The 72,089-nt window shown below is 41.2% G+C and overlaps 2 protein-coding genes, 1 long non-coding RNA gene and 1 pseudogene across 3 annotated transcripts in view; 2 read left to right on the top strand and 2 right to left on the bottom strand.

Annotated features, from left to right (window-relative positions):
- Positions 1 to 17, top strand: part of LOC131680229 (uncharacterized) — a 2,256-nt gene extending 2,239 nt beyond the window's left edge. Inside the window, exon 6 of the long non-coding RNA XR_009303859.1 lies at positions 1 to 17. This exon is cut by the window's left edge and continues 292 nt beyond it. This is a non-coding gene — a long non-coding RNA (uncharacterized LOC131680229).
- A 36,757-nt stretch (positions 18 to 36,774) lies between these two features.
- LOC131675837 (putative nuclease HARBI1) lies at positions 36,775 to 37,634 on the top strand. Its single transcript, XM_058954977.1, has 3 exons — positions 36,775 to 36,888; positions 36,956 to 37,391; positions 37,446 to 37,634. Exons 1-3 carry the CDS (start codon positions 36,776 to 36,778, stop codon positions 37,632 to 37,634), a joined length of 738 nt encoding a protein of 245 aa, XP_058810960.1. The 5' UTR covers position 36,775.
- Positions 37,635 to 45,216: 7,582 nt separating this feature from the next.
- LOC131675836 (uncharacterized) lies at positions 45,217 to 47,980 on the bottom strand. Its single transcript, XM_058954976.1, has 2 exons — positions 47,799 to 47,980; positions 45,217 to 45,742 (listed from the first exon to the last, which is right to left on the bottom strand). Exons 1-2 carry the CDS (start codon positions 47,978 to 47,980, stop codon positions 45,217 to 45,219), a joined length of 708 nt encoding a protein of 235 aa, XP_058810959.1.
- An 871-nt stretch (positions 47,981 to 48,851) lies between these two features.
- LOC131675835 (ral guanine nucleotide dissociation stimulator-like 1) lies at positions 48,852 to 50,546 on the bottom strand (annotated as a pseudogene).
- Between the last annotated feature and the right edge of the window lie 21,543 nt (positions 50,547 to 72,089).

Raw genomic sequence — 72,089 nt, 5'->3', positions numbered from 1 at the left:
TACAAGCTAACATGATTTTAGCAGAAAAACAATTTTTTTTTATTTTGTTGTAATAAATATGTTTTTACAGAGTGTAGGATTAATACTAGAATCGGCACTTTTCAATGCAAACGTGGATATCATAGTCATCTTGAGTTTTGTAGGCAGCGCAACGCGTAAACATTCGTTTAAGCCAACCAATATGGATGGGCGGTTCTAAAATTGAAGATGGATATTACCAAACCTGTATCAGCACTTATGTAAATAGTTACAATAAGCCTTTAACCATACACCACGCGGACAATTTAGTGGGAGGGAAGGGGTTCCGAAAAAGTCATGCGCTTGTCCATTGGAAGGGAGACGGTATAATGAATGTTCACGTGGATACTTAAATAATAAAAAGGCAATGTAAATTTAAATCATTTACAAAAACCCTGTTAATTAACTTTCAAATTTGTGTGTTTATGCAATGGAAATGTTACTGTTTTTGATATTTTGATGTTTTTTGTGTTTTGTTTTCATACTAGTTGTGTTTCAAATTACTATAAATTATATAAAGCATATACTGCCGTTCTACACATAATTGTCCCATGTATATAGGGAATACTACAAAACATGGGACAAGTATGCTTATAATGGCAGGATACATATTATATAGTTCAGCATATAACAGAAAGAAAACGAAAGAAATACTAATGAAATTCGCATGATACTGAAAAACGACACGAATGATATACTCAATCTGCTGCATTTTATAGTTTTTCGTCATGTTTTCGTACAATTTATTTGATTGGATATTTTAATGATTATTTACATGTATTTGATTTAGACGATAAACCGCGGAGGCCTGTTATACTAAATCAGTAATACAAGGAAACAGGCAAAAAAGAAACAAATGAAATGGCGGGAGTGAAAATGCATGAAAACTGTTTTTGTGGTAGGATTTGAATCTAACGACTTCAATGATTCAGAACATAACCCACTACCCAAATTAATTGAATTGATTTGAATCTAACGACTTCAATGATTCCGACTATACGCACTACCAATTGTACTACATTGGATCAGCTAAATTGTTCTCCAGGCAATGCTGGAACCGAAACTTCTCAGTTGATAAGTGTTGATTCTGCCTGTGAGTGACTATATTCCATAAACCTTCCTGTCGAAGTTTCGATTGACTTTTACTCGTCTTGGCACTGTGTAATTGATAAATTGCGCCTTCTGCCTCAGTTCGTCTCAAAAATCTTTTGTCCTCTTTAATATTCTCAGCGATTTACTTTTTACAAGAAATTGTGCTTTTTGTTTAAGTTTAATTAATGTTCGGCCATATATCGGAAAAATCAACGTGTCCGTCGTGGGAGGGAGGTAAGAGTATTAGAATTGTCCATGTATATCCGCAGAGTCTGACGAGGGGGTTCAAAATAACCGTTTTTCTGTCCAAGTGGTATATGAATTGTCTCTCATACCACAGTTATTGTCGCGCTTATAATAAAATCTCACATTGCGGGCGTCTGAAAGGCGCATCAAATATAGCCGCAGTTGCTCCGCAAATAGATTTCAGTGGAGCTTTATTTTTCTGCCAGCTGTGTGCTTTTCGAAAGCTTCAAGGAAAAAGCTGCCTATAAATTTATATAGGCGGCTGTCACGCGCCTATCTCAATTGAGCTTTCATATAATCGCATATCGAGCGATTATCCTGCAAGGCACAATAATTACTTACAATATAACCACAGATAACGAGGGCTGTTCGTAATACAGTATAGCCACCGGATGTATAGATCGACCTAAGTGGTACGATTACCAACGAATGAATCAAATCATTAGAAGGAGTTTTCTTTTGGGTGTTTTGTCCCATGCGAATGCTTGAGGTGTCAAATTAACTTTCGTTCATCAATCCTAGATCAATGCATCATATCTTTACCAGAAGTGAATCTGCAGATACAATAGCATTATTTGGAATGCGGAACTTTTTCATTTTGATAAATAATTGTAAATAGAAAGAATTTGTAAAAACTTACCGATCAGCAAAATAAACCATTGCGTCATGCTGTACTGTACATGTGGATATTTCTAGACACCATGAATTCTCAAAGAGATGAGTGACTTTTATTTTTAATCCGTGTACAACAAATCGAATCATGTTATGAAAAAAGTTTAGTCGTGTCGTTATTGAAACTATGTTTCGTCTTTTGGATATTTTTAATTTAACCGAATATCGAACCAAATATATGACGCAAAAATATTATTTACAACCAAATAAATCTATACTATTTAACATTGTTAGGCATTTAATGTGTCTAGATATTTCATTGTCTTTTCTGAAAATTTAAACGTTTGCTTGAACAAACGTGGTCTTTGTATGTGAGACACATATCTTTCGATGTTTATTTTTGAAGAATCCGATACAACATTCAAACTTGCATCCGACAGCATATTAAACTTATTACAAACAATGCCTATACCTTTGGGGTTAATTAAGTGATCTGGTGGTTTAATGGGGACTGTCTTTAGACTGCATTCCCTTTCTCTTTTTAACCTCCCCTGCAAATAAACGAACCCTAGTACTTGAGCAGCCAATAACTTCAGGCTTTCCAAATAAACAAACCAATCCCCAACTGTTATGAAATCAAGAATATTGTTTTCATCAGATTTCACTGGATTTTTATCCTCATCAGATGTTGCTCGAAATCGTAGTAACCTATCATTGCTTATCTTTGTATGATCCGTTGAAAGTAACCAAACAACTGTTCCCTTACGTGCCAACAAAACTTCTCCTGTAGCAGTCATTACCTTAAAAAAGCCACGCGGCGTTCGCTTGTCATCTAGAAAAAAAATCTGAATTAAGAAATTTGGGAATATTTTCCGCTTTTTGATAATACTTGAAGTATATTTGCAGATTGTATTAAAGTCCGATCCCATCTGGTTTAGCAGGGTATCTGCTTCGAAAATTAGGTCAGTTGCGTCGTCGCAATCCACAAGGTTTTCAGCTACATTTCCATCGTGTTCATAATAGCTTTGTAAGTTGACTTCATTTATAGGATAAATGTTGCTACGATTTAAATCAGAAACCGCACATTTAAAGTCGTGTTCTCCCCATTCCAAACCTACATAATCTAGAAGTTGAGTGGCTCTCAATTGACCTTTATTCACAGCACAACCAATTTCTGCGTTGGATGGGAGAATTAAATAACTGGAATTAACAAGCTTATAATTTCCCCTGGCAAATGTAAATTTATCTTTGAGTTGTATTCTAAGCTCATCTAAGAATTCAAATCGTGTTGCCTTGTTTAAATACTCCATAATATCAAAATTGATGACAGTATTTTGTACTCCAGTCATTGACCTTGCATTTGCAAACGACCGTTCGTTATGCTGTGAATTAAGAAGTGTAGGCAGAAATAGTTCTGGCATGCTCAAACCGCGACATAAAATCAAGTAATTAACTAATGAATGAGCATTAAGCTCTATTCCCAGCTCTGCGTTATCTGTTATAAAGTTGTCGTCCAGTTTGAGTTCCTTGTGTCCTTTTATCCAATGGTGCCAAACTCGGATAAAAAAGGCAGCAAACCAAATATTTTCAATTCGCTCCAATGGACTTATAAATTCGTTTTCATAGGAATCATATATTGCTTTCATTAGACTAATGTAGGCGACTGTGCCATTAGTTCCAGGATATTTCTTCAACCACAACGTCACACGTGGATCGATGAGCTTGTGAAACGTTTTCACACTCATTTTGTCAAGTTTTTTTTTTATTCATTTCGTTTATTTGATAGGCACAAATGCGTTAGCTTGGCGGTGCCAAATGCTTTTGTTTTTACATGTTGGATATCTTAAAACTAGGAGGTTACAATGTTGAAATATTTTTTTTACAAAGGAAAAGAAAGTTTACAGCTATCTTAAGACTAGAAATAAGATTCAATATACAAAAGAGGGCCAAAAGATTTTTTTATGAGAAAATTTAAAACAAGGGATTCACTTTGATATACAAGAGGGGGAGTAATAGTATTTTATGAAATATTTTACGGTTATCTTAAAACTAACAATATAGTGTAGTACACAAAAGGGGGAACAAATATTTATGAGAAATTTCACAGAAATCTTAAAACTAGGGATTCAATTCTATTTACAAGATGGAGGACAAGAGTTTCAATATAGAGTAAAAATTATAGCTATCTTAAAACTAGGAATACAGAATACTAATTTGAATTTTTTAACTAAAACTTATGCTTGGTCAAGATATTCAAAAGGTGGCTTATTTCCGCATCAGTGTAGCAGCAGTTGTATCAAGGACAGGGGAGAGACAGGGAAAGAAGAGCAAAACTTGCAACTTTCGCTCGAACGGCGGGGGGGGGGAGGGGGATCAGCGAATCAAATTTGCGCCTCAGTATAGTAAGTCGTCGAGTACCGGATTGGCGGATGGTATTCTTCGGACCCGCGGGGAATCCTTCAAAAGTCATCGGACTTCGAGTCGCTCTCGCTTCAGTTTCCTTCTATGCAGGCGTAGTGGTAAGGGCGATGGCGGTTACATAGTGGCACTCTGGAGCTGATCGGTTCCAAAGGGCGGAGGAAACTCTAAAAACGAGAAATAAAAGAGAGGGGCTAAATTGGGATATTTATCGTTTTTATGAAGGTATAAATAAGGGACATATAGGGGAAATCACGAGTTGCCAGCATATCTCGGACTGGTACATTGGGTGGTCTACCTCGGGCCCGAAGGGATTCCTTTAACTGAGACCTGGCGTCACAATATCCGGCGCACACCCAGACAACGTGTTCGATGTCGTGATAGCCCTCGTCACAAGCGCACAGACTACTCTCCGCAAGCCCAATACGCCGCAAATGCGCATCCATGGTGTAGTGATTGGACATAAGTCGGGACATTACACGAATAAAATCCCGACCCACATCCATCCCCCCGAACCAAGGCTTCGTTGATACCTTTGGGATAATCGAATGTAGCCATCGTCCAAGTTCCCCATTGCTCCACGAGGTTTGCCAACTGTTGAGCGTCCTCTGACGACAAATACTAAAAAATTCGTTGAAGCAGATTGGTCTTTCGTATATGTCACCATTTAATGCGCCCACCTTTGCTAATGAGTCGGCCTTTTCATTGCCCGGGATAGAACAATGAGAGGGGACCCAAACAAAGGTAATCTGATAAGATTTTTCAGATAACGTACACAAGGACTCCTGTATCTTCCCCAGAAAATACGGTAATTGCTTTTTAGGCTTCACCGCACGAAGAGCCTCGATAGAGCTGAGGCTGTCCGAAACGATGAAGTAGTGGTCTGTGGGCAGAGTGTCGATGATCCCAAGGGTGTACTGAATTGCAGCTAACTCTGCGACGTAAACTGAAGCGGGATCATTGAGCTTGAATGAAGCGGTGATAGTATTGTTGAAGATACCGAAGCCAGTGGACCCATCGAGATTTGATCCGTCAGTGTAAAACATTTTGTCGCAGTCGACTTCTCGGAATTTATTATAAAATATATTGGGGATCACCTGCGGGCGTATATGGTCCGGAATTCCACGAATCTCTTCCTTCATGGATGTGTCGAAGAATACAGTAGAATCAGAAGTATCTAGGAAACGAACACGGTTGGGAGTATATGAAGAAGGGTTAATGCTCTGTGCCATGTAGTCGAAGTACAAGGCCATAAATCGGGTTTGAGAATTAAGCTCGACGAGCCTCTCGAAGTTTTCAATCACCAACGGGTTCAGAATGTCGCATCGGATGAGCAATCGATATGAGAGTTCCCAAAATCGATTTTTTAGCGGAAGAACGCCCGCCAGCACTTCGAGACTCATCGTATGGGTCGAGTGCATGCAACCCAAGGCAATGCGCAAGCAACGATACTGGATTCTCTCCAGTTTGATGAAGTGTATGTTCGCAGCGGAGCGGAAACAGAAACACCCGTACTCCATCACCGACAATATCGTTGTTTGGTACAACCTGATCAGGTCTCCTGGGTGAGCACCCCACCATGTTCCAGTTATTGTTCGGAGAAAATTGATCCTTTGTTGGCATTTCTGTTTCAGATACCTAATGTGACATCCCCAGGTACCTTTAGAGTCGAACCAGACCCCGAGATATTTAAATGTGAAAACCTGGTTGATCGTTGCACCCATTAATAAAAGCTGGAGTTGCGCCGGCTCACGCTTCCTAGAAAAAACAACCAACTCAGTTTTCTCCGTGGAGAACTCAATACCCAGCTGAAGAGCCCAAGCAGACAAATTGTCCAAGGTATTTTGTAATGGTCCTTGCAAGTCGGCAGCTTTGGGCCCTGTAACAGAGACCACCCCGTCGTCTGCAAGTTGCCTTAGCGTGCATGAATTGGTAAGACAATCGTCAATGTCATTCACGTAAAAATTGTAGAGCAGGGGACTTAGACATGAGCCCTGGGGAAGACCCATGTAGCTAAATCGCGATGTTGTTAAATCGCCATGCGAAAAGTGCATGTGCTTTTCAGACAACAGGTTTAGCAAAAAGTTATTTAAAATTGGTGAAAGACCATACTGGTGCAGCTTCTCTGACAGAATGTTGATAGAAACTGAGTCAAAAGCCCCCTTAATATCCAAGAAGACTGATGCCATCTGCTCTTTGTTATCATAGGCCATTTGGATTTCTGTAGAAAGCAACGCAAGGCAATCGTTCGTCCCTTTGCCTTTGCGGAAGCCAAATTGTGTATCTGACAGTAAGCCATTTGCTTCAACCCAATTGTCGAGGCGAAACATGATCATTTTCTCGAACAACTTCCGAATACAGGACAGCATCGGTCGATACGAGTTGTGGTCGGAGGCTGGTTTTCCTGGTTTTTGGATGGCGATGACCTTCACTTGCCTCCATTCATAAGGGACAATGTTACCCTCAAGAAACTTGTTAAATAAATTCAACAGGCGCCTTTTTGCAGTGTCAGGCAGATTCTTCAGCAAGTTGAATTTGATTCTGTCTAACCCTGGGGCGTTATTGTTGCACGATAAGAGAGCAAGTGAGAACTCCACCATCGAAAACGGTGTTTCGTTCGCGGTATCGTGAGAAGACGCGGCGCGGTACGTTTTCTGTACCGGGACAGAGTCCGGACAGATCTTCTTGGCGAAAGCGAATATCCAACGGTTTGAATATTCCACGTTCTCGTTGGTACTATTATGATTACGCATACGTCGAGCCGTACCCCAAAGAGTGCTCATCGCTGTTTCTCTCGTTAACCCGTCGACGAACCGGCGCCAATAACTGCGTTTTTTGGCTTTCATTAGACTCTTCATTCGCCTTTCTAACGACGCGTAGTGTTGATAGCTAGCGGGTAACCCGTCTTCCCGGAAGGCCTTATATGCAGTGGACTTTTCCGCGTACAGCTCTGAGCACTCTTTATCCCACCACAGGGTGGGAGACCGTCCATGGGTATTCGCGCTGGGTACTGGTTTAGTCTGAGCTTGATTCGCACTGTCGAGAATCAAGCCAGCCAAAAACCTGTACTCTTCCTCCGGAGGAAGTTCTTGAGTGGATTCGATTTTAACGGATATCGCGGTCGCGTAACTCTTCCAATCAATGTTCCGTGTGAGGTCATACGAGACATTGATTGTTTTCGATGGTCTTGAACCGTTAGCAATTGAAATCACGATAGGCAAATGATCGCTACCGTGGGGATCAGGGATCACCTTCCACATGCAATCTAACTGTAGCGATGTCGAGCAAAGCGATAAATCCAACGCGCTTGCGCGTGCTGGTGGTGTAGGAATCCGCGTCATTTCTCCCGTGTTTAAGATGGTCATGTTGAAATTATCGCAAAGATCTATTATCATCATGAAGACAGCCCCATACCGTACCGTGCGAGTTAAAGTCTCCCAGAACTAGCCGCGGTGCCGGTAAGGATTCCGTGATATTACAAAGCGTTCGGTGCCCTACCGAGGCTCTAGGAGGAATGTAGATGGAAGCAATGCAAAGGTCTTTACCTTTGATTAAAACTTGACAAGCGACAATTTCAATGCCTGGTGTCGAAGGGAGGTTAATTCGGTTGAAATAATAGCACTTTTTGATCCCCAAAAGTACTCCTCCATAAGGGTTTTCTCGATCCAGACGAATTATATTAAAGTCGTGGAAGTTGAGATTTATATCGGAAGTTAACCAAGTTTCACATAATGCGAAAGCATCACATTTTAAACTATTTAGTAAAAATTTAAAGGAATCGATTTTCGGGAGGATACTTCTGCTGTTCCACTGTAGAACAGTGATCGAATCGGTGACCTCGTTCGATGACTTAGCCATCGAAGGATACGATCGCTGCAAGGAGGGGCCATTTAGTAGTCAATTGCTTCAAAAATGTTTGCACTATAGGGAGAAAACGTATCAGAAGGCTTTTAAGAGGATCAGTAACATTGAAAGCTGTGAAAATTAAGTCTACTATGTCAGAAAATTTCATTAGTCTGTTACTGGACTGAGTATCTGTTTGAAAAAAGGGGACACTTGGGGTTTTTGGTGTCCCTGGAAGTGGTGGGTACTCCTTGTTAGAATTAATATTTCCAAGTCCTGGAGCAAATTGCTTCGGCTTTTGTGCATCACTTCCGTTGGATTTATTGGTTGTAGATGGCGCACTCTGAGTGGACGACACCTTGGCACCCTTACGGGGCAATGTAGGGGAGGCTGGATTTCTCCTCTTCCTGGATTCCCCTGGGTTAACCAAAGATGTTCCCTCTCGTGGGTCGTCAGATTCTTGCTCAACGTTAGCCAAACCAGCATAGGGATTTTCGGACAGGAGAGATGGCGAAGCATTCTTTAGCATTTCTGCATAAGAACGCCTTGAGCGTTCCTTAAGGGAGCGCTTAATTTTATCCCCGCGCTGCTTGTACGCAGGGCATGATTTAAGAGCATGTGAAGGGCCCCCGCAGCAAATACACTTTTCAGTTTCTTTGTCGCAAGAGTCATCCTCATGCTCTCCTTCGCATTTGCCGCATCGTTTCTTATTTCCACAATATGTGGCTGTGTGGCCCAACTGCTTGCAATTGCTGCAGCTCATGACCCGCGGTACAAACAGGCGAACTGGTAGGCGAACCCTGTCAAGGAGGATGTAGTTGGGAAGAGAGGACCCGGCGAATGTCACCCGAAGCGAGCCTGATAGAGAGTAGGTAGTCTTACCTCCCTCGGTGTTTGCGGTATACAATTGTTTGCATTCTAAGATCTTAATCTGTTCAAGAGAGGGGTCCTTAAAGCAGCCAACCCCGTGCTCCAACAGTTCTTCGCATTTCAGGCCCGGTTCGGACACTACCCCATCGATTTCGCAGGCCACACAAGGCACATACGCTTTAAATTCCCGTGTAAAGCGCTCACAGCAAGCAATCGCGTTTGCCTGGCCGAGATCATTCACTAGAACACGTATCTTGTTTGCCCGAACACGTGTTATCTGAGCTACAGCCGGGTAATTAGCAGTCAGATCTCGAGAAAGTTTTAATATATTAACCGGTTTCTCTCCGGTCCGAAAATATACCACCCATGGCCCAGAGGAACCTTCTGGGTACTGCTTTATACGGGGTGCAATGCGAGTATTAGGGGGATCAGGGACTTCCATGATTACATCAGATGGTATTTCGCCCTCGGCCATTTAAGCACGAGGGCAGAGCGTTATATAAACGGGAATGTGTCTTATTATTTGATTACAAGGTAGAGTAAAATTGGGAAAAGGAAAGAAAGCAAACGAGGGAAAAAATAAAGCAAAACTTATCTGCAAACAACGTCGATTGTTCCGCACCAGCGAAAACAATGTACTGGATTTACTGTCGGCACCAGCAGAACGGCAGCTAACGAACGAACAAAGGATGACCTTGAACTCACTAAAATTTACACACCGAACACCACTGTGAAATATAACGATCCGTTCCGTTCAAAGGTTGGGAGACGTATGATTTTGTCAAGTTGTTCTAAATCAGATTGTAATAATCCCGTATGTTCTTTTCCATCCATAGCAATAATTTCTAGATGGCCTCTTGAAGCAGGAAACTTTCCTGTGAAAAATTAGCATAAAACATTGAATAGTTAAATGAAGTACAAAATTAGATTGCCATACAACTTACCAATTTGAAGATTTCTGGTATATGACAACAAGGAATTTTTCAGCTTATTGATTATATGAGTGGTATCTTGAACATAAATTACATTATGTTGCCCCTTAGCTGCATATCAATTACTCCAATCCGCAGGAATACCGCACGGTAAATCCCTAATAGAACGAGGGATACCCATTCGTACTTTCATGCTGCCAATTAACCGACTGTCGCCATCTGAACCATAGCCGATCAACGTTATTCCATACTTGTCCATTTCTTTTTCCATAACCGCCCATCGTAGTAATACTTCGTAGATGGTAAACTTATTATCCGTACCGAAACTGAGAAGGTTAAAAGATATCGTTGCTTTGGCTATTGGAGTGGCTAAAATCACATATACAATAGAGCTTTTCGCGTTGTTGTTCATATATTGTTTGATAAGCTCTGGGGTTTTGGCAGGATATGACGCAATTTCAGGAATTCCATTCATATCAAGCTTCGGACAAAGACCGGATATTTGATCATTTTCTATATCGTATCCTACTCTTGCTGTAATTTTAGTTCCATCTTCGGATATAAACACTATTTTTGGTAGGTTTCTTGTTTCTAGAAATTGCAAGAGCTGTTTAACGCGAAGTTTACCTTCCACAATTTTTTCGCATGATTTATGAATATGTCGCAAAACTGTGCTCAGCGAAGGAAGGCCAAGATTTACTACTAGATCTTCATAATCTTTTTTTCCACCCATCATGTAAAGATACGCACCAATGTCTTTTGCTTCCGCACTGTATCGAGCACCTCTGGCATTCGATGTGCCTGTGAGAATATTCTTATAGTCGTTGTTAATGGTTTCTCTTAGAATCGTTTTCACCATACTAGTCAAATGTAATTTTTCAACTAGGGCTAGAACACGCTGATTATCATTTTGTGGCGGTTCCTTTGCCATTGTTACAACTGTTTCAGATTGTTTTGATAAGGTGCTTGTAGCAAAAAACTGTGTGATCTTACGTTGCTTAACATCATTCGCACTTTCTGTCGCCATCTTTACGTTTCGTTTCATAGATCTACTAATTTTAGGTTTTAATGTTGTCCGATCGAATCTCTGCTCATGGACAAGTTAAAGTACGTGACGGTCTAGTTCATCCGTGAAATTGTTCTCATCTTCTGAAGCACTTTCATCAGGTGTATATCTGGATGCTGGAATCAAAAACACTTATGAAACTGTATAATATCGTATTGCATAAGCATCAAATCAATAGCTTTAAATCTTTTGTATGACTAGATGGATTAATCTAATATTCGTAATTTATATATTGTCTACAGACTCAAACTAATGCAACGAGAAATCACTGGTCAAGTTAAACAATTCTTTTAAAATAATTGAAAAGAATAAGTGTTGCGGGTATACCTTCCGGGCCTGAATTCTCGGTTGAATGCAACTCAAAATGCTTGACGTATTTTCCAACCATCCACTGACGGTTCGATGACGAGTGTTCTGGTTTTTATTTCAATTTCCCGATCACATTTAAAACAGCACACTATAGCAGTGTCGCTGGACATCATCTTAATATTCAAATGCACATTTGCAGGAATGCTGACGTTTAGTTTAATCCATTGATTAATGATTCTAATGTGGCTGTCTTGTTCCAACCCGCTATGCTGTAATAATGATGATGAGATATTGAATGATGTTTTTAAGGATAACATCTGAAACCATTATAAGAATGTTAGTCATGCACATATCGAAGTCATAGAATAATTTTACCTGAAAGAACTCACTTCTTTGAGCTAACAATTTATTTGCCAAATCAAGCAAGAGCTCACGATGGCCCGGAACAATCTTGAACATATCTGGTGAATCCCGGTACAAATAAAGTGTGTCAATTGTCCCTTTGCTACCATTTGGGAAGAACGAACGTATTGTGGCTTCAAGTTCTGCAAAACTGGTGTTTCGAATGTTTATGAATGCAGAAATATTTCCATATCCGTTCACTGATAAAACATTTTTTAAATAAACAGGTATTTTCTGGTTGGAAAATGATTCCAAAGCCAACCAGAACTGTTCATCTGCTATGAAAAAGTTTTCACCGTACTCACACATCACGATCACTGTTGTTTTAATGCTGTTCACACCTTTTGTAAATCAAAAAATTTAAACCGGAGTAGAAAAATTAAATGTTTCAAGACCACGAAAAATTCACAACGAAAACATCAACATAAACGTCAAAATACACTTCAATTTTTTCGATACATGAAATACACAAATACATTACTTCCATCGCAATACACGCTAAAATACGCTCAATCACAAAAAATTCAATTAATGCATCAATACTCGTCAATACCCACATTACATTTCAATACGTGCAAAATACACTAATACGCCATTCAATACGTTAGCCTGAATCGAAAATACTTAAGTGAATCGCCCCTCGTTTGTACCATCAGATTCCTTGGTTTCTAACGAATCCATACATATGCAACACTTGGGTAGTTATGTAGGAAATATCAAAGAAACAGCAGGTTGAAAATATTGCTCCATTTTAGCGCACCTATACATACAAATTTTACTTTAGTTGTGTCTGTGCGGGTGGAAAAACTGCTTCTAGTAAAATGGAAATTTTTCAATGAAAAGCGGAAAATATGGAAAATCGGAGAAAATCACGTCCTAGAAAAATTGTTTAGCTATGTTGTATTGGAAAAATCAAAATTTTAAACACATGATTGCAAAAACTGTGTGCTTTTTCAACCGGAAAAAGCACACAGTTTTCCGAGTTGGAAAATTTTGAGTTTTCCATTTCGGCCAATTCATAGTAAAAACAATTATCTAGGTCGTGATTTTTTTCTTTTTTTCATATTTTGTCATTTTCTTTGAAAATAAAATAAAAAACCGCAAAAAAACACGAAAAATGGCGGATTGCCCGACGGGGGCCTTAAATGATAGCCATATTGATGGTGGTTTTCAGTGTTTTGTGGTGACCGAAAGCCGCCATTTTGGATTTCAAAATGGCACCAATCATCAATTTTCGCCTTCAACTAATCAATACCTTTCAAATGACACCCATCATCAATTTTCAGCTTCTAAGAATGGCTACTTTTCAAATACCCATATTGATGGTTGTTCTTAGTGCGAATGCCAAGCATCCATATATTATATATTGGAAGCCTAAATTTTGGGTTATCCGAATGTTACAGAAATTTTGGGTTACCCTCTCGTTATAAATTTCGGGTTATGCGCTCAGTACTCAAACTTTGGGTTATCCGCTCTTTACTCAAATTTTGGGTTATCCGCTCAGTACTCAAATTTTGGGTTATCCGCTCAGTGCTCAAATGTTGGGCTGTCCGCTCGTTACTCAAATTTTGGGTTATTTCATCGTTACTTAAACTTTGGGTTACCCGCTCTGTACCCAACGCTTAGGTTATCTGTAACCCATATTTTGGGTAGTCCTATTAAGATTTCTGACAGCTCATTTACAGCCACAGATACAAACTCAAGTCAAAGGAAATTGGTTTGTTTTCATCGATTTTTGCACGGCAAAATATTTTGTTTTCATCACGAAATAATTCAGCGCCTTTTCTTTCTCAACGGGAATAGAAAGGTCAATAGGGATCTTTAGGGGTGTGCGGGTTAAGGCATATTCTGATGCAGATTAGTACCGTGAGTTAATATCTCAGTCCTTTTTCAATTTTTTGGCCCGAAACTATTGAAAAAAACATTTTTTAGTTTGTTTCCTTTTAGGATAATAACACATCCAAACCCATGCGACTTGCACGACCTTATAGGTTGCCTTATCAGATCTACCATAGTTTGCAGATGAAACTTGGGATGGCAGGTTGCTAGCGGATTGAAAAAGTACCAGATCATGCTGTGTGGGGTGCTATCCCGGTTAACAATGAGGCGAACGAGATATTTGCAGATACGTCATTTAGTAGGACAACTGTCAGTTTGCTGGTTGAGTTTAATTTGGTTTTTTTAAATTTAAAAATCATAAATGAATAAATTAAGGTTTAAGAATGATATGGGTGTACTCGTAAGGATACCCGCTACCAATACATATGAAAAACTGGCACAATTTTTCCAAATTAAAGATCCCTATTGAAACTTTGTCTACGCCAGAGATAACAAACATTGAGATGCGCGAAGACTGAAACTAAAAGTTCCAATCGAACCCAAACCTACGATTCTAATCAAGCAATGTGAACAAACATGCCGGATTTAGGAAGTAATACGTTGTTTGAAACACATAATGTAGGTCTTGTGGAGAAAATTAGCAGTAGGTACTGAAAAATATGTGCATGAAAACGAACATTGATTCTTTTATTATATTAAATCTTACATAGTTAAAGGCGATAAAAAATCGATTGTTTTTCAAAATTAACTACTCGTTTGTTCATTCATTTCCGTTAGGGTATAATCTACTGATACTGTAAGGAGGAGGGTAGTTTGGGGCAGTCGACATTCAGTGTGTCCTTATTTTCATTCATTTCCGTTAGGGTATAATCTACTGATACTGTAAGGGGGAGGGTAGTTTGGGGCAGTCGACATTCAGTGTGTCCTTATTTTGCTCTCAGCCCATTTGGTAACTCTACTAAAATAAATCATTTTAGGTTTGTTCCTGTATGGGGCCATACACTAATTACGTAAAGGCATATGGGGGGAGGGGGAGTTTCAAAATATCTTACAAATTCTTATCTGAGGGGGAGGGAGGGTTTGTCCATTCTTACGTAATATCATAATACAAGTTTATAAAATTAAATACATAAGAAAAATATTCTTTTTAAAAACTAATAAGAAAAGGGAACTATTTTTATTTGTACCATATAATCTTTGTATATCAAACAATATGAGTGATTTTTTGGCTCTTGGTTGTACATTGTTCTGTCGGGAACTGGAGTCACAATATGCCTTACAAGTTAAGAAGTGTTGATACCCTTCGTGTTGTTAGACCGACTTTGTTCTTTTCAAACGTTCGATTCAAACCAGCAAAGTATCTGGAAAATGTTGTAACATTCGATTGTCAAAGATCTTGAATGTCGAATATTTCCAGAGTGTGAACTGTATTTTAATTCAAGAAAATTCGAAGATGGTTAACTCGGAGCTATGCGTACGATAAGCGTCACAGCTGGAACTCAGAATAAATTCATGCCAGAAGAGGTTATAAACTCTTTTAAATTCTACATCACCAGAAAATAGATTCAAAGGAAGTGGAATATAGCAAAGCAGATCATGTGGACCAAATTGGAGTTACTGAATATCTGACAACAGTTATTCTATAGGATCGATATGATACGATCCGCCAGCTCTGTCCCGTTTTTTGAACCAATCCTGAACCAACTCGTGATTGGACGAAAGTGACATCAGCAGACGCTCGGCTTGGAAGCTACACGGATAAAATTTTAATAAAACAACCTACAAAATAAGTTCTTTTAACTTACTTTTGAGTTGTGCGTCGCTTTCGCACACACCAAAAAATAATGAAAATTAAACGACATGTAAATCAATACGAATGTAAACATACAACGATTGAATCAAAAATTTGATTGAAAATTACGTTAAAAGCAATTGGAGCATCAAACAGCATACAATTTTACACTTTCATTCGTGTAATATTACATGTCATTTATTTTACAGCAGTATTCGAGTAAAAATACATAAGAAGCGCATTGGTTTTCCGTTTAAAGGAACTGTAATTTTCAATCCACGTGTAAAATTATAATAAAATTCGTTGAAGAAAGCACGACAAGTCGTGTGTGTTAGTGGTGGAACTTAATTTTACATTTATATTCATGCTCCAAATATGTGCATGAAAATAAACTTAAAATTACAAAATATTTTTTTCTGTGCACTTATTAGTGTTGTCATAAACAAAACGAGCGATTCGACTCAGTCGAGGTCTTCTTTTTGATTTTTTCAATAATTAGAGGTACTTAAACATCGCGGCAATATGAAATTTCGACTCAGGGATAAAAAAGAAGCATTTTGGCAAATAAATTTTTTTGACAAGAAAGCTCTATTGTGAAATAATTTTTTTATCATACAAACATTCAATCCTCTGCATGAGATTGAACAACAAATTAATACTGAGCGCCAAAGCCGCAAGTGATGGCATCCTCATGAAAACTGGTAATCGCCGCTTTTTGGTTTACTCAGTTTATTCTTTAGGGCGAGCTTTAGGGTTTTAATAAGTTCGCATTGTGGTCGAATGAAACATCCAAGTCCATGTAAACAAGCTCTCTAAACAGTCAAAAAGTGAGGTTAAGCATTTTTCATGCAATGTTCTATAAAATTTGACAGTTTGAGATTCACTAAGTTTTTTTGGATTCATTAATGAATGTTATTGAGTTTTAAAAGATGACGACACGAATGAACTCATGATGAATGAAGTTCATGTTTGATAATTCTCGGTGGTTTGTTTACTTTGTCAGTTGTGTGAGTGCGAGTGCAACGGGTGCTCATTATAGACACTCATAGTAATAGACCAGCGAAGGTACTTTTATCCAGAGTTTTTAATAGTAGAGTTGCGTAAAGAGGATTGGCAACATTGGACCAATCATTGGGGTTTTTTAAATTTTGGCAACCTTTTATTTTTAGTTAAATTTCAAATGACTTAAGGTTGCACAGAGAATGCGCAAAATTCGCAAACGAAAAAAGCAGGTTTTTTCCGCACCGTATGTCAGATCTTCATAAAAATCAATCAGCAGTACTGTAACAACATTCTACATACGCTGATTGATTTTTATGAAGATCTGACATACGGTGTGGAAAAAAACTGCTTTTTTCGTTTGCGAATTTTGCGCATTCTCTGTGCAACCTTAACCCGAACGCTTCAGTTAGAAGTTAACTTTGTGCATTTAAAAATTCAAAATTAAGTGTTTAGTTTTATTTTGTAAAAATCAGTACGATAAATAACATCGTATAAAGAATTTAAGCTTTTTCCGGTTCTCAACTGATCCGCAACTAAGAACGAAATGCATTGATTTTTGCCGCTTGCCGTCTGATTGGGGTGTGACAAAAAACAGTCGAATTTGCAGCGTAAGATAAATTTGAAACAGGTACATATGTATAAGTGGAATGCATACACAAATTTGTCAAAATTTTAGCTGCACTTTAACTATGAGAATACCTTCATATTTCCACTGTCGGTGGAAGATTATTAACACTACCCAGAGCTGTTCCGGTGTTTGAAATAGTGCCAAATTTGAATATCAGTGAACATATATTTTTTAATAATTATCATTAAGCGAAATATTAACATTATTTAAATGTTAATATTACACTAGGGGCAGATCACTCTAAGAATGTATAAAAAATTTGCATCAAATTGAAAAAAAAATGCATTTATTTTCCATTTTTGCATCAGCTTTGTACTATAAACACTCATAGTAATAGACTCGCGGATGTAAAACCCGCAAAACTGGCAACTAGAAAAACAAGCGCGTTAAACTGGCATCACCCAAAAATGTGCAAGCTCGAACGTATTCGATCACCTTTTTACATTTCTTATAAAAGAAATGTATAGAATTCGCTCAAACTTTCAAGATTTTTTCCGAGGCCCGGAGGGCCGAGTCTTATATACCAATCGACTCAGCTCGACGATTTGGGACAATGTCTGTGTGTGTGTGTGTCTGTGTGTGTGTGTGTGTATGTAACGGACAAATTCTCATTCGTGTTTCTCAGCAATGGCTGAACCGATCTTTTCCAAACCAATTTTAAATGAAAGAACTAAAAAACAGTATGAACGCTATTAATTTGTTTTTGATTCTGATGTTTAGTTTCCAAGATATGAATGTTTGAATGTGTAAAAATGGCGTTTTTTGCAGTTTTTTTAAATTATCTGCCGAAATTGACAACATAGATTAACACTTTATATGTTTTTAGACAGCTTTAACGAATACCTTTCAAACAAGATATAGATTGTTGAAATCGGACTGTTATCAAAAGAGATATTTAACATTGAATGCGGACGAAAGATTTTTATCATTTCCCATTGCCAGAAATATGACCAAAAACATGTAATCTATTATTAACGCCAAAACGGCTTATTTTAGGTCAATAGTATCTTCGGAGAATATAATGGAGGCAATACGCCCTTTCTTTTGGTATTGTGCTTTTACTGATTAATCTCCCTATGAGTGAGATATTTTCACAAATTTTCTTGGAAGTGATTATATCGAAATGATGCCTTCAGCAAATTTGTAGCTCTTATTTTTGCGAATAACTTTACTGAAGACATAAAATATCTATTTTGAATACTTTAAAAGTTATGGCTTGTTGTTTGTGGATTACCTTTTGTCGCCCATTTATTGTTCAATATAGTAATAATCCATTGAAATAAGCCAAACATTATTACGATAAAAAGAATTTTGTATTTCATTTTTCTATCTACAACCGCTAGAAATAATCACCGAACACTTCCAAGTTGTCTGGAAGGAACTTGATACCTTATCAGTGCAAAAATGTTCATTTGTACGAACCTTCTGACTGCAATTTTTCTAACTTATAACCAACGGATCGATCGAAACATATCGGAAAATGAAAGTGAAGTAAATAACTCCAAGCAACGGCGTAGCCAAGAGAAGGTTTTGGGGTTTAACAACTTCCCTCCCTACCACACCCAAAAAATATATTGGATTGCAATTGAAAATTTATTGATGCAGACTGATTTAATTCAATATTACAATAACAATTATCTGATCCGTATATTGATAACCTGTTGTTGTAAACATCATGAGGACTTTTGATAAATTGTCGGAATGGGGTCCTGATATGTAATTGATCTATTGGTCTTGATTTCACAGTTGCCTAATAGCATCAATATCAAATTCCTGCCTGAAAACATTCCAATAGAAAATTCCAGAGTTCTGTAATCAATCATAATCCTCAAATTTCTTTTCAAATTGAGCTCGCTTTTGTAGAGATGTACTGTAATGAGGGTCTTTATTTAATAGAAAGCGAAGTTAAAATTGATTTAATGTCTATGAAACATTTGCTAAAAATGTTTTTGCCTTTCTCATTCACTCTAAAATTCGTCAATCTAATCCCGACCGGGAGGGCCGAGTGTCATATGCTAATCGACTCAGTTCGTCGAGATCGGAAAATGTATGTGTGTGTATGTATGTATGTGTGTATGTGTGTATGTGTAAAAAAATATGACCTCTGTTAATCAGAGATGGCTGGATCGATTTGCACAAAGTTAGTCTCAAATGAAAGGTACAACCTTCCCATCGGCTGCAATTGATTTTTTTATTGATTGGACTTCCGGTTCCGGAGTTAGGAGTTGAAGAGTGCAATCACACAGCAAATTCCCATATAAACTGAAATGAAAAATTTTCAAGATCAAATTTGTATTTTTGATGCCAGATGTTTCAGTATCACATAGTATCTCAAGATCGTGGCTGTCGATCGATTGTACGTATGTGCAAATCGTACTGAACATGTAATATTCATTTCCACCATCGTATTGAACATAACCAGCCATGGAATCGTAGTCTGGACAAATGAGAAAAGCCCAATTGCACCACTAGGTGGATCAAAATAGGTTTTTATTTTGGGAATGCGTCGAGTTGAGACGAAAACGTAATATGATTAATAACGAGGATAACACTTTCCGAATGTAGAGAGAAATTTATGAAAAATGACGATTTCCATTCGACTCTAGCAGGTCCTGGTCGATTTTGATGAGAATTTGATTTTTGTTGTATGACCCATTATATGTATAGGTCAAATGTTCCAAAACAATAATTTAAGGTCAAGATAGCATCATTTTGAAACCGCCAATTTCGGAGGTTTAGTATCTTCGATGAGTTTTACAAACGAACAGCGCATCATTTGATAAAGTAATTTTGACGGTATATCGTCCAAGAAGTATTTATGGTGAATTTTCTCAGGTTAATATTCATGACTACAATAAAGTCTCAACAAATTTGCTAAAGACACGAACTCTGTTACTATTGTCTGAAAAATTAATTCTGCATAATTTTAAAACTTCAAAAATTACTGTTTCGGAATTATGCCGTTTGGACAGTAAGATCGATTTTCACCAAACTCCCACAAATTGTAAAATTGGTATTGTAAAAAAACGTAAGGGCGATAGGTGGGACCGAAAAATTAACCAACGCCAAAGGGACTATATTCTATATATACTATCATTTTGTCAATTTCAATAGCAAACACAAATTTTAATTTAATAATTTCAAATACTTTATGAAGTTTTGGGTTTCGATCACTGAATCATGCAATCTAGGATGTAAAAAACACAATAGTTCTTAAATAGGAAATAAAACCAAGTCTGGAAATATTCACTGTTGATTTTCTTTGAATGGTATCACTGCTACTATCGCTTTTTTCAAGAAAAAGCGTTGATTTCTTAGTTCTCAGTCGCGTTGTAAATTTGAGTAAAGTATAAACTTCAAATCGATTAAAAAAATCGATTTTTTTGGCTCAGTACAATATACATAACCCCTTTAGGAAAATTCAGTTTTCCCACCACAATGCATTTATTGAGGAATTTAGATATTTTATTAACAGAGCATTAGCAATAATTCGTTTGTATGTCTATTTTATTGGCCATTTTTTCGCTTTCTCATTGATTTGGTTTGAGATTTCTAGCACTGATGTTGTCCTATGCTGATTTGAGCGATTCTCTGAGTCCTGCCACTATCCCATGTAGTATGTGTTATCAAAAACATCGCGAAGCATCAAGTTCTAAATGTTCTCAAACGATATAATATCCGAAGAGAGTGATAAGAGTTATAAGAAATGTCTCATCACACTGTTAGGTGGATTAAAAGCGTTTTTTTTATTAAAATAATTTTTCAAGTGGTTCAATATGTGAATCAAAAGAGAAGTTATACGTTTGATACTGAGCAACAAAAAATTAAGAAAAGCAAAAAAAATCCAGTTTCTTTAAACAAACACAAATTTGATGAAAAAGAGCATAAGTAAAATGTTTTTTATTCTTTTATATAGAAAACAATAAATATCTTTCTAAATAACATTGTAAAATACTAACACGAACATGAAAAGTGAAGCCTACTGTGAATAACAAATTTTTTTTTATATAAAATCGCAATACTTGTTCTGCTTATTTCCATTGTATGACGTCATGCTCGTTTGGCTCCGAATTTTGACAGTTTGTTTGGCTCGATAAAAGTACCTTCGCTGCAGTGGCGTAGTAGCGGGGGGGGGGTTTTGGGGACGAAACCCCCCCCGAAATATTTTGGAGAAATTTGAAAAAATTGAATATGTTAAACAAAAATATGCCTAATATTTTAAATGAAATTCTCAAAGTTTCATTTGCAAAAGTTATCTTGTAAAAAAATTTCCTTGTGGTGCAAATTGGCTGCAGACTCGACACCTACCTGTCGGCACGTTGTGGAGGCTAGCTCAACCGCCGAGGACTATAACGAGTAGATCACGGCGAAGCGAGGAGCTAGGAGCTTAATGGTTCACGAAACGGATATCGGTACCGAGAGAAATTTCGCCACATTCTGTAGTCCTTGACTGACGGCGAACATGGACTGAAGAGTGTGAGGGAAGTATCCCCATAGAGGCCACCAGGCGATTCGCTACCGCATCGGTCAATGGAACCCTGCTGCAGCACGAAGAAGGACGGGCGGCAAGCTAAAGTCGAAGACGAAAGCCTTTAACGAAAACCTCTTTGTTGAGTTACTTCGGCGAACAACGGAATCAAATACGTTGATACGGCTGACGGCTAACAAGAAGGATTGTGACGGCTTGTGACGTTTCAATGTCACGAAAACTAGGGCCATGTAGTAGACGGCGTGCAGCTTACTGGTTAAATGAGTAACTCAGTATGCTATACGCTGCTTGTCGTAGATCCAGAAGGCGGGCTCAGAGCGCAAGATCGGAGAGTGAGAGAGGAGCGCAAGCGACGTATCTAGAAGGTAGGGACTCTTTAAAACAGGAGATCAAGCTTAGCAAGCCAATTGCCATAAGTAGCTGTGCTGAGAAATAAACGCCAGTCCCTGGGGGATGCGTACTGAGTCGTCATGACGAAGATGAGGGTCCGTCGACACCAGCTGAAATATGCCCGGGTAAGCTAAAGATAATCGTTGAGGGTCTCTTCCCGAATCACGATTCAACTACCTGGTCACCGACACCGTATGGCGAAGAAGAAGGAGGTAACACAGTCGAGTGGCAAGTGACTAACGACGAGCTCAAAGACGCGTCGATGTGACTAAAATCAAAAAAAAAACCCTGGTCCGGATGGAATACCAACAGCGGCGCTGAAAGCTGTGATCCTGGCATATCCGGACATGTTCAGACATGCTGAAGTCTTTAGACGATAGTAATCCCCGAAATGAGGAAGGTGCAGAAACTGATGTTGCTGCCAAAGTCAGGGAAGTCACCGGGCCATCCAGCCTCGAATAGACCAATGCCGCCGCGTGGCATAAAAGAATGAGCCAGATCCTGAAGAGCTACTTCCAGAGTAGAGCACTGCTGTACCAGACGAACAAAAGGGCAGAAGGCAATGCGAGTCGCAGCGGGCGTTACTCAGGGCTCCATTCTCTGTCAAACACTTTGGAATGGGATGTAAGATGCACTGATAACATAAATTCGTGAATATAATAAATCATGCAATGCACGAATTCATTCGTCGTTTTCTGCAACGAAGTATTTTCGTGCATTGTAAATAGTAAGTTTCGTTCATTTCATGAACAAGAATGGCCGTATGGTGAGCGAAAGCTTTCGTAAATTTTACACATTTAATGTACACTGCACGAATGATATCGTTGATAACGATATTATTTTTCGTGAATGAAATGAAATGTTTTTTTTTTATTTTAATGAACGTTTGTGTATATTACGAACGATTTCGTTGGTCGCACGAAATTTTTTCGTTTATCTTAGAAGTTTTCGTATTTATTAGCCTCTTATTGTTCATTTGGGATCGATGTTTGACAAAATCGTTTTTATATTTAAAAAAATCGATGTTGCCAAATCGATTTTATTGTGGTACGAAGAAATGGCCGCTTGATGAACGAAATTTTCGTTTATTTTAATAAACGTTTATGTATATTACAAACGAATTTGTTGGTCGCATTTTATCTTTTAGGATCGATGTTTGACAACACCGATATCGCTCTGGCAGAGAAAAACTCAAAATTATTCATACAAAATCAATGAGCAGTTCGCGACGGCTCAACTGATTCTGTACTGCTCCAGATTCTGAATAGACTGGAAGCGAAAGAGGTTCTGGAAATCTTCCTGCAACCGGCGGACACGACTACGACTACTAAATAGTCAGACAACAACAATTATCTGACGAATAGCAACAATGGCTCCATATTGCTCTTTTGACGTGGACGGTTTGACGAATGGTGCTCGTAAATATTATAAAGATATTCGTATATAACAGCGAACGACTCGTTTGCTGAATGAAGCTGTTTCGTAATAAACTAACGAAAGTCATTTCGTGGTTTTCACGAAAAACTCGTAATAAAAAACAAAAGTGTTTCGATAGAACTACGAACGATTCATCATATGTACGAAAAATTCGTATATTTTATGAAAGTTGTTTATACGAAATTAATTCCGAGAGATTTACGAATATGTTCTATCAGTGTGGGGTCTTAACACTGCGGCTGCCCAGGAAAGTGAAAATCGTTGGTTTTGTGGACGATGTGTCAATAATGGTGAGACACTTGAAGAAATGGAGGTATCGGTGACGGAGACAATAGATGCGATCGAGAGCTGGATGAACGGGTCAAGCTGCAAATAGCTCACCACAAGACGTTGTTGTTGGACAGCAACTGCAAAGGGGTTCAGCGGATACAGATCACCATCAAAGGGCATGTGATTGCATCGAAGCGTGCACTGAAGCAATTGGGAGTGATAATCGACAACTGATTGAGCTTAAACAACCACGTTGATTACACATGCGAAATGTCGGGTCTTTATCTAGTATTTAGTCATCGATACTGCTTGGGGTGCGGCGCTGAAAACCAAGTGAAACCGTGAAAAGCTGAACAGGACGCCTCGACTATTGGTCGTACGAGTTGCGATTGCGTACCGGAGGCAGTATGCCGTGATGCCGAGATGATCCCCATCTGCATTACCCTGACGGAGGATATCAAGTGCTACAATCAATGAAATGTCAGAAACGTGAGGAAGATGATGAGAATCGATTCGATGATGACGTAGCAGCAGGAATGGGATAATACGGAGAAAGGAAAATGGACCTACTGGCTCATCCAAACCTGTCGACGTGGGTCAATAGAATGCACGGAGAGATGACCTTCAACCTGAAACAGCTTCTACCGAGCCACGGCTGCTTAAGGAGTATATTCATCGGTGTGGGTACGCAACGTCAACACTGTGCCTGGAGCGTCTTTGAATGTCCGAGGTTTGAAGTCTTTGAATGTCCGAGCAGAGTCTTTGAATGTCCGAGGTTTGAAGGGACGTGCAGGGAGCTACTTAAAACGGGAGGACCGGACATCAACCCGGATAATGTAGCCTACAGAATTACAAGCGACGTAGGGACGTGGAACGCAGTAAACAGAGATATGATGTAGATCAGTGATTCTCAACCGCGGTCGCGAAGTCATTGCTGGGAGTCCGCGAAGAAAAATATATTTTCCGAGTGCATATTGAAATTTCAAATCTTGTTTCCTAACAAATTGAAAATAACATATTGATAGCATACAAAATTGATGTTTATCTGTGGGGGTCCGCAGCAACCCAGTGTGATATCTAAGGGGTCCGTGGTACGAAAAAGGTTGAGAACCGATGATGGCATGACCGTCTTACAGCGGAATAGACATCGAACAACGATTTCGGGAGAGCAATCACCGCCAGGGAACTCTCCGCAGGTATAAGCTAGATCCACCGCCGAGGACTAGTCGAGTAGACCGCAACAGAGCAGCGAGTATGAGTCGTCGAAACGCCAGCGAACCGGACGTCACGCTCCATGCGAATTCGCCAGACCGACCACGGCTCCCCAGAATCGATATTTGGAAAACTTTTTTCGCCAGGGAACTTTCCGTTAGCGTAAGCTAGATTCACCGCTGGGGACTAGACGGATTAGACATCAATGAGACACCACTAGTCGCGGATCATCGGCGCACCAGTGCACCGGATACCCAGCTTCACCAGAATCGCCGAACTGAACTCGGCACCTAGCTGATTGGCTCGATCTCGGGAGAACTTCTCTCGCCGGGGAATTCTCTCTCGGAGTAGGCCAGGTCCATCGTCGGGGACTAGACCGAGTTGTTTGCGAACAAGTCGAGGACTGAATGGACCATCAAGGAAGTAGTGCTAAATGGCCCAAGAAGAGAACTAAATGGCTTAAAGGAGTTGCGGTGCTAAATAGCACCGGTTACGGAGCCAAAGGGCTCAAGAAGTTGTAGTACTGAAACCAAATAAGAATCGGTATCGGGAGAACTTCTTTCGTCTGGGACCTCTCCTTTAGCTTACAGTCAGATTCACCGCCGGGAACGAGAGCGCGTAGACCGCGACGATACACCACCAGCAAACCGGATGCCCCACTCTACCGGAATCGCCGAACTGACCGTAGCACCTGGTTGGTTGGCTCGAACTTCTCTCGCCGGGGAACTTTTCGTCGGTGTAGGCTAGATCTATCGTCGGGGACTAGACCGAGTAGTTCGCTAACCAGTCGGAAGATCAACGAGGAAGTGGTACTGAATGGCACAAGGGAACTGAAGGGCTCAGTAAATTAGACAGTCTGAAGTTTGCCGCCCAGATTGTCCTCGTAGGGGAAGAGCATTTATTCTCTACCAACAGCTAGTTTTCCTACCTTGACTACCCAAACCTGTTCCCTGAGTTGTTGGTTTTTGAACATTTTTTCCTGCTCAGAATGTTTTTGAACATTTTTTCATATATATACAAAAAAAATTTCATATCCCCCCCCGAAAAATTTTCTTACTACGCCACTGCTTCGCTGGTATATTACTCGCAAAAAAGTTTGTTTAACAAACGTCCTACGCTGATCCCCTTTGTTCGACGTTTTGTTAAATGTAGGGCTAGTTTTTCTGTAGGGTTTTGACGTCTTACACGCAACGCAAACAACATTGCACGCAACGCAAAATACATTTTGAATTTCTATTTTGATAGAAATAAATGCATTTAATTTCGCTGATTTTTAAAAATGCATCACAAGTGATCTGTCCCTAGATATTACATCATTGAATTTTTTCTCATAATTATAATCACATAATAACGATACTCCCCACGCATTCGAGCATTGTTATTCTTCGTGTCCGATAGGTAGACGTTTTGAGTGTTCAATAGGTAGATTTGCTTCAGTCTTTGCGCAACTGTTCTTCACAGTTTATAAAGAACAGTTGCGCAAAGACTGAAGCAAATCTACCTATTGAACACTCAAAACGTCTACCTATCGGACACGAAGAATAACAATGCTCGTATGCGTGGGGAGTATCGTTATTATGTGATTATAATTATGAGAAAAAAATCAATGATGTAATATTAACATTATTTAAAACCAGGAATATTTTGCTTATTGACATAATTATTTAAAAAAATATATGTTCACTGATATTCAAATTTGGCACTATTTCAAACACCGAAACAGCTCTGGGTGGTGTTAATAATCTTTCACCGATAGTGGAAATATGAAGGTATTTCTCATAGTTAAAGTGCAGCTAAAATTTTGATAAATATGCGTTCCACTTATACATATGTACTTATTCAAATTTATCTTACGCTGCAAATTCGACTGTTTTCTTTCACACCTTAATCAGACGGCAAGCGGCAAAAATCAATGCATTTCGTACTTAGTTGCGGATCAGTTGAGAACCGGAAAAAGCTTAAATTCTTTATACGATGTTATTTATCGTACTGATTTTTACAAAATAAAACTAAACACTTTATTTTAAATTTTTAAATGCGCAAAGTTAACTTCTAACTGAAGCGTTCGGGTGAAGTCATTTGAAATTTAACTAAAAATAAAACGTTGCCAAAATTTAAAAAAGATCAATGATTGTTCCAATGTTGCCAATCCTCTTTACGCAACTCTACTATTAAAAACTCTGCTGTTCTTTATAAACTGTGCTTTTATCGAGCCAAACAAATTGTCAAAATCCGGAGCCAAACGAGCATGACGTCATACAATGCAAACAAGCAGAACAAGTATTGCGATTTTATTTAACAAATGTATTTTGTTATTCACTGTAGACTTCACTTATCATGTCCATATTAGTATTTTACAATGTTATTAAGAAAGTTATTTATTGTGTTCTACCAAACTGCATAAAAAGAATATTACTTAGGGCGCGTTTACGTAAAGCATGCATAAAATGCACGTATTGAGTTTTCATGTAAAATGACCATTTTCGAACCGGGTTTTTAATGGAATCGTTAGCAGGATATATTTAAATAAGATTTATATAACATTTCTAGATATTTATGGCGCAAACTATTGAAAAAGTTCATTTTTAATTTTAAGCAATAATTGGTTAAATGCAAGCATGTAACGCATAACGTATCCTTAAATCTTGGCAGCCCTGTTGATGTTTCGTGCAGTTTACTGGAAAGTTGGCAACAAAAAGGTTGTCTGTCAGTCTCAGCTCAGTATAGTGTTTTTGTTTTCATGTAAGAGGTTAGGTTCTGAATTTTTATTATATATTAAATATTTCTAATTTTGGTGGTGCAGTTGGGAAGTTTCCGGACCTCGGATAGGGTTTGCAAAGTTGGTTAGGTTAAGGTCGGTGGTGAGGTGTTATTTCCGGCCTATTCTTATTTATAGTTGTGGAGTTGAGTTCATTCCGGGGTTTTTCCAACCTAAACCGGTCCGGTGACCTTTGCTGTTGGACCTCATACTATATCCCGTACCCCTATAGCAGGTGACATGGATGGCCCGTGAGATAAGTGTATTTTTGTATTGTAATGGTTCATCCACAAATCCAACAAATAGTGTTGCATCTACGAACAAGAATATTAAACCTCTAAACTCCTCCAATTCATTGCGAAAGTGTCAACTATTCCAGATTGGAGGCGGATTATGTCAGTTACCTGAACCGGATTGCAGCTCAAAGTCCTGGAACATCTGCCTAACGATGCTCTAATTTCCCAGAACCCCGCATATTATGGGGCTGTTGATTGTTTCTTCAATGGTTTGCACGAAGTAATTCTTTACCTTTTCTAACTTCAGAGCGATGGTAACAGATTCAGAATCAGTCGATTATTACCGGGATGTCCTTACTCTCAATGGCGGTGACGATAGCTGCTGTTTCCGCCGAGAAAACAGCAGACCAAAGAATTGCTGAGAGTAAGTCTGGTTCCCAGCCCACTCCCAGGTTTTATTTCTGTTTGTAACAATCGCAGTATATTTTTTGATTGAAATACGAAACACTGGAAATCGTTTCGAGTTTGAAGACGTGCGAATTTAAGTTTATTCATGTCTTGGTCGATGTCTAATTCTATGCGCGCGTGTATTTCCGGTATTGGGGTTCTGTTAAATCCCTCTTGCAGCTTTTTTGCTCGGTGGAAGCGCACAATTTAATCGGTGGTTCTTAAGAATTCTTTTCATTTGAATGGAAGCACGCTAGCCTCTATACACGCGGCTCAACAGGATGTGATGGATAGCAAGTTTGCTGTTTCATTGCCTCATTGACCATGGTATGATGGTGCAAAAATACCATCTATTTATTGACATGGCAGTTCGATCCAATAATGGATACTGCTAAAGAATCTGGTAAATGTTCGCGAGTGTTGATTGTCTTTTGGATTTCGAGTTTCAGTTGGAGAGTAACCACTTTCGTCCGACCCAGTTTACTTGCCTTGAGACGAGCTTAGTGCTATCGCTAACCCTGTTGTACGTCTGAATGGGATCTAGAGTAAAACATATTTGCGATCATTTCAGCTCTTTATGATTGACGAAGGAAGGAGTAAGCAACTGATCTGCGGATATTTAAGGAAAATGTAATTTGTTGGTATGTCGATTGTTAGAGAAGTTAGATTTGGGACTGATGTCATCTAGAATTTATCTGATTTCTTTCGAATGCCTTTCTGCATTTCAGTGTTCGAAGATCGCTTTGGTGGGCCTTCAATACTGCTGCCAGTTCATGGTACCACAAGTGAACCGCTCTTGCGTGAGATTTCCCGCTGGTTCTAGGAATATGTTTAGTAGCAGTTTGTAGTTGTTCTGTAGTTTCCTCGGTGGAGTATGAAATATCCGGATTTGTTTTTTCTTAAATTTTTTGTTCATTGGGGGTTAATTCTACTTTATAGAAAATCCATCTCCTGGGAGTGACATGTGATTATGGGCAGTGTACCACTAGTATGGTTTTCATTCTGTCTGCATTTGCATTACTGCGACAATATGAGCGGCATAGTAAAACCATCCTGTCTTTTTCCGCCGAGGATGATAGGGATAGGTGCACAGGACTCACGCGTTCCAAGTTATGCGGGGACCCTGGGGAATATGAAGCAGCGATCTGATTTGGATCCGAAATTGTATGTTGGATGCTTACGGAGGCGAGCAGTGTCGTGTTATAGGTCACGCACTTAGGAGATCCGATGCTCTATTGCATTTTCTCCACCTCCGTGCTCTAAACTGTTGTCGGTTTTTGAAAGAATGAATGGAGTAGCAATATATCATCCCGTGAACATTGAACTACTCTTTCTCCCATTTATTGGGGCTGCCCTGCACTACAACGGCATGCATTGCAGTTGACTTATACGATGTTGTTATTAGAAAGCGGTTCTCGAATACTTTCGTGGCACGTATACGCGAAAATTCTTGCCGACCACCCAATTCCCTCTAGACCCATCATACAACGACATGCTGATTATGACCAGTGAGTAATGCTTCATCAAGTTGTGTAAGGACTATGGAGAATGCTGCTGCTACAACAGATGGTACCCAGTCAAACCCATTCCGGAGCCGGTTTGGAATCCTGGATGAAATCAATCCTGCACGTTAAGGCAACTTGCAGACGATGCGGTGTGGGTTCTGTTATGGGACCTGGTGGGTCCTTGAACAATTTGTCTATTTGGGCTATTAATTCTCAAAAGGTAAGTTAAAATTATGGCTTTAAGAAGCATCGCTTTGGATTTAATGAAAACAAAAGCCTATTTGGGTCAAACTATCGCTGGGGTCATCACAGTAACATATAGCGGCGTCTTGCTTTTTTATCTTTTTATCTTAGGCCGAGGGTGGTGGCTAGTGGGTTTCATACATCCTTGACCTGACGGACGAAGCTATGGTGCCTTGAACACAGGCAACGCGTGTGACTTTGTATGTATGAGTCTAATTGTGACTCCTGTGGTGGTGTGTGCGCGGAAGGTATGAGTTTTAGCGTTCGAGTCCAGAGTGCATATCTATCTGGGTTGGGGTAATAGCACAGACTAACAGACATAACACTATGAGGGAATTCCCATAAAAACATCGATCCGGCAATTTTCCCAGAACACTAGCTCCACCTTTTATGCACAGTCCCAAACACTCATTTGCTGATGGGTTACCCCTCAGGTTTGGGAACAATTTTTCACTAGTGGTCTATCCCCCATCTGCTTGTTCATAGGTCAGTGGCGCCATAATTTCAAATGTGGGCACAGTCCCAACTACAAATATATTTAAAATGACCGTTAAAGCGGGCGAAGCATTGTTTTCGAGTGTTATGTCTGTTAGTCTGTGGTAATAGTGTGATCGCGAAAGGGTCGAGCGTTTGAAGTTAATATGTTTGTCGCTTACGCTAGCGTGTATGTAACTTCGTGTGCATAAATTCGATTTTATAATCCTGTGGCCATTCGCATGTATTCTTGAACGATCGCGCGCGCACCGTGAATCTGATGCTTAATTTTTAGTGTATGGTAGAGAAGCTACAAGAATCAGTTTCCCCATATCACTAGAGTTCCCGGTCATGCCGCCATGGTACGTGTTGTCTAGTGAATATGAGCGTCATTTTTTATTGGTCCGATTGAAGGCATGAGTCTAGGCTGCTATAACCGAGGGTAGACGCGAATAATTAATGATCGCGCGAGCGGTCGGTTAATGCATTTGTAAATTTTTATGTGCTATAAAGTTCACTTAATTACCGGGGTGTTTTAATGTTGGCGAGATCGGGGGCGTAAGTATGTGCAGATGATTGCTATTGCATGTTCGTTTGTGTTACCGCGAAGGCCATGAGCCTTCTGTACGTTTGGAATGTGAGAGTTGATGAGATTATATGATAGAATATGCAATTAATTGTGTTAGTGAGTGTTAGTATGTGCCTAATTTATGATATAGTAACAAAAGGAATTATACTTTGCCGAACAAAGGAAAAAGGATGAAAAGTGATTAATTAGAAGTGTATAAATCAAACGATATTATTTTTGGTATACATCAGTAGTGGAAAGGCAACCTAATAAAAGTACAATAAAAATAGACCAATCGAGTAGAAGAAATGAACACATGTAACATGCAATCAAATTACTTTAACCGATTCACACCCAACTTTTTTTCTAGTGCATGTAGGGTGTCAAAACTATTTTTTCTTAAAAATGGTGGGGTCAAGAAACACGAAAAGTCTTTTTTCATAAAGATAGGTACTTCCCTCGCAGTGCTGGAAGCTGCTCAATTTTTGCCTTCCAATGCTCAATACAATTCTCCTAGAATATTTACAAAAGTCCACTTTTGTGGAAAACGTAGCCGAAGACAGTATAAATTGATAAGTTTTATCAGTTTTGAATAATATTGCAACCAGGGATGGAAATTATCATTCATTCGCATGATTCTTGGCGAATCCGTTCATTGCTTTGACAGCAGCCAGTCGTTCATTCACGATCCGACTAAAACTCTCCAAAAGAACACATCTGAACGTAGGTAGAGATGAACTTCCGAAGATGTGAGCCAGGTAAAAGAATGACACGTACTATGTTGAATGAAGAAGATCGTGTTCTTCATACGCAGATTGAATCGGAAGATTGTACTGTAAACATTCACAAGTGAATCAACTTTTAGTTCACAAATGAATGTGACATTGTATTCTCTGGTTGGGTTAGGTCAACTTTATAGTGCAAATGTACACTATAATCAATGTTGAGAAGTAGATTGCACTACAATCCACTTGAAATTGATATTGTGATATGCACGGAATCGTTTTAAGAAGTTATTTTTTTCACCAGCACATTGCAAACTACTTTCTCAACAATAAGAGATCACCAAGTGAAAATTTCATAGGTCTATAAACAAGAACGACAAGTTTTTTTTTATTAGAACGATCCGGTGAATGTTTTGAAATGAATCTTTGTGAATGAAAGAATGCATTCATTTGCGATCCTTTCTGCTTTCATTCAAAACACTACGTATGCGATGGAGAATGAATCATAGCCGGGCGCTGACACTTTTTTTCAGTTTTGCTTCTCGCTTTCACATGAACGCGTAACTCTGCACAAGAAGGGTTGCCGAGATCGGGTTTCACAGTAAGAGCACTGAGAACTGACATACAAGTAAAGTTTTCAACTTGTGTAAGAAACTAAACTGTCGCTTTGAAATAACAACAGCAAGTAGCAACTTGCCACTGGTCGGCGCTTCGATAGGCTAGCAATCGCTATACGGGACTTGTATGAAAACTTGGATACAATGGTGACTCACGCATGCGAACCTGTATGCGATGGTGATTTTCAACGTATTTTCATTTAAATGTTTACACAGGTTTTTCGGGAAAGTTTTTTCTAGCTTATATGTCTGTTCTCTGTGGTAAGAGCATGTTGGTGGATGATTTCAAATTGATCGTTTCGTGAAATGATTTTTCCCATGCCTGATTGCAACATAACGAAGATATATGAAAAATTATTTTTCGTCGTCAACGTAAACTGTCCCTGGTAGCACTGCTCCATCGGAATCCAATCGGACTAATTGCAATAACTTTAGTTCTGGAGCTGATCCTTGTAACTGTTAATACTCAAATGAAAGACACATTTATTAGCCTTATTTGTTTTTGTGAACAAATCTTGCCTCAATCAAAAGTTACAACTGTTTAAAAACGTTGTTGTCCACAAACAACATAGGCATGAATGGGTTAACTCGTCTAAATGCCCCAAATGATGTTTATTTACCATTAACGACAATTACATTCTGTTAGGATTTCATCATGCTATACTGACCGGAAATGGATGATTGACGAGCGTCGGTAAATTAATTGTACCCTTATTTATCCAATACGATCTTTCCAAATGAATAGAATAGAATGCACAAATTGAACACCAGATCTACCCACTATTCTATCATATACGCCAGTTCGGCGTTTGGCCACTATTTTATCATATACGCCATTTCTGATCAAGCTGTCACAAATACTCAGACGAAGACATGCACAGATAGACATTAGGGTGGGACAAAAAATAGATTCCAGCTCCGAGCAACTTTTTAGGTACCATTTGGGTCCTAGAACAACTATGCAAATTCTTAACTCGATCGGTGAAACTATATTTTTGCGCCCACTGTTTAAAGTTTATATGGGATTTTGCATGGAAAAGTTAACTTTTACAAAATAATTCCTCCAGGAGTCGCCCATTACTTCCTAAAAATTAATCGTTATGCGGCTTGTATAGGAAATTTAACAAAGAAAAAGTCTCGAAAACCAGGAAACGATCTGATGCTTGAGAAAAAAGTTATTAAGAAGAAACCGATCCTCTGACGATTGATAAAATATTCATTTTTTTCTAGCACCACTGCTGTTGGTTGTCCAATTATACGCAATTTTGTTTTAATCCTCCTAGTATCTAAATCGTTTATCTATACTATTTGGCTACTTTTTTAGGGATAAATTGAGACTTCTTTTGTACATAATAAGAGAAAGTTAAAATTTTTGTATATAATAAAACCGTCAGAAGCAGTGATGCTATGAAAAGTGAAATTTTCATCAATCTTCAGGGCATCAATCGGTTTTTGCTTAATAACTTTTTCCACAAGCATCAGATCGTTTTACAGTCTTCTAGGCTTTGTTTCCTTGACAAATTTCCTATAAAAATCAGACATCTGTTTATTTTTAGGAGATAACGGGCGACTCTTGCAAGAATTAATTTGCAAAAGGCAATTTTCCCATGCGAAATCCCATGTAAACTTTAAACCGTGGGCGCAAAAATATAGTATCACCGATCGAGCTAAAAATTTGCAGAGTTGTTCTGGGTGCTAAATGGGACCCAAAAAGTTACTCGGAGCCAAATTTTATTTTTTTTTTCATATAACCATGTCCCACTCAAATAGACATACGACTAGCACATAACAATTGTACGCTAATACTAAAAACTTACTAATAGGTTTCAACTTATACATTTATTTAAGTAATTAATTGGCTTGTGCATGATGAAGAAATCGACACACAATGACCCCCACTGCGAGCCGTGCCCACAAACACTGCCCTTAAGCTTTAAAACAATGTTTGCAAACACAACCCACAGGAAAAGTCAATCCACGGCGAGCCGCCAGTCGGCTACGTCAGTCTGCACAGGTTGTTGGTTGACTTTAGTTTGGGCTGGCGCAGAGTATGAAAAAACATATAACTTAAAAAGGCCTATGAACCCTTTTGGTCTCCTCGATGCACCACTATCGAGGCGTAATGCAATAACCATCTTAAAGCAGTTGTCTGTCAGAAAAAAAAAACTGTTAAAACTTATGCACACATATGCTTGATGATATTTGCAATACCGTCAAACTCGTCTACCTAGGGTAGGGAGTAACATATTGTTTGCATATCGCCCATACGATGAGTCTCGAAGTTCTGTCCGGCGTTCTTCCACTATTCTTGGACTTTAACTACATGGCGCAGAATATTAACCGTTTATGTTACGACTCCAACCGAACCCACTTCTTCTGCCTGTACTGTTTTCAGCAACACCTACTTGGCAACTTGGTGCTATTCCGTATACCCTCGGGGTCATTGACACCCGCATACCATAACTTCGTTATTTCGGATAACCTCGGCTGCATGGAGGCTATTCGTTCGCTTAAACATGGGAAGCACACATCGTGTTTTTTGGGGAAACGGCAACTACTAAGTACTTTATCTTAAATATCTTTCCAGATTACCTTGCTTTGGGGCTCGAGGGTATGGAGTCGTGATTGGGGAATAATGTGACGACGGCTCTCACGATATCGAACATATTGTGTGGGAGTGCACCGAGAATAACTCTACCAGGTTTTGACTAAAGGATTCCCTTTGGACCCGAGAACACAGTCTACGGTTCCGGTTCGGGATGTTATGGCAAGCCACGATCTCCCCTATGTGTCGCTCATCTATCTCTTTATAAAAACAATAAATATCTAAAGCCCTCTCTCTTTTTTCTCATTCTCGGAGGTCTCTGTACTGCATGTGTGGTGCCGACTCGCACCAGAGCGTAGTAAGTGATCAAGGGTACACCTCCACCACCCCGATAGCGCTTTCCTCAGATTATTCTCCACCTACTTCCTCACACCCTCAATCATTATATCCATCTCGCATACCAAAGAAGGCAGGGGGTATATTTTTATGTTCTAAATATTTCAGCGTCAACACGTAGCTCATCAGGTTCGTGGCTGCCTAGTGCTTATATGTAGATGACGTGTGCATTAATAAGATTCCACACTCTTTCACAATTATATTGAACATAACGAGTCATAGAATCATAGTTTGGATAAATAAGAAAGGCACAATTACACCACTAACTGGATTAAAAAGGATTCCAATTGTAGTTTTCAAATTATTTCATATTGTAGACCTCTAGTTTTAAGGATGAAACGAAAAATGTAAAAATTGGTACCTTCAAGCTTTAATGATACTGTGCCTTACCAAATAGACTTAACAAAAAACATGTTCCATATTGTACGGAATACCATCAGGCTCCCCCATAAGCAGGCACCACTATATATAGTCGGAGGTAGATTGCGACAAAGATTGAGAAATGCAATGTTCCCTAGACTGTCCAATACTGTAGAAAATCTTCATTTACTTCAACCATTGCCATCACCACAAATTTCAAATACTGATCCTCACGTTTTCCCGGTCCTAAGCGGATCAATTGACAATTTTTTGAAGATTACAAAATACGTACATAAGAATACAGCAAAGCAATACCGTTCACCAAATTAAGCTGGACTACCCCAGTCAAAGGCCATAAGACCAGCTTCAATCTACATAAAAAAACACCAATTCGAAAGCTACGCGTTCGCACCTCAACACTATAAAGATCCCATTCAATCTAAGGTCATCCATTGATCAACATAAAATATCGACACCACCCGACTCAAACCAAACGACATGTGCTTCCCCAGTACCTTAAAGTCTGCAGTTCATAGGTGATCATATCTACATAGTTGCATAGTTTTTCAGCAGTACAATACCATCCAAAAGAAACCGATTTGAAGTGATACTCATTAGAGAACACTTTAAATAGTGGGCTGCCAGCATAAAGTGCCACATTGTATTCATAGACATACCAAAACGTACCAAATGATGTAATCGTCGAAAGAAGAAAATGTTGTTCATTTTTCGTACCATTTGCGGTTACCGCCACCTCACTCACCTAGCTAGGTAATCAGCCCGATTCTCTATTCCGACGGATCCGTGTTTCGTTCGAAACTAATATTTCGTTCGACTTCGAAAGTGGTACTCTCCATTCCGTTCGTTTAGCATGTTTCGATCGATTCATTTTCGGGAGCACTGCAGATTTCGAACACGTTTGGAAATGTCAACAGGTTCTCATTTCGTTTCGTAAATAAACCAACCGCAACAGTGCCAAATTATTGTTTTGCATTAAAAATAGAGAATCAGGAGAAAAACTATCGATATTCTTGATGGATTCGTTATTGATACCGATTTTGGCAGCGCAAGAAGAAATCGGTTTACTTCGCCAACACCGGAGAAACCTCCGTTTATCATCCGATCCGATGGAACTTTCAGATGATGCGTAAGTATCCATTTATTTCTCAACTAAGTATTTTGATATATTTTGTCTACGGATTTCCTTTATACAGATTCATAAAAAGTTTTCGATTGAATAAGGAAGCTTTCCGGTACGTTTTGACTGAAATTCAAGACGAATTTACTTATGCTAGAAAAAGCAGTCTATCCGCAAAGGAGAAGTTGGCAGCGTGTTTGAGATTTTTTGCTGAAGGAAATTATCAGCATGGAGCGGGACGAGATTTTCATGTTTCGATTGCTCAACCAACATTTTCAAAAGTACTGGCTGATATGCTCGAAATATTGGAACGAAAACTTTGCCCAAAGTGGATATCCCTGGAAATGTCTCCAGAAGAACAGTGTCGTGCCAAACTGAATTTTTATCGGAAATCAGGGATTCCAGGAGTAATAATGTGCGTGGATGGGACACATATTCGAATCATTCCGCCTGCGCAAGATCGCAATTTGTTTTATAACCGGAAAGGTTTCTACAGCCTTAATGTTCTTGTTGTAAGTTGCGCTCCTATATACAACACACTTTTGAAAATATTTCCTTTTGAACAGGTATGTGATGATCAACAAAGGATTCGTTTTGTCGATCCGAGCTTCCAGGGATCTAACCACGACTCTCACATATGGCGAGTAAGCCCAGCTCGAGCCTATTTTGAGCGCTGCGCAAATTATAAATGTCTGTTGTGCGCTGCACAATATATGTTTGGAGTTTGGTTGTTATCAGTAATTTTTATGAAATAAACCTTGTTGTTCTATTATATATAAAGTTGAGTAAAACGATCGTACTTGAGTATGTGGGAGAAATAAAAATCAGAATTCAATTTCGAGTAACTCTCTGGTTACCATTTGGGCCCATCTATGTATCTGAGTTAGGAATTGATCCACTGCTTCCATTTCCCAGTAGATGACAAACCACCCGGTAAGTCCAATCCTGAATAGAGTCAGTATGGAACCTCGAATGCAACAACCGATTCCGAAATGGGTATAATTGGGCAGGAGACACTAAATCTAGATGTACCCATGAAATTCACATACTAGTTGTATTTGTATGCTTATTTGTGACAATAGCCTGTTAGCGTATTTACGTTATATCAGGTCAAGGAAATATTAGTGGATGTATTTAACCCATTATAACCCAGCTATGTTAAAGCTTTTGGCAATTTATAAAATACTTCGTGGGCCCTCATATTATGCCGAATTAAGTATGGGAAAAATAAAATATCCACTTTGGAACGTTTTGTTGCGAAAAAAACTATCGTATGAAATTTCATACGCTGGGCTGATAGGGTATCAAAAAATCATTAAATGAAAAATTCGGCTAAATTCTTTATATTCAGCATAAAATCGAATAATATCTTCAACCTTGCGAGATCATTCATTTAGCAGCTTTTTTGAATGATTTTAATACTTCTCTCCTCTCTCGTGCCGTTTCGTCACATGATTGGTTCGTTTCACCAAACCATCTTTCCCTCAAACTTTGTAATTATTTTAAGAAAAAGAACATTTTCCAACGAGAATTTATATAAAAAATATTCTGGGTAGAACCAGGTATGATTTGCTACGTATTAAGCATTTGTTAGCCTTGAATGCACTGACTCAACGTTAAAATCAGCGAGAAAGTTGTGAATCCCCTCCTGGTCCTAAAGAGGATATTATTTTGCCTTAGGAAAAAAGATATCGGTTCAGCCTAGCGTATGAAATTTCATACGTTGCACTACCAGCAAAATTTTCGCAATTGTTTCACCAATTTCTTCCATTTTTTCGCACTGAGCCACATCTTTCACACCTCTCATGGCCATTCGTTTACAATCCGAAACAAGAATTAGTGATTTAGAAGAGAAAATTAATAATATGTATTGTTCACATTTTGGTTTGAATTTAGTCCAACTTTGTCATTAGAAAACACAATGGAATTTTATAAAAAAAGATTATTGAGCATACACAATTTAAACTATAGAGTATTAATTGACGTTCACAGAAGACCAGAAGTTTTAAAAAGCCTGTATTGTATAACAAGTATGATCCTGAAATGTGTTGTTTTTGCGTATGAAATTTCATACGCTAGGACATAATGGGTTAATGGTTTACATTGTGTGATTACAAGGAATCAGTAGCAACTGGCTCAAATGGCACGTTCCCCATGTTGATCGGAGATTTGTCATGATTTGTCCTTTCATCATTTCCCTGATGGGAAGGATTGGGGAAGGTAAGGTAAGGGGTAAGGAAAATAGCGACACAGAACAATTAAAACGGAGCATTCTGCACCCCCGGAAAGGTGCTGAACGATCTGCAGTTGCTACAATAGTAGGAATAAAACTTCCAACCCCCGCAGGGATTTAAAATTTTTATGTAAACAGTGGGCGGAATATCAACACCCCCGAGGGCATATTGAGTTAACAGAACGACAACACCCCCGAAGAGACATTGTCATTCAAATACGGCTTAAACTATAGCTCAATACCACACTGGGTTAGGAACAATACCATATCCTTGAGTTTCAGCTCTCTATACATAGGTTTATCTATGTATGGAGAACCACAAATCTTTGATTGAACTGTCAATTGAACTTCTCCCTTCTGCCACCAAACAAGACACCCCTATACCAGTATTGGTATAACAATTGTTGTGTACATCCACTGAATATACTTGGGTTTGAGTCCCCAAGATTTGCCGAAAGCCCGTCTACATTGGCCGAAGGCCATGCAAGCTTACTTGATTCTAAAATCGATGTGAGCTGTCCAGTTAAGTTTTGAGTCAATAATTGCCCTTGATCTGCTACAATGACTTCAGAGTTAAAGACGGACGAGCTCTGGTTGTAATCCTTCGTTGCGTGAAAAGTACCATTGATATTTAATTTGAATTAAGTGATAGTCCAACATGACACCATTGCTCAAGGCTTGTTGCATCATATCAAAAAGTGTGTTAATACAAATACCGGTGAACACTATATGATAATCATCTGCGAAACCCAAGCTCAATAAGTTTCCTCAACAAGCCATCGGCGACAAAGTTCCTTAAAAGTGGCGATACGCTCCACCTTGAGGACATCCGCAGACACTCAGTTTCCTTATCTCTAGTGTCTTAAGGGGTTGTATATGTTGAGATGCAGGAAAAAAAGGAAAAGTTTGAATTTTTGTAAAGGGATGTAACCATATTTTTATAAAATACTTGTTATACGTCTAGCGTCGTACAATGGTCAATTTTCAAAATCCACTTGAGAACATAAAAATATTAATAATTGTCCAAGTTACAGCAATTTCTGCAAAACGAGTTTTTTTTAAAAGAGGTTTGCTGTGACTACGATTCCAGTCCAACAGCTCAAAAAAAACCTGTTTTAATCCACCTAGCGGTGCAATTGTGCCTTTCTCATTTCTCTAAACTATGGCACGGAGGCTTTTTATGTTCAACATAATTGTGGAAATGTCCATTACATTCTTAGTACACTTTGCACCTTTACACAATGGCATGCCAGCCACGAACTTGATGAGCTACGTGTCGACGGTGAAACACTTGAAACAAAAAAATATCATACTTCATTAGCCTAATCAGCATTAGATCAATGTTATCTGCTTGCTAACTCATTTTGTCATGCGGGGGTGGGTATGTGAGGAGGGCGAAAGTCCCATGAACGAACGACTTCCCAGCTTAAACTGGTATGCTTTGTGATATAGTGGTGGTTTAAAAATGATGGGGTTGAAAGGGAGGGGTATGAGGGCTGGATGGGGTGGTGGTCTGAGGGGTGATTTAAGGAGATTTTTAAAGGAGGGGCGCGAACAGTAGAGGGGGGGTGTAACCTCTCTCCGTAAACCATCAACTACGCCCCTGTTAAAATCCAGAAACCCTAAACGAGTCGAAAAAAAAAATTTGGCCGGGATTAGGTTGACGTTTTTCAGAGTGATTGCATAACCTTTCTATATGAGAAAGGCAAAAATGTGCCAAAATCCAAAAAAGTGAATCGTAGTCAAATTTTGTTTTCGAGTTTACATCAAATCTCGACGTTTCATGCACCTTGAACACATTTAGCATCAAAAATAAAAATTCAGTTTTTAATTTTTCCTATAGTTTATATGAGAAATTTCTGTGTGGCCGCACTCTGAAACCCGTAATTCCGGAACCAGAATTCCGATCGATCCAAAATTCAATAGCAGCCGATGGGAAGGTTGCACCTTTCATTTGAGACTAAGTTTGGGCAAATCGGTCAAGCCATCTCTGAGAAAAATGAGTGACATTATTTGACACATACGCACATACATACACACACACACATACACACACATACACACACATACACACACACACACACATACATACACACACACATACAGACTTTTTCCGATCTCGACGAACTGAGTCGAATGGGATATGACACTCGGCCCTCCGGGCCGGGATTAGGTTGACGTTTTTCAGAGTGATTGCATAACCTTTCTATATGAGAAAGGCAAAAATGTGCCAAAATCCAAAAAAGTGAATCGTAGTCAAATTTTGTTTTCGAGTTTACATCAAATCTCGACGTTTCATGCACCTTGAACACATTTAGCATCAAAAATAAAAATTCAGTTTTTAATTTTTCCTATAGTTTATATGAGAAATTTCTGTGTGGCCGCACTCTGAAACCCGTAATTCCGGAACCAGAATTCCGATCGATCCAAAATTCAATAGCAGCCGATGGGAAGGTTGCACCTTTCATTTGAGACTAAGTTTGGGCAAATCGGTCAAGCCATCTCTGAGAAAAATGAGTGACATTATTTGACACATACGCACATACATACACACACACACACATACACACACACATACACACACACATACATACATACACACACACATACAGACTTTTTCCGATCTCGACGAACTGAGTCGAATGGGATATGACACTCGGCCCTCCGGGCCGGGATTAGGTTGACGTTTTTCAGAGTGATTGCATAACCTTTCTATATGAGAAAGGCAAAAAAGAAAGAATAAAACTAAAACAAATTCATTAGTATATGTACCTGTGGTATCGTTGAAGGATTGATTAAAAAAAATTCTTCAAAAGCAATGAAATTGAAAGACGGATAGGTATTCTAAAGCCAATCAGCTATAAACTTAGAACGGAAAACTAGGACTAGGCAGGCGCATATGGACATGATCGAAAGGAAATGTGAAGAATCGTTTGCCAGGCGGAGTTGGGCGTTGCACCCAAGTCTACCGCATGATCTTTGATAGAAAATAGCTCATCATCATGTTTTACCGCCGACGGCCGTTCCAAGTTTATAACTGATTCGCTCTTGAATACCTATCCGTCTTTCAATTTCATTACATTCGTTTATCTTAGTCTTAAATTTGCAGAAAACAGCCAACAAAATCGATACAGTAGAACCTTGCGGCAATTAAAACATAGTAACAAAGACATTTTTGGGATACACGATTTCGAGATAATCGCGTTTAAAATTTCAAGTATAAGCCACACCTCCGTAAGGGAGCCAGATTGAAAACGCTATAACTTTGCGTCCACTGCTCCGGTCTCTATAAACATTTGAGATAACATTCTTAAGAACCTAAACTTTACGATAGAAGAATAAATATTTTTTTGAGTTTTTGACCTCAACATATATAACCCCTTAACGATGGGTACAGACGTCGGTTGCTAAACATTGCGTGGTATATGGAGGTACTCCATGACCATGTGCTGCTTCCAAAATGGATTCAAAAGACACGTTGTTAAAAGCACCTTCAATATCGATGTAAACTCTGGAGAAAATTTTGAATAGGACGTAACAATTAGAGATTCACTTTGGGGTCTTTCTCTACTATTCATTACTCGGTCGTTTCAACATTTAGTACTCAACTCCTTGCATAATATTCTAGCAATAACCATCGGCTTTCGATATGTACTGGAAAATTAGTGCAAAGTTAACACTGACGTCGTGACGTCGTAATGAACGAAAGAGAAAGTAAACAAAGAGAGGCTCTCAATGTTACTTACGTCCTAATCTAAATTTTGCCACATGTCCTCCAAAATTGTTTTAAATGCCTACACCCAGGCAAAACGTATAACGAAATTCATAAGATATATCTTATGATGCATAGAAAAGTAACAAAACTATGTTTTCATAAGATTAACATGAAAAACATACGGCTTTTATGATTATCTTATTACTTTATAAGGTATTGCATATGCCAGTCATTTGAATTTCATACGAGCATCTTATGATTCTCATAAACATATGAGAAATATATAATATTGTCTTATGATAAATCAAAGATGCCTTATGGAACATGAAATCATAGCAAACCGATTTGACAAAATAAATGCCGTTTCATAAGATAATCTTATGATTTTCATACGTGCTACTTGTGGCTAAAAAGTATACGATATTCCTATGAAATTCGCTGTATTTTTTGCCTGAGTGTGCGATCATCTTGCAAAGCTCAATAGATTTTTTTTGACATGTCGCATGGTGATGGTTTGCGATAAGATAAAAGTGACCCTTTGGGACCATATTCGGAATTCACCGAAACTGACCACCGCGGTCAAATGGCCTCGAAACTTGTTTTAAATACTTTCGTCCATCTTGTGAAGCTCATTAGATGTTTTTCGATACGTCTGAAGATGAAGATTTGCGATTTCGTACGACCATTTAGGACCATATTCCGGATTCACCGGAATTGACCACCGCGGCTAAATGGCCCCCAAACTTGCTTTGAATGCTTTCAAATATCTTGTGAAGGTCTTTAGATGTTTTTTTATATGTCGCATGATGAAGGTATGCGATTTCGTAAAAGTGACCTTCTGGGACTAGATTCCGGATACACCGGAATTGACCATCGCGGCCAAATGGCCTCCAAACTTGTTTCGAATGCCTTCAATTATCTTGTGAGGCTCAGTAGATGTTTTTTGATATGTCGCGTGATGATGGTTTGCGATTTGATCAAAGTGACCCTTTGGGACCATATTCTGGATTCACTGGAAATGGCATTCGTGGTCAAATGGCATCCTAAAATGTTTTGAATGCTTTCAAATATCTTGCTAAGCTCAGTAGATGTTTTTTTATATGTCCCATGATGAAGGTTTGCGATGTGATGAAAGTGATCCCCGGGACCATATTCCGGATTCATTGGTGAACCGGTCAAGTTTCCTCGTAGTTTGAAAATGGTTGGAATGATTCTTAGACTATCTACTGCCACCTACACTGTTTTTGTCATTTTTGGAGTCATTTTCTCTGTGGATCCAATGAGCAATGAGCATTCATTATTGGCCTTTTGTTATCGGTTCCAGGGTCTTCGGAGAATATTGGCCAAACCTCAAATTACTTTATTACGTTCTTTAGTAAATCCTACAAGTTTTAAAACAGTTTAAGGTTAGCCCCATAGAAAATTTCTATGTTATTAATGAAAAACCCCAAATGTCAAATGTTTGGAAAAGGAAAGTCGCTTTGGTTTGGTCAAAATTTATCAACCGCTATGATTTCGTTGCCGTTCCGCTTCCGTCGCCAGTGCATTTTGGCATTTAATTCACAATACAATATAAATCTCTGGATATGTTCCGATGTATGCATACATACAAATACATACATAATCTACGGACAACAATGTCCAGAAACTGCTGAGGAAAGATCATCTACAAAGAGAAATGCCAACACCCACCAACTCAACAGCTAATACTATTAGTAAGGAAGCTACTAGCAATGACGGAGGATTCACGCTCGTGACCCGAAAGGGAAAGAAATTAGGAAGAACATCTGATCGCGAACATCATAACTACAATGATATGTGCGACGGTGACAGATATATGAATGACCCCCAAGATACAGTTCGCGTGGGCGTGAATGCGAATATTTCCCCGATGCGAAAAAAGATCTATGCTAGATCTGATAAGGCAACCTATAGAGTCGTGCAAGTCGCATTGGTTTGGATGTGTTATTGTCCTAAAAGGAAACAAACTAAAAAAATGTTTTTTTTTTTCAATAGTTTCGGGCCTAACAATTGGAAAAGGACTGAGATATTAACTCACGGTACTAATCTGTACCAAAATATGCCTTAACTCGAACACCCCTAAAGATCCCTATTGTCCTATACAACAAAAATAACCAAATAGAAGCTAACGTTCCTCATCTTAGTATCACTGCTGGCGGAATCCTCAACAAATTCTTATGCCCAATTTAGTCGAAAAAGAACCGATTGTTTGATCTCTTTCAAAAAATATATTTAGAATGAATATAAGTTTTGCGAAGTTTTGTCCAGATATCCTTAATTTTTCCAGAATTAATTTCTGTCGAACTAAAGGGAAAGAAAATAAGATAGCAAGCATTTTATTGCGTTTATTTAAGATATCAACATATTATTAATTTGCTTCCGAAACATAAGCTATTTGCATTTCTAGAATTCTTCTTTTCAGTTCAAGCTTCTCTGAGGTAAGCCTTTCCATCTCCTTGTTGTGACGCTGTTGTTCATGTGATTGTTGCTTAAGAGTCGCATCAATGGATATCAACGCTTTCGCTGATTGGCGCTGGTAATGTATCAGATCATCCAACTTTTTGTTTGAGGAACTCATAACTGATTTGACATCTGCGTGAAATTGTTGTTGTTGTTTGACCTGCAATTCTAGTAATTTGCCAGTAGTTTGTCTAGGCCGTCTAGACTGGGAATGCTGAGAAAGACCAGTCTCATTAATTCCACTTATGGATTCCTCGGAACAGCCACTGTTAATGTCAACATTCTCTTTGTCGTACGCCTTTGGAGCACCTTGCGAGGAACTACCTGCTATTCCATCCACCGTTGCTGTTAATCCGGTTAGCTGCACAGCCTGTTCCTCCAGCTCAGATAAATGGATCAACTTGTTGGGTCCTCCACCGGTCGCATTTAGCTCCCTTTTATTATGAGACAGTTTACGTTTCAATGCTGATTTATAGTCAGCCCACACCTATATAAAAACCTGTTTTAATCCACCTAGCGGTGCAATTGTGCCTTTCTGAATCATGAACACGAGAATTTTATCGTTGTTTATATTCATTAAAAGCTTTCAAATGTATATTATATTCTTATGACATGACAACTATGTACAAGAAAAGAAATTATTTTTCGAGTTCTAAAATTTTGTAAAAGAAAAAAATCCAAATCGAAAACTTTAACCATCAGAATCAGTAAACAGCGCCTTGAGACTTAGTTTGGTCGTCTTGATCAGCTGGTGTGAGAAGAACGTTAATGTTCGCACCATATGTAGGAAGGAAACTTTATGCCCAAATGGTCTAAACACCAAACATTGATTATGACAATTTTTCGAAACAGCTACGGTAATATAAAATTAAAAAACCTGTTTTAATCCACCTAGCGGTGCAATTGTGCCTTTCTCATTTCTCTAAACTATGGCACGGAGGCTTTTTATGTTCAACATAATTGTGGAAATATCCATTACATTCTTAGTACACTTTGCACCTTTACACAATGGCATGCCAGCCACGAACTTGATGAGCTACGTGTCGACGGTGAAACACTTGAAACAAAAAAATATCATACTTCATTAGCCTAATCAGCATTAGATCAATGTTATCTGCTTGCTAACTCATTTTGTCATGCGGGGGTGGGTATGTGAGGAGGGCGAAAGTCCCATGAACGAACGACTTCCCAGCTTAAACTGGTATGCTTTGTGATATAGTGGTGGTTTAAAAATGATGGGGTTGAAAGGGAGGGGTATGAGGGCTGGATGGGGTGGTGGTCTGAGGGGTGATTTAAGGAGATTTTTAAAGGAGGGGCGCGAACAGTAGAGGGGGGGTGTAACCTCTCTCCGTAAACCATCAACTACGCCCCTGTTAAAATCCAGAAACCCTAAACGAGTCGAAAAAAAAATTTGGCCGGGATTAGGTTGACGTTTTTCAGAGTGATTGCATAACCTTTCTATATGAGAAAGGCAAAAATGTGCCAAAATCCAAAAAAGTGAATCGTAGTCAAATTTTGTTTTCGAGTTTACATCAAATCTCGACGTTTCATGCACCTTGAACACATTTAGCATCAAAAATAAAAATTCAGTTTTTAATTTTTCCTATAGTTTATATGAGAAATTTCTGTGTGGCCGCACTCTGAAACCCGTAATTCCGGAACCAGAATTCCGATCGATCCAAAATTCAATAGCAGCCGATGGGAAGGTTGCACCTTTCATTTGAGACTAAGTTTGGGCAAATCGGTCAAGCCATCTCTGAGAAAAATGAGTGACATTATTTGACACATACGCACATACATACACACACACATACACACACATACACACACACATACATACATACACACACACATACAGACTTTTTCCGATCTCGACGAACTGAGTCGAATGGGATATGACACTCGGCCCTCCGGGCCGGGATTAGGTTGACGTTTTTCAGAGTGATTGCATAACCTTTCTATATGAGAAAGGCAAAAATGTGCCAAAATCCAAAAAAGTGAATCGTAGTCAAATTTTGTTTTCGAGTTTACATCAAATCTCGACGTTTCATGCACCTTGAACACATTTAGCATCAAAAATAAAAATTCAGTTTTTAATTTTTCCTATAGTTTATATGAGAAATTTCTGTGTGGCCGCACTCTGAAACCCGTAATTCCGGAACCAGAATTCCGATCGATCCAAAATTCAATAGCAGCCGATGGGAAGGTTGCACCTTTCATTTGAGACTAAGTTTGGGCAAATCGGTCAAGCCATCTCTGAGAAAAATGAGTGACATTATTTGACACATACGCACATACATACACACACACACACATACACACACATACACACACACATACATACATACACACACACATACAGACTTTTTCCGATCTCGACGAACTGAGTCGAATGGGATATGACACTCGGCCCTCCGGGCCGGGATTAGGTTGACGTTTTTCAGAGTGATTGCATAACCTTTCTATATGAGAAAGGCAAAAAGGTATTACCGTTGTGTTTTCGGATCAATTTTAGCAACAATTACCTTTTTCCATCCAGTGCCGTCGCGGCTAGGCGGTCCCAAGCTGTTAAGTTCGGCTGCCAGATCGTCCCAAAAGGATACGGAACTCGCGGAGTTTCCACGAACAAAACCCTTTGCAATATCAGGTTTTGCATCCAGTAATTGCACCATCCTCTCGAATTGTTTTTTGTGGTTGTCTTGTTCGTATGTTTTTCCCTGTAATTGTAGACAAACGTTATGTTGAGCGGAAAAAATAAATGAAAATAATTCAACTTACATCTTTACATTCACTGTTCCTTGACCAGTGTGAACGAAGAGAACCGGACTACAGCTAAGATTTCGATTATGCAAATCACACGAATCCGCAATAAAAGTTTGTCGGATAAAATTGACAGCAACCAGTCTCTCGAACGAAAACAGGAATGGGTCTGGTGGTCGAACGTATGATGTTCGAAAAATTACCAGCTCGAACGGATGATTTTCGGATTTCAAAATAACTCGAACGAAATGTAGGATGCAATTTAACTACTCGATCGAAATATTTCGATTCGTTCGGAATACAGAATCGGGGTGAATACCTACAGTCCTCTGTATGTTTGTTAACATCCCCGGCATGGTACCGAAATTGTTAGTTTGCTCGGGCGGTGCAACGGCACTAGTTTAATTAGCCAGTCGTATGTTCGAGCGTCAAAGTTAGCAAGTTCGCAGCACAAGTCTTTCAACTATACTGTTACTAAGAATCGGTTTCGTTCGTTCAGTGCAGTTTTGAATTCCGTTCAAACACGGATGTACATCCAACCAAGCTGCTTCTAAAGTCTATTCTGTTATCATTTATTGAATATGGTCCTCTAAAACTTAATACGTTTAATGCGGCTAAAATGCATTCTTGTATAATCGACTCTCAAGATCCCTCGTTTAATACAACGCTGCGATAATATCAGTAAGTTCTTCAAAGAGACTTCTCGTTCAAATGTGGGGAAAATATTTCTGCTCGAATAAATATATTTACAATACAAATTTCCCCTCCTTTTCTAATCGTTCTCTATCGTCCAATATCCGTGTCCTTCTTTGGCCTCAGGATAAAGTTCAGATTGTAAGCCGTGTTGACCGCGTATTACACATTGGCGTTGTTCGGCAACAGCAGTTTCTTGTCTGGCAGAACCTGTTCCAGCGTATACTTATCGGGATCGCCATCCAGCCCGCGCTTTAGCATCGCATTTCAGATGACCTGCGGTGTTCGCTCGTTGTTACGCAGCGTAATGCTTTTATACAGCACAATTCCATCCAGCTCGACATGCTCCGTTTCGTAGGTATCATTCATAATGTAAAAATCCGGTGAGCTCTTCTGCAGTGGCGAATCGTCCTTCGGCTGCCCGTTGATGATGGGGGCATCAAATCCGTTGTTGTGCCCCTTGGAGACCAAGTTTCCCGTAGTGTCTCGGTTTGATTGGGGCATTCGGATGACGCGACCGTTAAGGTAATTCAATTTCTGATTACTCGAAGTAGTCGATTTCATCGAAACAGACAATACGCTACAAGCCACCGAGAGTATCGAAGCATACGGCGGTGTGACGTCCCGATCTAGCGAATATTTAAGCTGTTGCTACAAATAAGACAAATCAAGGTTGGTTTTCACAAATTGCATTTCTGACAACCAACTTACCTCTGATTGGACGCACTGCTGATATCATAGTAGAATTGAGAACCAGGACCACTACTCCTGTTGAATGCGATCGAGTCACTCTTTTTGTGTCTCTGGTGGCTGGGACATTTGGTCAGAGCATCCTCTAGCAGATGATATGTATCGGCAGCACCTTGTAGCAGTCTGATCTGTGCTGGCACCTCGAACTCCATCCGTCGCTTGTCGAAATTGATCAAGCCATCCTGTAGCGTACCAGGGATGGCAGCATGAATCATCGTTAGGTGTCAAGAATGTCCCCAGATAAGGTATGGGTCCGTGGCTAATTAACTTGTTCTGCTTCTGAAATACCTTCTGCAGATGCCGGTCGTTCTCGCCTACCGTTTCGGCAAACTTGGCAATACCTTCCCGCACCTGCACTTCCTGTTGTGCCCAGGTGTTATTGTTCTCGAGACAACATAGCCCAGGTTTTCGACAGTCGATAGACGGCATTCGATTGCAGCCCTGAGATGATCGCCTTTAAGGAGAAGTTTTTCAACAGTCGAAGCTCCTGTGCATTGTCAATCCAAGTGGAGAATGAGAAGGGATCGTTCCTAGTAAAAACTAGCTCGTTAGAATATAAATTTAGTTAAAATATAGTTAGTCTTACCAGTTGTTCGAGACACAGTGGATATCACCCGGAAGGATACCGCATTGAACGGTGGTGAGTACCGATCCGCACTCGTGCTTGTCCCTACTGGACCATATTGCTCCATTCGGGTCAGTTGTTCGGCAAAGTGCCTCACGGAGATATTGGGAAATCGGTACGAGTTCAGCAGATGCGAAGGTGGCCTCCAGAAGGCAGGTTGTAAACAGAGCCCTCAAAACTGGTCGGTCAGATCATGGTAATTACTGGACCATGGCAATGGCGAGGGTATTCTACTGTACTGGTCTAGCCTATTTGTATACCTGGCCGAAGAGAAGTAATGATTGGAATGGGCTGGTTTTGACAAATATCAGTCGAACTCACCTGTGTCAAGCTTTAACGTGTATTTCTGAATTTGGTAACCGCTTTTATGTAAACGCCAGAAGCCTTTGCAAGTTTTCCGTGGAATCCATCCAGCCAAAGAGTAGTTTGAAGAGATGTGGTATTTTTTAAAAATTCCAGATTTCCAAGAACCGTACGTATTGGACGCCACATTGCGTGCCGAAAATGTGTAGACGGCGAAAAAAAACAAAACTTGGCAATAGATTTGGTCGATTTTTTAAGTGTCTTTATGTCTTTAATATCTTTTCAATACTTACAATTACAATAAACGATTTTTTTTGTGTTACCAAGTAGCAACAATGAAAAGTTTTGTAAATCATGACCTGAAAATAGAAACACGAAAACTGCACGAAAGCATTTGTCAACAAATGCAAACACTGGAAAAAATTCAGCTTTTAATTTTGGATGTGCGTTACATGCTTGCATCGCAAATGTATGCATTCACATCGCTATGTAAACGCAGCCTTATGCTCTTTTTCATCAACTTTGTGTTTTTAAAGAAATTGGATTTTTTTGCTTCTCTTTATTTCTTGTTGCTCAGTATCAAATGCATAACTTCTCTTTTGATCCATATATTGAACCTCTTGAAAAAATATTTTAATAAAAATAGATGATCGAATACAGTCGAGTACGTTCGAGCTTGCACATTTTAGAGTGTTGCCAGTTTAACATGCTTATTTTTCTAGTTGCCAGTTTTGCGGTTTTTACAGCCGCGAGTTTATTACTATGAGTGTTTATAGTGCTCATTATAGTTACTATATTCATAGTTAGGCGGACACAAAAGCCGAAAAACTGGCAGCGCTTATTCCAGGAAAAAAAACACTGGCATCCCATGCAAATGTTCAAGCTCTAGCATAATAGTTCCATTGTTGATGTCGTCAGCAAGAACTTTACATGTACGAATCCGATGATATGATGTAATTTCATACATGTCTTGGTGTTTCAGAATTTATTTTGTTCATTTTCTTTTTTCTACGTTCGAAAACACCAGGAAAAAGTAAAATAATTAATAACCATAATCACAATACCTTTTCCATAAACATCCGAAAAGAACATGTTATGTGACGTCATGCTCGATTGGCTCCGGCATTTGACACGTTCAATTGGCTCCGCACAGTGTCTCCGCCTAACTATGAATATAGTAACTATAGTGCTCATCTGTTACATTCAAACTCACGTAACTCACATCTAAGGGCCCATATTATTGGCTCGAATCAAAACTCGTCGAAATGTCAATTGACGATAGGTTCATCCGGAGTGTTCATTTGTGTTTACATTTTGCTAGCGTTGCCAATTTTATTTTGTGTCCACCACTCAATGTGGCTACGCCACATCGCTTTTGCGCGTGTTGTCCGACTTCGCTACCTCTCAGTCGGACTTAAGAAAAGTTTGTCGGACCACGTAGAAAAAGAACCTTCGGCAGCAAATTTGGTAAGCGTAGAATGGAAGCAAGGAGATGCGATGGCTCGAAGTTTAATCGTCAAGTGTCTGGCCGATTCTTACTTGGAATACGTTCGGCTGAAAACCTCTGCACGCGAGATGTGGCAGGCTCTTTGTGATGTTTTTGAAAAGAAAGGAGCTGTTACTGAGATGTACTTGCGAAAGCGGTTGCTGAACTTGAAATATAAGGAAAATGAATCGATGGAACGGCATTTGTTAAACTTTGAGTCAATCATCAACGAGCTGCGTGGAGCAGGTGCGGATGTTCGCGATACGGAAGCGGTGAGTCATTTATTGTTGTCTTTACCACAATCTTACGACAATGTTGTCACGGCGTTGGAAACAGTCGAGCCGGCAAATTTGACGCTGACGAATGTCAAGGCAAGACTTTTGAATGAGGAGCTGAAGCGTAATGAGCGTAGCAATGTTAAAGCTGAAGATGTACAGCCTGCAGCTTTCTTAGGAAGAATGAGGAAGTTTACTGGAAAGTGCTGGAAATGTAAACAATTTGGACATAAAGCATATAATTGCAAACAGGAGGAAGTGGTGGATGAAACTGACCAGTCAGGAGGACAGAAGAAAGTTTTTCAGCTAAACCATTCAGATGAGTTCGATCAATCAGGAGGATCAAAACGAGGATCTTTTGCATTTTATTCAAAGAAGGAATGGAAAGTGCGAGAAATCAAAACCACGGTACGAACGATTTGTTGGATCATTGATTCAGGCTGCACAGACCACATGGTTTGTGATGATTCATATTTCATGACAGAAAAAGAGCTTTCAACACCCTATCCTGTTTCGCTCGCCGAAGAAGGTCAAACTATTGTGGCTAAGAAAGTGGGTTTCATTGCTGCATCCAGCTAAGTAAACAACGAGGTGTTTCATTGTGACATCCAAGACGTATTATATGCCCCGGGACTCAGGCACAATTTGATGTCAGTAAGTCGTCTGGAGAAGGCTGGTTTTGCTGTAGTATTTAAGAGCGGTGTTGTTGAACTGTGGTCGAATGATGTATTGTTTGCAGTAGGAAAACGTTCTCAGGATTTGTACGAGATAACCTTCGTAGTGAATCGTCGGGAGGCTAATGTAGTTCAAGCATCAATCGATAAAAATCTCCTATGGCATAGAAGATTAAGGCATTTAGGTATGAAAAGTGTTCGTGATTTGGCTAAATTGAAAATGGTAAACGGAATCGATTTCTCAATTACAGAGTCGTTGCCCGGATAGAATTTTACAATAGCATTTACTCTACAAACAATCATAAAATAATAAATATTATAGTTATTACTGTTTCAACATTGTTCGATGCCAAGTTCTCACAGTAGATTTACAATAAAATTTCATGTAACAATAAATTTCACTGTTCAGCAAAAAACTGATACAGTGCATTCACATTAAATTTTACTGTTTTCGAGAAAAAAATGTATGGAGAAAAACTGATTTTTTTAATGTTAACATACATAACCACCCCCCCTTTTTCACTGTAAAAGTCTATTTTACATTGAAATTTACTATAAAAACGTTAAAGTTTATTGTTTTTGTATTGTAGCATAACACTAAAACTTACTGTAAATTATTGTAAAAATACTGTACTGTCACAGTGAAAATCAAGGTTTTGTTACTGTACATTTCTATTCGGGTGGGCCTTTGTGAACCATGCGTCATGGGAAAACACTACCGACCGCCTTTCTAAACTCGTGATAAGCGAGCACGTCGACCACTGGAACGTGTTCATACCGATGTATGCGGACCTGTCAAGCCAGCTACATGGGATGGCAATAAGTATTTTCTATCATTTATCGACGACTGCACTCATTTTACTGTTGTGTACCTCATTGCTTCCAGGGACGAAGTAGTAGACCGATTTAAAGATTATAAAGCGATGGTAGAGGCGGGATTCAATCTCCCATTGGCCAAATTAAGATGCGACAATGGGGGTGAGTATGTTTCTGCAGAAATACGAAAGATCTGTCGTGGCAATTGAATACACGATGGCATACACTCCGGAGCAAAATGGTTTAGCAGAAAGGATGAACCGTACTCTTGTGGAAAAGGCTAGAGCGATGATATACGAAAGCGGTTTATCTAAAGACATGTGGGGAGAAGCGATTATGGCAGCTGTTTACGTTACAAATCGGAGTCCAACGAGAGCTCTATCAAGCGATACTACACCAGGCGAGGAATGGTTTGGCGATAAACCCGATTTATCAGTTTTGCGTGTTTTTGGATGCAAAGCTTACTCGTACCAAGCCCCTTCGTTAGTGTACCATGAGGATTGTTCGACAGTTCCAGGAAACTTAACATGGGAATGTGAACGAATCGGCAACGAGGTCGAGTGCAATGAAAGTTCGAGTGATGAGGAGTTTCAAGCGTGTGAAGAGATAGTACAGAACACCGATCAATTACTTTCCTATATCGAAGTAACGCGGAATCAAGAAAATGAATTACATGATGAATCGATGAATGATCCTTTGCAACCATGTCGTCGTAGTTGTAGATTGCGAAAACCGCCAATTGGGTCATTAAATGAGAAAAAAAGTCGTTTTTTGCCTTTCTCATATAGAAAGGTTATGCAATCACTCTGAAAAACGGCATTCTAATCCCGGCCCGGAGGGCCGAGTGTCATATCCCATTCGACTCAGTTCGTCGAGATCGGAAAAAGTCTGTATGTGTGTGTATGTGTGTATGTATGTGCGTATGTGTCAAATAATGTCACTCATTTTTCTCAGAGATGGCTGGACCGATTTGCCCAAACTTAGTCTCAAATGAAAGGTGCAACCTTCACATCGGCTACTATTGAATTTTGGATCGATCGGAATTCTGGTTCCGGAATTACGGGTTTCAGAGTGCGGCCACACAGAAACTTCTCATATAAACTATAGGAAAAATTAAAAATAGAATTTTTATTTTAATTTATTTTTGATGCTAAATGTGTTCAAGGTGCATGAAACGTCGAGATTTGATGCAAACTCGAAAAAAAATTTGACGACGATTCACTTTTTTGGATTTTGGCACATTTTTGCCTTTCTCATATAGAAAGGTTATGCAATCACTCTGAAAAACGTCAACCTAATCCCGGCCCGGAGGGCCGAGTGTCATATCCCATTCGACTCAGTTCGTCGAGATCGGAAAAAGTCTGTATGTGTGTGTGTGCGTGTTTTTTTTTACAATGGAGAAGACCTTTACGTCCTAGCCCAGTACACGTGCTATTGGTAGGGTCCAATCTACCACACGGTGTGCACTGGGGGCGTGTCGGGCTCGAATGGTGAGGCTGCCAATAATACCGACTAAACTCCATTGGGGTCCGCCATCATTCCTCCCAGGAACTACCTCTCGGTATTACTTCTGGGGGGATGGCTGTACTAAATGTACTAATTCACTCTCATTCACGCGTTCATACGTCCTGTATGAGGCTTACTTGGGTGCTCTCTCAATCGCACTTTGATTCACTCTCAAACACTCCCACATGAGGCTGACTTTTGTGCTCACCTTTTTCGTTCCTTGCGAGGCTGACTTGTGTGCTCACCTTACTCATTCCTTGCTAGGCTTACTTAGCACAGACGTCAAGCATTGCTCTTCTTTCGACGTCGAACCGATGACATACGAACAGTATGTGTTCGGCAGTTTCGTCTACACCTGGGCAGTCCGGGCAGACTGGGACCTTCACGTGCCCGAACCTGTGGAGGTACTGTCGGAAACAGCCATGGCTTGACAGGAATTGTGTCAGGTGGAGGTGAACTTCCCCATGGGGTCTTCCCACTCGATATGCTAGGTATCAGCCGGTGGGTCCACCTACCTTTCGAGGAGTTGTCCCACTCACGCTGCCATCTGGCGACCGAGGTCACACTGGTGCGTTCGCGGGCTCCCCTATTTCCACGTAGCTCGAAGCACTCCTCATCTTCCCGAATGACCAGCCCGACTGGCATCATGATCGCTATCACGCAGGATGCATCGTGTGATACCGTGCGGTAGGCAGATATCACTCTGAGGCACATCACGCGGTAGATGCTCTCCAGTTTCTGTAGGTAACTGGTTACCCTCAGTGCTCTTGACCATGACGGGCCGCCGTACCTGAGGATAGATACGGCAACGCCTGCCAGTAACCTACGTCTACTGGTGCACAACTTTGAGCTGTTGGACATCATTCTCGATAGAGCCGCAACAGCAGTCGACGCTCTCTTGCATGTATAGTCGACATGGCTGCCGAAGGTCAGCTTGTCGTCTATAATGACTCCGAGAGACTTCAGACTTCGCTGTGAAGTGATCGCGACTTCTCCCACATGGATAACTGCATGTTGTGCCGACTTGCGGTTGTTAACGATAACTACCTCCGTCTTATGATGAGCGAGCTCCAGGCCTCTCGCGCTCATCCATTCCTCCACCGTGCTGATCGCGTGTTCTGCGGTTAGTTCTACCTCAAGAATTGACTCCCCGTAGACCTCCAAGGTTACGTCGTCAGCAAAGCCGACGATCTTGACCCCAGGAGGGAACTTCAGTCTCAGAACCCCGTCATACATGAGGTTCCATAGCACCGGGCCTAGGATCGAGCCCTGCGGGACTCCGGCGGTAATCGGAACCCTTTTCTGACCGGCACCGGTCTCGTATAGCAGTACGCGGTTCTGGAAGTAACTTTCCAAGATCCGGTACAGACCCACCGGTAGGCTAAGCCGGTGTAACGAGAGCGCGATGGCATCCCAGCTTGCGCTGTTGAATGCGTTCTTCACGTCAAGTGTCACTAACGCACAGTATCGAATACCTCGCCTTTTCCGTTGGATCGCTATCTCGGCAGTATTTATCACTGAGTTGAGAGCGTCCACTGTGGACTTACCCTTCCGAAAGCCAATCTGGTTGCTTGACAGACCGTCCGTACCTTCCGCGTACGGGGTTAGCCTGTTGAGGATGATCCTCTCAAGCAGTTTTCCAGTCGTGTCGATCAGACAGATTGGTATGTACGCCGATGGGTCGCCTGGCGGCTTCCCGGGCTTCGGCAACAGCACCAATTTCTGCCTTTTCCATCTATCGGGGAAACGGCACTCGTCAAGGCATCTCTACATAGCTAACCTGAACATGTTCGGGTTCGCTATGATCGCTGTCTTGAGAGCGTTGTTTGGAACTCCATCCGGCCCTGGAGCTTTGTTCATTGCTAGGGATTTAGCCACTGCGAGTAGTTCTTGGTTCTTGAAGTGATTGGACTTCCACCCGCGTACCTGACAGGGATCTCCCGCCCTCGGATGCTGCACACCATAGTTGATCCTAAAGCGGATTGCTAAGTGATCGCTATGGGTGTAGCCTTCGTCTACCCTCCATTCCATGCCTGGAGCCAGACTCGGGCTGGCAAATGTTACGTCAATCCACGCCTCCACTCCGTTTCTACGGAATGTACTAGCGGAGCCATTATTAGCTAGCACAGTATCGAGTTTCGCAAGCGCCTCCATTAGCGCTTGACCCCTGCTATTTGTACAGCGGCTGCCCCACTCCACTGCCCAAGCGTTAAAGTCTCCCGCTATGACTACCGGTTTCCGGCCAACTAGGTCCGACGAGAGCCTGTTAATCATCTGGTTGAACTGTTCTATTGGCCACCTTGGTGGGGCGTAGCAGCTGCAATAGAACACACCATTGATCTTGGCAATCGCAAAACCCTCGGCGGAGGAGTGTATTACCTCTTGAACCGGGAACCGTCCCGTTGTACAGATTGCCACCATTGCAGACCCGTCCGACACCCAATTGCCGTTGCCGGCAGGGATGCGGTACGGGTCTGATAAGAGGGCGACATCTGTCCTCGACTCCGAGACCGACTGCCACAGCAGCTGTTGGGCTGCTGCACAATGGTTAAGATTTAGCTGTGTGACGTTCACGGCTTCTTCTTATTTAACTCACCGAAGGGACACGAAGGTCCGCCCATAGCATGTTTATGGGCTTGCTTCTTAGCGGTGCAGATAAGGCACTTGTGTGCCTTAGTGAAACCCCGCTCTTTATGTCCCTCCTCGCCGCAGCGACGACATAGTTTGCTCCTATCTATGCTCTTGCACTCGTAGGCTTTGTGGCCGGACTCAAGGCACCGATAGCACCTATCCACTGTATGTGCGTATGTGTCAAATAATGTCACTCATTTTTCTCAAAGATGGCTGGACCGATTTGCCCAAACTTAGTCTCAAATGAAAGGTACAACCTTCCCATCGGCTGCTATTGAATTTTGGATCGATCGGAATTCTGGTTCCGGAATTACGGGTTTCAGAGTGCGGCCACACAGAAATTTCTCATATAAACTATAGGAAAAATTAAAAATAGAATTTTTATTTTTGATGCTAAATGTGTTCAAGGTGCATGAAACGTCGAGATTTGATGCAAACTCGAAAAAAAATTTGACGACGATTCACTTTTTTGGATTTTGGCACATTTTTGCCTTTCTCATATAGAAAGGTTATGCAATCACTCTGAAAAACGTCAACCTAATCCCGGCCCGGAGGGCCGAGTGTCATATCCCATTCGACTCAATTCGTCGAGATCGGAAAAAGTCTGTATGTGTGTGTGTATGTATGTGTGTATGTGTGTGTATGTGTGTGTATGTGTGTATGTGTGTGTATGTGTGTGTATGTGTGTATGCGTTTGTGTGTATGTATGTGCGTATGTGTCAAATAATTTCACTCATTTTTCTCAGAGATGGCTGGACCGATTTGCCCAAACTTAGTCTCAAATGAAAGGTGCAACCTTCCCATCGGCTACTATTGAATTTTGGATCGATCGGAATTCTGGTTCCGGAATTACGCGTTTCAGAGTGCGGCCACACAGAAATTTCTCATATAAACTATAGGAAAAATTGCAAATAGAATTTTTATTTTTGATGCTAAATGTGTTCAAGGTGCATGAAACGTCGAGATTTGATGCAAACTCGAAAACAAATTTGACGACGATTCACTTTTTTGGATTTTGGCACATTTTTGCCTTTCTCATATAGAAAGGTTATGCAATCACTCTGAAAAACGTCAACCTAATCCCGGCCCGGAGGGCCGAGTGTCATATCCCATTCGACTCAGTTCGTCGAGATCGGAAAAAGTCTGTATGTGTGTGTGCGTGTTTTTTTTACAATGGAGAAGACCTTTACGTCCTAGCCCAGTACACGTGCTATTGGTAGGGTCCAATCTACCACACGGTGTGCACTGGGGGCGTGTCGGGCTCGAATGGTGAGGCTGCCAATAATACCGACTAAACTCCATTGGGCTCCGCCATCATTCCTCCCAGGAACTACCTCTCGGTATTACTTCTGGGGGGATGGCTGTACTAAATGTACTAATTCACTCTCATTCACGCGTTCATACGTCCTGTATGAGGCTTACTTGGGTGCTCTCTCAATCGCACTTTGATTCACTCTCAAACACTCCCACATGAGGCTGACTTTTGTGCTCACCTTTTTCGTTCCTTGCGAGGCTGACTTGTGTGCTCACCTTACTCATTCCTTGCTAGGCTTACTTAGCACAGACGTCAAGCATTGCTCTTCTTTCGACGTCGAACCGATGACATACGAACAGTATGTGTTCGGCAGTTTCGTCTACACCTGGGCAGTCCGGGCAGACTGGGACCTTCACGTGCCCGAACCTGTGGAGGTACTGTCGGAAACAGCCATGGCTTGACAGGAATTGTGTCAGGTGGAAGTGAACTTTCCCATGGGGTCTTCCCACTCGATATGCTAGGTATCAGCCGGTGGGTCCACCTACCTTTCGAGGAGTTGTCCCACTCACGCTGCCATCTGGCGACCGAGGTCACCCTGGTGCGCTCGCGGACTCCCCTATTTCCACGTAGCTCGAAGCACTCCTCATCTTCCCGAATGGCCAGCCCGACTGGCATCATGCTCGCTATCACGCAGGATGCATCGTGTGATACCGTGCGGTAGGCAGATATCACTCTGAGGCACATCACGCGGTAGATGCTCTCCAGTTTCTGTAGGTAACTGGTTACCCTCAGTGCTCTTGACCATGACGGGCCGCCGTACCTGAGGATAGATACGGCAACGCCTGCCAGTAACCTACGTCTACTGGTGCACAACTTTGAGCTGTTGGACATCATTCTCGATAGAGCCGCAACAGCAGTCGACGCTCTCTTGCATGTATAGTCGGCATGGCTGCCGAAGGTCAGCTTGTCGTCTATAATGACTCCGAGAGACTTCAGACTTCGCTGTGAAGTGATCGCGACTTCTCCCACATGGATAACTGCATGTTGTGCCGACTTGCGGTTGTTGACGATAACTACCTCCGTCTTATGATGAGCGAGCTCCAGGCCTCTCGCGCTCATCCATTCCTCCACCGTGCTGATCGCGTGTTCTGCGGTTAGTTCTACCTCAAGAATTGACTCCCCGTAGACCTCCAAGGTTACGTCGTCAGCAAAGCCGACGATCTTGACCCCAGGAGGGAACTTCAGTCTCAGAACCCCGTCATACATGAGGTTCCATAGCACCGGGCCTAGGATCGAGCCCTGCGGGACTCCGGCGGTAATCGGAACCCTTTTCTGACCGGCATCGGTCTCGTATAGCAGTACGCGGTTCTGGAAGTAACTTTCCAAGATCCGGTACAGACCCACCGGTAGGGTAAGCCGGTGTAACGAGAGCGCGATGGCATCCCAGCTTGCGCTGTTGAATGCGTTCTTCACGTCAAGTGTCACTAACGCACAGTATTGAATACCTCGCCTTTTCCGTTGGATCGCTATCTCGGCAGCATTTATCACTGAGTTGAGAGCGTCCACTGTGAACTTACCCTTCCGAAAGCCAATCTGGTTGCTTGACAGACCGTCCGTACCTTCCGCGTACGGGGTTAGCCTGTTGAGGATGATCCTCTCAAGCAGTTTTCCAGTCGTGTCGATCAGACAGATTGGTCTGTACGCCGATGGGTCGCCTGGCGGCTTCCCGGGCTTCGGCAACAGCACCAATTTCTGCCTTTTCCATCTATCGGGGAAACGGCACTCGTCAAGGCATCTCTACATAGCTAACCTGAACATGTTCGGGTTCGCTATGATCGCTGTCTTGAGAGCGTTGTTTGGAACTCCATCCGGCCCTGGAGCTTTGTTCATTGCTAGGGATTTAGCCACTGCGAGTAGTTCTTGGTTCTTGAAGTGATTGGACTTCCACCCGCGTACCTGACAGGGATCTCCCGCCCTCGGATGCTGCACACCATAGTTGATCCTAAAGCGGATTGCTAAGTGATCGCTATGGGTGTAGCCTTCGTCTACCCTCCATTCCATGCCTGGAGCCAGACTCGGGCTGGCAAATGTTACGTCAATCCACGCCTCCACTCCGTTTCTACGGAATGTACTAGCGGAGCCATTATTAGCTAGCACAGTATCGAGTTTCGCAAGCGCCTCCATTAGCGCTTGACCCCTGCTATTTGTACAGCGGCTGCCCCACTCCACTGCCCAAGCGTTAAAGTCTCCCGCTATGACTACCGGTTTCCGGCCAACTAGGTCCGACGAGAGCCTGTTAATCATCTGGTTGAACTGTTCTATTGGCCACCTTGGTGGGGCGTAGCAGCTGCAATAGAACACACCATTGATCTTGGCAATCGCAAAACCCTCGGCGGAGGAGTGTATTACCTCTTGAACCGGGAACCGTCCCGTTGTACAGATTGCCACCATTCCAGACCCGTCCGACACCCAATTGCCGTTGCCGGCAGGGATGCGGTACGGGTCTGATAAGAGGGCGACATCTGTCCTCGACTCCGAGACCGACTGCCACAGCAGCTGTTGGGCTGCTGCACAATGGTTAAGATTTAGCTGTGTGACGTTCACGGCTTCTTCTTATTTAACTCACCGAAGGGACACGAAGGTCCGCCCATAGCATGTTTATGGGCTTGCTTCTTAGCGGTGCAGATAAGGCACTTGTGTGCCTTAGTGAAACCCCGCTCTTTATGTCCCTCCTCGCCGCAGCGACGACATAGTTTGCTCCTATCTATGCTCTTGCACTCGTAGGCTTTGTGGCCGGACTCAAGGCACCGATAGCACCTATCCACTGTATGTGCGTATGTGTCAAGTAATGTCACTCATTTTTCTCAAAGATGGCTGGACCGATTTGCCCAAACTTAGTCTCAAATGAAAGGTACAACCTTCCCATCGGCTGCTATTGAATTTTGGATCGATCGGAATTCTGGTTCCGGAATTACGGGTTTCAGAGTGCGGCCACACAGAAATTTCTCATATAAACTATAGGAAAAATTAAAAATAGAATTTTTATTTTTGATGCTAAATGTGTTCAAGGTGCATGAAACGTCGAGATTTGATGCAAACTCGAAAAAAAATTTGACGACGATTCACTTTTTTGGATTTTGGCACATTTTTGCCTTTCTTATATAGAAAGGTTATGCAATCACTCTGAAAAACGTCAACCTAATCCCGGCCCGGAGGGCCGAGTGTCATATCCCATTCGACTCAATTCGTCGAGATCGGAAAAAGTCTGTATGTGTGTGTGTATGTATGTGTGTATGTGTGTGTATGTGTGTGTATGTGTGTATGTGTGTGTGTATGTGTGTGTATGTGTGTATGCGTTTGTGTGTATGTATGTGCGTATGTGTCAAATAATGTCACTCATTTTTCTCAGAGATGGCTGGACCGATTTGCCCAAACTTAGTCTCAAATGAAAGGTGCAACCTTCCCATCGGCTACTATTGAATTTTGGATCGATCGGAATTCTGGTTCCGGAATTACGCGTTTCAGAGTGCGGCCACACAGAAATTTCTCATATAAACTATAGGAAAAATTAAAAATAGAATTTTTATTTTTGATGCTAAATGTGTTCAAGGTGCATGAAACGTCGAGATTTGATGCAAACTCGAAAACAAATTTGACGACGATTCACTTTTTTGGATTTTGGCACATTTTTGCCTTTCTCATATAGAAAGGTTATGCAATCACTCTGAAAAACGTCAACCTAATCCCGGCCCGGAGGGCCGAGTGTCATATCCCATTCGACTCAGTTCGTCGAGATCGGAAAAAGTCTGTATGTGTGTGTGCGTGTTTTTTTACAATGGAGAAGACCTTTACGTCCTAGCCCAGTACACGTGCTATTGGTAGGGTCCAATCTACCACACGGTGTGCACTGGGGGCGTGTCGGGCTCGAATGGTGAGGCTGCCAATAATACCGACTAAACTCCATTGGGCTCCGCCATCATTCCTCCCAGGAACTACCTCTCGGTATTACTTCTGGGGGGATGGCTGTACTAAATGTACTAATTCACTCTCATTCACGCGTTCATACGTCCTGTATGAGGCTTACTTGGGTGCTCTCTCAATCGCACTTTGATTCACTCGCGGGTTCCCCTATTTCCACGTAGCTCGAAGCACTCCTCATCTTCCCGAATGGCCAGCCCGACTGACATCATGCTCGCTATCACGCAGGATGCATCGTGTGATACCGTGCGGTAGGCAGATATCACTCTGAGGCACATCACGCGGTAGATGCTCTCCAGTTTCTGTAGGTAACTGGTTACCCTCAGTGCTCTTGACCATGACGGGCCGCCGTACCTGAGGATAGATACGGCAACGCCTGCCAGTAACCTACGTCTACTGGTGCACAACTTTGAGCTGTTGGATATCATTCTCGATAGAGCCGCAACAGCAGTCGACGCTCTCTTGCATGTATAGTCGACATGGCTGCCGAAGGTCAGCTTGTCGTCTATAATGACTCCGAGAGACTTCAGACTTCGCTGTGAAGTGATCGCGACTTCTCCCACATGGATAACTGCATGTTGTGCCGACTTGCGGTTGTTGACGATAACTACCTCCGTCTTATGATGAGCGAGCTCCAGGCCTCTCGCGCTCATCCATTCCTCCACCGTGCTGATCGCGTGTTCTGCGGTTAGTTCTACCTCAAGAATTGACTCCCCGTAGACCTCCAAGGTTACGTCGTCAGCAAAGCCGACGATCTTGACCCCAGGAGGGAACTTCAGTCTCAGAACCCCGTCATACATGAGGTTCCATAGCACCGGGCCTAGGATCGAGCCCTGCGGGACTCCGGCGGTAATCGGAACCCTTTTCTGACCGGCATCGGTCTCGTATAGCAGTACGCGGTTCTGGAAGTAACTTTCCAAGATCCGGTACAGACCCACCGGTAGGGTAAGCCGGTGTAACGAGAGCGCGATGGCATCCCAGCTTGCGCTGTTGAATGCGTTCTTCACGTCAAGTGTCACTAACGCACAGTATTGAATACCTCGCCTTTTCCGTTGGATCGCTATCTCGGCAGCATTTATCACTGAGTTGAGAGCGTCCACTGTGAACTTACCCTTCCGAAAGCCAATCTGGTTGCTTGACAGACCGTCCGTACCTTCCGCGTACGGGGTTAGCCTGTTGAGGATGATCCTCTCAAGCAGTTTTCCAGTCGTGTCGATCAGACAGATTGGTCTGTACGCCGATGGGTCGCCTGGCGGCTTCCCGGGCTTCGGCAACAGCACCAATTTCTGCCTTTTCCATCTATCGGGGAAACGGCACTCGTCAAGGCATCTCTACATAGCTAACCTGAACATGTTCGGGTTCGCTATGATCGCTGTCTTGAGAGCGTTGTTTGGAACTCCATCCGGCCCTGGAGCTTTGTTCATTGCTAGGGATTTAGCCACTGCGAGTAGTTCTTGGTTCTTGAAGTGATTGGACTTCCACCTGCGTACCTGACAGGGATCTCCCGCCCTCGGATGCTGCACACCATAGTTGATCCTAAAGCGGATTGCTAAGTGATCGCTATGGGTGTAGCCTTCGTCTACCCTCCATTCCATGCCTGGAGCCAGACTCGGGCTGGCAAATGTTATGTCAATCCACGCCTCCACTCCGTTTCTACGGAATGTACTAGCGGAGCCATTATTAGCTAGCACAGTATCGAGTTTCGCAAGCGCCTCCATTAGCGCTTGACCCCTGCTATTTGTACAGCGGCTGCCCCACTCCACTGCCCAAGCGTTAAAGTCTCCCGCTATGACTACCGGTTTCCAGCCAACTAGGTCCGACGAGAGCCTGTCAATCATCTGGTTGAACTGTTCTATTGGCCACCTTGGTGGGGCGTAGCAGCTGCAATAGAACACACCATTGATCTTGGCAATCGCAAAACCCTCGGCGGAGGAGTGTATTACCTCTTGAACCGGGAACCGTCCCGTTGTACAGATTGCCACCATTCCAGACCCGTCCGACACCCAATTGCCGTTGCCGGCAGGGATGCGGTACGGGTCTGATAAGAGGGCGACATCTGTCCTCGACTCCGAGACCGACTGCCACAGCAGCTGTTGGGCTGCTGCACAATGGTTAAGATTTAGCTGTGTGACGTTCACGGCTTCTTCTTATTTAACTCACCGAAGGGACACGAAGGTCCGCCCATAGCATGTTTATGGGCTTGCTTCTTAGCGGTGCAGATAAGGCACTTGTGTGGCTTTCGGCCGCCTTCATCGACGTATTTGTACTTGTCGGTTTTTAACCACAAGGCCTCGCCTCTGTCCTTGGCCTTCTTCGCGGGCCGCGGTACGGTGTCGGTGCCGGCTTCTTCTTGGTGACCAGCGTCCAGGAGTTTGGGCCCCCCTGCCCCGGTCGCGCCGGGTCGCTGGTACCAACGCTCTGCTCAGCGAGGTCACTCTCGCCCTCGCTTACCTCAGCCAGACGGCGCTTGGCCTTAACGGTTGCACGCCGTGTGGTGTCGGTTTTTGCACCCTCGCCTGGCGACTTTCTAGGGCGCTTCGCGTTCGACGTCTTGCGATTGCCCTTGCCCTTGCCTTTTCCCTTCGAGGGGAACTCGGCCGCCGCTTCGAGCGACGTGGCTGCTCCATAGAAGGTGAAGGCCACTGTCTGAGTGCCTGTATCGACCTTCCCGCTTTCCTCCCTCTTGGAGGCCACTGTGTGGGTTTCTCTGTCGGACTTCTCCCGACATTCCACCCTCTTGGCATAAGCCTGCTCATACTATGTTGCGTTTCGGCTTCGCCTCATCAGAAACCGACACTAACGTATTGTCGGAATAGATTAGCGCCGGCTTGACGCAAATCCCTTAAAACTAAAACACACTATGTGTTTCAATCGAACGACTGATCAAACGTGATGTCCCGTTCGAGCAGAAGTTCTGTTTATGCCGATGAGACACAAGTGAAGCCGAAACTGGTCTTGGCTTAGCAGGCCTATGCGAAAGCATTATGCTATATTTCACCCTAAGGAGGAAAATTTGGTAAAAACCAAAATTTCTCACTAGGGTGAAAATTTGTTGGTAAAAACCAGTCTTTGTACAGGAGGGCACAAATCCTTATTTCATACTATGTTGCGTTTCGGCTTCGCCTCATCAGAAACCGACACTAACGTATTGTCGGAATAGATTAGCGCCGGCTTGACGCAAATCCCTTAAAACTAAAACACACTATGTGTTTCAATCGAACGACTGATCAAACGTGATGTCCCGTTCGAGCAGAAGTTCTGTTTATGCCGATGAGACACAAGTGAAGCCGAAACTGGTCTTGGCTTAGCAGGCCTATGCGAAAGCATTATGCTATATTTCACCCTAAGGAGGAAAATTTGGTAAAAACCAAAATTTCTCACTAGGGTGAAAATTTGTTGGTAAAAACCAGTCTTTGTACAGGAGGGCACAAATCCTTATTTCATACTATGTTGCGTTTCGGCTTCGCCTCATCAGAAACCGACACTAACGTATTGTCGGAATAGATTAGCGCCGGCTTGACGCAAATCCCTTAAAACTAAAACACACTATGTGTTTCAATCGAACGACTGATCAAACGTGATGTCCCGTTCGAGCAGAAGTTCTGTTTATGCCGATGAGACACAAGTGAAGCCGAAACTGGTCTTGGCTTAGCAGGACTATGCGAAAGCATTATGCTATATTTCACCCTAAGGAGGAAAATTTGGTAAAAACCAAAATTTCTCACTAGGGTGAAAATTTGTTGGTAAAAACCAGTCTTTGTACAGGAGGGCACAAATCCTTATTTCATACTATGTTGCGTTTCGGCTTCGCCTCATCAGAAACCGACACTAACGTATTGTCGGAATAGATTAGCGCCGGCTTGACGCAAATCCCTTAAAACTAAAACACACTATGTGTTTCAATCGAACGACTGATCAAACGTGATGTCCCATTCGAGCAGAAGTTATGTTTATGCCGATGAGACACAAGTGAAGCCGAAACTGGTCTTGGCTTAGCAGGCCTATGCGAAAGCAGGCCTATGCGATCAGTCGTTCGATTGAAACACATAGTGTGTTTTAGTTTTAAGGGATTTGCGTCAAGCCGGCGCTAATCTATTCCGACAATACGTTAGTGTCGGTTTCTGATGAGGCGAAGCCGAAACGCAACATAGTATGAAATAAGGATTTGTGCCCTCCTGTACAAAGACTGGTTTTTACCAACAAATTTTCACCCTAGTGAGAAATTTTGGTTTTTACCAAATTTTCCTCCTTAGGGTGAAATATAGCATAATGCTTTCGCATAGGCCTGCTAAGCCAAGACCAGTTTCGGCTTCACTTGTGTCTCATCGGCATAAACAGAACTTCTGCTCGAACGGGACATCACGTTTGATCAGTCGTTCGATTGAAACACATAGTGTGTTTTAGTTTTAAGGGATTTGCGTCAAGCCGGCGCTAATCTATTCCGACAATACGTTAGTGTCGGTTTCTGATGAGGCGAAGCCGAAACGCAACATAGTATGAAATAAGGATTTGTGCCCTCCTGTACAAAGACTGGTTTTTACCAACAAATTTTCACCCTAGTGAGAAATTTTGGTTTTTACCAAATTTTCCTCCTTAGGGTGAAATATAGCATAATGCTTTCGCATAGGCCTGCTAAGCAAAGACCAGTTTCGGCTTCACTTGTGTCTCATCGGCATAAACAGAACTTCTGCTCGAACGGGACATCACGTTTGATCAGTCGTTCGATTGAAACACATAGTGTGTTTTAGTTTTAAGGGATTTGCGTCAAGCCGGCGCTAATCTATTCCGACAATACGTTAGTGTCGGTTTCTGATGAGGCGAAGCCGAAACGCAACATAGTATGAAATAAGGATTTGTACCCTCCTGTACAAAGACTGGTTTTTACCAACAAATTTTCACCCTAGTGAGAAATTTTGGTTTTTACCAAATTTTCCTCCTTAGGGTGAAATATAGCATAATAAGCCTGCTGTTTCTGTCTTGCGACACGAACAGTTTTTCGGAGTTTCAGGAGACTCTGTTTTAACTCCTTGCTTATGTTTTGCTTTGCGCTAGTGTACTCGATTATTAAATCGAGCTGCTCCACCACTTTGCGCATCGCCGATAATGGCCCGTCCGGTGCGTTGGTTGGGCTATTTTCTACCGCTGCTGGGGGGTCACTGGTGCTTTCAGATGCAGCACTCATCGCTCCACTACTCTCCCCACGGGGGGGGACCTCGCCAAACCACCTCTAGCGAAGGGGTTTGGTACCTCCGTTTGTTTACTATTTTTGTTTTTGTTCTTCATATCAGATCCCACGAGTAGCGCGAGAATAAAAGTCCGCCACGCCAGAGCTCCGCATTAGCGTGGTAAGGGACGCTTACTGTGGGGGTTGCCCAGGTACCCCAAAGGCTCCGTTAACGATCGAGCATCTTTTTCACCCCCTCGATCACTCATCCCTCGGCACGGTTTGCTTCACGCCTTGGAATTGGGGTTATGACCTACCTTGCTTTACGTGGTGACCTCGGCCCAGATCATCACAACCATCCTCCTTTACCAGGGCTTTGGACCTGTAGCCCTGGTTCTCAATAGTTCCATGTACATATATTATTACAGACATGCCACTATTGAGATCTGTCATTCGCTAGCGGAGTTGTGTGTATGTATGTGTGTGTATGTGTGTGTATGTATGTGCGTATGTGTCAAATAATGTCACTCATTTTTCTCAGAGATGGCTTGACCGATTTGACCAAAATTAGTTTCAAATGAAAGGTGCAAGCTTCCCATCGGCTGCTATTGAACTTTGGATCGATCGGAATTCTGGTTCCGGAATTACGGGTTTCAGAGTGCGGCCACACAGAAATTTCTCATATAAACTATAGGAAAAATTAAAAATAGAATTTTTATTTTTGATGCTAAATGTGTTCAAGGTGCATGAAACGTCGAGATTTGATGCAAACTCGAAAAAAAATTTGACGACGATTCACTTTTTTGGATTTTGGCACATTTTTGCCTTTCTCATATAGATAGGTTATGCAATCACTCTGAAAAACGTCAACCTAATCCCGGCCAAATTTTTTTTTCGACTCGCATAAGGTTTCTGGATTTTAACAGGGGCGTAGCTGATGGTTTACGGAGAGGGGTTACACCCCCTCTTCTACTGTTCACTCCCCTCCTTTAAAAATCTCCTTAAATCACCCCTCAGACCACCACCCCATCCAGCCATCATACTCCTCCCTTTAAACCTCATCATCTTTAAACCACCACTATATCACAAAGCATACCAATTTAAGATGGGGAGTCGTTCGTTCATGGGACTTTCGCCCTCTTCACATACCCACCCCTGCATGACAAAATGAGTTATCAAGCAGAAAACATTGATCTAATGCTGATTAGGCTAATGGAGTATGATATTTTTTGTTTCAAGTGTTTCACCGTCGACACGTAGCTCATCAAGTTCGTGGCTGGCATGCCATTGTGTATAAGTGCAAAGTGTACTAAGAATGTAATGGACATTTCCACAATTATGTTGACCATAAAAAGCCTCCGTGCCATAGTTTAGAGAAATGAGAAAGGCACAATTGCACCGCTAGGTGGATTAAAACAGGTTTTTATTACTTACATCGATAGAGCTGATTTTCGTGATTGTAAAAATGTTTTTTTCCAACTCAGGAAACGTGAAAATAATATTAAAATTTAAAATAAAGAAATATGTTGACAGTCTGGATTTGACACTATAGGAAGAATTTGACATATCGAATTTCACGACAAATGATGCCCTGTCAGAAAAAAATAGGGCATGTTTTCTCGGTTTTCCCATAGGGTTATTTTTATTTGACATAAACATCATCCATTGCATATAGTTTTTTTTCATTTTGGGTGTTGTCCTGATAGGCCAGATGTAAACAACTGCAGTTTTCCTATGTATGGTTGCCAAGTTTACATAAGATTTATTTTAAAAAACAAAAAAAATCGTTTTTACGTATTACAACGAAATTTATTTTGAAATAATGTTTTATTATGTATACTGGACCTAAAATTTATCGAATGGAACGGAAAACTATATATAGCTTAATGACCCAATTAGGTTTGAGGATTATGAAACAGAACCGGCAGCTTTGTTGGCAGAGGTGTATGGCGAAAGTAATCCCTCCTCATATGCAAGCTTGGAAGGTGGACAGGACGAGTTGAGCTGGAAACGTGCTATCGAGGAGGAGCTGGACTCTCTGAGAGCCAACGATACTTGGGACATTGTTGAACGCCCTAAAAATGTCAAAATGATTTCGTCAAAGTGGATCTTCAAAAGGAAATTGGATAAAGATGGTAATTTGGAACGCTACAAGGCACGTGTGGTTGCACGTGGTTTTATGCAACAGGAAGGTGTAAATTATCAGGAAACATATGCCCCAGTAACGAAAACTGGCCACTATTCGATTCTTACTAGCGATTGGAATTCAACTGCAGTATTACTTCTGTCACATGGACGTCATAACCGCATTTTTACACGGACATTTGGAGGAACCAGTTTTTATGACGCCACCCGAGGGAATCGATGCATCTGAAGGCAAGGTTCTCAAGCTTAAGTGATCATTGTACGGTTTAAAGCAGTCGCCAAAATGCTGGAATAATCGGTTTTACGATTTTGTTATTAGTTTGGGTTTCAAACGCTCTGATGCAGATTATTGCTTATACGTTAAACAAGACGGGAACAGTACAATATATCTTTTGCTGTAGGTGGATGATCTATTGATTTGTGGAAGTGATGAAACCGCCATTAATAACTTGAAACTAAAATTGTCATCGGAGTTTCGCATGAAAGATCTAGGGGAAGTTGAATATTTTATGGGATTGCGCATTCAAATTGACAGACGTCTTGACAAAGTAACTATCGATCAATCTACGTTTGCAGAAAACATATTGACACGGTTCAGTATGCAATGTAGTAATCCTGTATCTACACCTATTGAAGCTGGCACTAAATTACAACGATCCAGGCAAAATGATGGAGTGAATACTCAATATCGACAATTGATTGGAAATCTGATGTACCTCATGCTCGGGACTCGACCGGATCTTTGCTTCGCTGTGAGTTATTTCAGTTTCAGGACTGCGCTGATCAGTCGCATTGGAACTACCTGAAAAAAGTATTGCGGTACCTTAGAGGTACTTCATCGCTTAAACTTGTATACAAAAGGAACCCAGATGTTAATCCATTGAAGGGATTCGTAGACGCTGATTGGGCAAATGACCTTGACGACAGACGCTCTACTAGTGGTTATCTATTCGAAGTATATGGTAACGTGGTGTGTTGGACAACGAGAAAGCAAGGAACAGTTGCGTTGTCAACAACAGAAGCAGAATATATCGCTGCGGCAACGGCTGTGACTGAAGCTATGTGGCTGAAGAAATTATTCAACGATGTACTCATACCACGTAAAACCCCGATTCCGATTCTGGAAGATAATCAGGGTTGTCTATTCATAGCAAAAAATCCTGAAACTAAGCGTTCCAAACATGTTGATGTTAAATACCATATAGTACGCGAAAAGGTTTGGAACAAAGAAGTAGAGCTTCTTTATCGGTCATCACAGGAACAAACTGCAGATATCTTGACTAAACCGCTGCCGAAAGGACCATTTGAGAAGTTTCGCAGTGCAATGGGATTGGAAAGAGGAGGAGTGTAGGTATACATGCGCTTTCCAATTGTCTGTGGACGAGTTCGCTACACAGGTCATCTGTTTGTCTGTGAAGACTTGACGTAACTCAATTCTTTTTTTTATTCATTGTCTCTACTACATAAAAGCACATGTAATAATTTTTATCTAAAAATTCGCGATGTTTTAAATAAAACTTCTTTATGCTAAACCTGCGTTTCGTTATCGGACGGATTAAAAACCAACAAAAATTAGACAAAATTTGTTCACTTTTAGCTAGAAAACTAGTGTATGGGGTGCTTCCAGCTTTTATAAAAAGTTTTCTTTTGAAAAGTTGTAGCTCAGAAGGTGGTTTAAAAATCAACTATGCATTCGTGTAACTTATTTTCTCATTTTCCA

The sequence above is a fragment of the Topomyia yanbarensis genome, chromosome 1, assembly GCF_030247195.1.
Source record: "Topomyia yanbarensis strain Yona2022 chromosome 1, ASM3024719v1, whole genome shotgun sequence".
NCBI lineage: Eukaryota > Metazoa > Arthropoda > Insecta > Diptera > Culicidae > Topomyia > Topomyia yanbarensis.
The sequence above is the reverse complement of the archived record's forward strand: the minus strand, read 5'-3'. Positions and strand labels throughout refer to the sequence as shown.

Coding starts and splice junctions, on each gene's coding strand:
- LOC131675837 (XM_058954977.1), top strand. CDS start 36,776: ATGGATTCGTTATTGATACCGATTTTGGCAGCGCAAGAAGAAATCGGT. Junction 36,889..36,955: donor ATGGAACTTTCAGATGATGC/GTAAGTATCCAT, acceptor TCCTTTATACAG/ATTCATAAAAAGTTTTCGAT. Junction 37,392..37,445: donor ACAGCCTTAATGTTCTTGTT/GTAAGTTGCGCT, acceptor CCTTTTGAACAG/GTATGTGATGATCAACAAAG.
- LOC131675836 (XM_058954976.1), bottom strand. CDS start 47,980: ATGGTGCAATTACTGGATGCAAAACCTGATATTGCAAAGGGTTTTGTT. Junction 45,743..47,798: donor ATTGATCCGAAAACACAACG/GTAATACCTTTT, acceptor TCATAATAAAAG/GGAGCTAAATGCGACCGGTG.